The sequence below is a fragment of the Lolium perenne genome, chromosome 4, assembly GCF_019359855.2.
Source record: "Lolium perenne isolate Kyuss_39 chromosome 4, Kyuss_2.0, whole genome shotgun sequence".
Lineage (NCBI taxonomy): Eukaryota > Viridiplantae > Streptophyta > Magnoliopsida > Poales > Poaceae > Lolium > Lolium perenne.
The window spans coordinates 384051044-384123132 of record NC_067247.2 but is presented as its reverse complement, the minus strand read 5'-3'; the positions used below and the strand labels follow the sequence as shown (position 1 = coordinate 384123132).

Genomic DNA, 72089 nt, shown 5'->3' with positions numbered 1-72089 from the left:
TTGTGCCTCGATTACCCCTTCACAGGAGTTCCTTGTGGTGTTCCACCGGGCCAGATAATCCCGGTCTGTTTCGTTCGGACGCTGCACACACAGAGCAAGTTGCTGCGGCCTGTTTGGCCTCTGATAGGTGCTGCTGAAATTGCTCACAAAGGCCTCCTCAAAATCCAGCCAGCCATTTATGCTTCCTGCCGGCAAGTTGTTTAGCCAGATTCTTGCCGGTCCAACCAAAAATGATGGTATGATCCTCACGGCCCAACGCCGGTTTCCTCCTCCTGCTACGGTTCCTCCACCGCCTGCAACGTATACCGCGGTCACGTAATCCATGCGAGCTTGATCTTCCGGCTTTGTGGTGCCATCATATGTTTTTGTGTCACGGGGCAACATAAAGTTGCGAACTGGTGGTTTTTCTTTCATGATCCTTGGGCCAAAGCACTTTGGACCTGGAGGACCTTCCTCCTCGATCATTTCTGACAAGTACACTCTATCCAGACGGTGCCTCGCATCCCGTTCCGGTAAGTATCTCTCTCCCGGGGCGTTCTCCCAATGGGTTCCGGTATGCTGCCGGTCTGGTGGAATCGGCTTCATCGTAACATTCCGGCACCGCGGCCCTTGCCTGCCGGTACCTAGGGGGATCTATTTCCTCCTCATCGTACGCTGCCCTTGCAGCTCGATAGTTTTGCCCGGTCTCATATCTACCGGCATGATTGTTTCCGGCATAGCCTCTGGCGTAGCCTCGCTCTGCCCCTTGGCTTTTTCTTCCGGCATCATGTTGCCCGGCTTGTTGCTTTCCGGCAAGAACCGGATCGTACACAGTCATCTGCTGCGCATTCACATCTTTTTCTCTTTTTCTATCCGGATGGGGGGATGAAGCCTGCCCATGGGACTTGCTACCGGCATTCTTTGTTGAACGCAGCGGATTTTGAGGCCGCTGCCTTGTTCAGCTTAGCCAGCTGCTCAGCATTTTGCTGCTCTATGGTTTCCGACAGCTCTCTGACGCGCTCTTGCTGCTTTACCAAAGCCTCTCCGGAAAGCGACTCACATAGCTCTACTGCAGCCTTAGCAGCTTTTATAGTTTTATCCGGGCTGCTATACTTAGGCTTTTCCACGATGCTAACAGATGCAGAGGCGCTCTTGCCGGTAAGAATCTCTTTGCACAAATCTTGATCTAGGTTGCGAGCTTTTAGCCGGTTTTCCGGCATCCTAGCAGCATGCGCGCTAACGAAGCAAAGCCATGGGCAGCGTTATACTCACGTACGGTTAGGTTCAGCTCGCGCTGCGCCACGACGATGTCCTTGCCGCTCTCCGGCATCTTTCGGCGCTGCGCCTCCAGCTCCGCTGAGCCGCTGCCGGGTCGATGTTACGCGCGATGGGGGTGGCGAGGACGTTCATCGCTGCCTGGAGCGGTGTCTCCGGTGGCGCGGATGATGCTCCCAGCTGCGCTGCGCCGCGCTCCAGCGGTGGCTTAGCCGCACGGGTCGAAACCGCGCGACCGGCACCTTCAGCCGCAACCTCCTTTCCTGCACCAGCCACACCGGTCATCATTACCTCAACGCTGCCGGCGGCGCGACCAGCACAGAGCCATCTTGGCGGGTCCGGTGCCACCAGCACCCGGCGAGGCGCGGCGCACGGGGACGGTGCCCGAAGTAGACGCGGTGGCTGCCGAACTCGATGATGCGGCCGTTCTTGGGAAGATGCCGCCGTTGGCGAAGCAGCCCGCGTTGTCGTTGATGAAGTCCATGGCGTAGATGCGCTGCACCAACGCGGACACCGTACGCTCGCCGGAGATCTCGAGGACGCCCGCCCGAATGTGAACTCCATCAAGCGCCACTTCATGCCCCACGGTGGGCACCAACTGTCGTCGTGGTGAACGAGCAGATGCCATAGGATGGCTTAGATCGGGGCCGAATGGACGCAAGAGGATTCGGGGGAGGGTTTGCGATCAGGTGGGAAGAGATTCCGGATGGTTTCCTCAAGAACTTGGCCAAGGCCAGAGGTTGAAGAAGAAAGGCACAAGGAAGAACTCCCTCTAGATCACCATGTTCATAGATTCACACAAGTTACTGAGCTCGCCTACATGCATACACGCGTCTCTTCTAACGTAACCTCTCGTATCGTGCCGTGCCCGCAAGGAGGGCTGCCCCTCTCCTTATATAGGGGAGAGGGTGGCTTACGTAGCAAGAAACCCTAATAGCATCTTTGACTGGACAAACTACTTTCTGAGTTACTTTGTACAAAGCTACTTTAATCATAGGTGACACCGGGGCCTTCTTTTATCATAGAAGCTGACGTCCTCCGGCTTCTTTCTCCGTCACCTCTCTCTTTGGCGCCAGGGCTCTGAATAAAGTTACTTTGCTTAGCTCATCCTTGTCTTCTTGCTCTGAAGAGAATCTTTGACCAGTCCTGCCGACAGGCTCTCCTTTCCGGTATCTTCTGTACCGGGTTCCGGCATACCCCTTTGGGGATACCGGCTTAGCCTTGCTCTCCCGGATTCCTACTAGGCTTCCGGTAAGAACATTAAACCGGTATCCTGATGGCTCAAACCATCCGGTTTGGCATGCCTTTGGCATACCGGGGGTTATCCCCCCAACAGTATATGAGGTCAATGGAGGAGGATAGGAGGCGTTACCAGGAAAGCCAGAGCAAAAACATGCAGGATTTCTTTACCCATGTCATTAATGATAGGGGTAATGAAGGCAAGGGAGTAACTCTATCGGACTTCCAAAATGCAAGACCACTACCATTTACATCAGCTCCAGAACCAATGGACGCTGAAGATTGGCTCATGGATACTGAACGGAAATTGAAGACCGTTGGTTGCAACGATGAGGAGAAGATCAGATATACCACTTATCTGTTGTCAGGACCAGCAGCATCATGGTGGGAGAACCTTGTAGCAGTACACCCTCCAGATAAGGTATTCACCTGGGAGGAGTTCAAGAAGAAGTTTCGGGATGCTCATGTTCCGGACAGCATGGTGGAATTGAAGAAGAGGGAGTTTGAAGAACTAAGACAGAATACTGCACCAATCATGCAGTATGTTCGGGATTTCAATAGGTTATCCAGGTATGCACCTGAGGATGTAGATACCGAGGAGAAGCGGAAGAAGCGGTTCATGAAAGGCATGAATCCATACATGAAGATGCAACTGAGGTTGGCACGGACTGCCGAATTCCAGGAACTGATTGACTCGGCAATCACTTTCGAGGATGATTACCGGCAAGTCCAAGAGGACAGGAGGAAGAGGGCTCGTATAGAGCCAAGGAAGTACCCAATCAGTAAACCAATACCTGATCGGAGTTTCAAACCCCGATACCGACCTACTACTGGTAACCAATACAACCGGGGAGGTCAGAGTCAGAACCCAATCAACCAGATCATCTGCAACAATTGTGGTCTAAAGGGTCATTTGCAGAAGGATTGTCAGAAACCCAGAATCATTTGTTATGGTTGTGGGAAGGAAGGACACATCAAGCCAGAGTGTCCAAACAAGTCGTCGTGGAGCGGACAGAGCTCTGGAGGACGAGGTGGAAACAACAACAACAACCGCAACAACAACAACAACAACAACAACCGCAACTACAACAACAACAACAATAAGAGGGGAAAGCCTTATGGAAAGCTGAATTGCACATCTTTGGAACAAGCGGAAGAGTCGGATCAAACAGTCTTAGGTACGCTAAGCATTCTTACTCATCCTGGCAAAGTATTATTTGATCTGAGCAACCACATCATTTCTTGCATTGGAATTTGTGGAAAAATTTGGGCTTAGATGTTCTAAGTTAGAAACCCCTATAACCGTCCTATCCGCGGGGGGAACGATCTTAGTAACCCACGTGAAAGAAGCACAAGTCCTAACCATATGTGACTGTGTGTATTTCGCGGACCTATTCATCATACCCATGAAGGACATATCAGTCATCCTAGGGATGGATTGGTTGACAGAAAATGGAGCGGTGATTAACTGTGGAGACAAAACAGTATCACTTCGCAACTCCATAGGAGGTCGAATAGTGTTCCAAGGAGATAAGTACAGTGAGTTGGAGATCGGATTGGAACTCAATAGCTTGAAGGAAGTGAGAATTGAAGATATTCCTGTAGTGAATGAGTTTAAGGATGTATTTCCTAAGGAACTACCGGGAATGCCACCCGATAGAGAGATAGAATTCACAATCGATCTGATTCCGTGCACAAGACCAATAGCACAACCACCATATAAGATGGGGCCAAAGGAGTTAGTGGAACTAAAAGCTCAGATAGATGAACTGAACAGAAGGGATTTATTCAAGAAAGTGTGTCACCATGGGGTACACCAGTTATTTTTGTGGATAAAAGAGATGGAGGAAAGAGAATGTGTGGAGATTACAGAAATTTGAACAATGTAACTATCAAGAACAAGTATCCTTTACCTAGAATTCAAGATCTTTTTGATCAAGTTCAAGGAGCAGGAGTCTTCTCAAAGATAGATTTAAGGTCAGGATACCATCAAATCAAGATCAAGAAGGAGGATGTACCAAAAACAGCATTTGTATCAAGGTATGGACACCATGAATACTTGGTTGTACCATTTGGACTAACAAATGCACCAGCAATTTTCATGAATTTGATGAACAAGATATTCATGAAGTACTTGGACAAGTTTGTGATAGTGTTCATAGATGATATTCTAATCTATTCCAAAGATAAAGAAGAACATGCCAAGCATTTGAAGATAGTTCTGCAAACTTTGAGAGAACATCAGCTATATGCGAAGTTTAGCAAGTGCAAATTTTGGTTAGATAGTGTTGAATTTCTTGGACATGTTATAACCCAAGAAGGCATAGCGGTGAATCCAAGCAAGGTTCAGTCCGTATTGGAATGGAAATCACCTAAAAATGCTAAGGAGATACGAGGATTTCTTGGTATGGCAGGCTATTATCGGAGATTCATAGAGGGATTTTCGAAGATTGCAGGACCAATGACCAAGTTACTCAAGAAAAATACTCCATTTGTATGGACTGATGAGTGTGAAGCCAGCTTCCAAACACTCAAAGATAAGTTAACCACAAGCACGGTATTAGCGGTTCTGAACCTGGAAAGGATTATACGGTGTATTGTGATGCTTCCAAGAATGGACTTGGATGTGTTCTTATGCAAGATCGGAAGGTAATAGCTTATGGATCAAGACAGTTGAAACCACATGAACACAACTACCCAGTACATGATCTCGAGTTAGCGGCAGTTGTGTATGCTTTGAAGAGTTGGAGACAATTTCTATATGGATCCAAGTGAGAGTTATACACCGATCACAAAAGTTTGAAATATTTCTTCACCCAGAAAGAATTAAACATGAGACAGAAGAGATGGTTGGAGTTGATTAAGGATTACGACTTTAAGATCAACTATACACCAGGCAAAGCTAATGTAGTAGCAGATGCCCTAAGTAGGAAGAGTACGGAGAATCAACCTACAGAATGGGAGATTCCAAAGGAACTTCGGAAAGAGTTAGAAGATGCTCAGATTTTGTTTATTCAAGGTGATGTCAAAGGAAGTATAGCAACCATGAGGACTATGGATGAGATGTACTCAGACTTGAAATATGAAATTATCCGAAAGCAAGCGGATGATTTGTTCATCCAAGAGGAAATCAAGAGGATTGGCGAAGGAAGACCATCGGAATTCCATCTAGGGGATTTTGATTCATTATACTTCGTAAAAGGATCTGTGTGCAGATGATCCAGAAGTGAAGTCAATCATATTAAAAGAAGCACATGAAACCCCTTATTCCATACATCCGGGAAGTACTAAGATGTATATGGATTTGAAGGAGATGTTCTGGTGGAACAACATGAAAAGAGAAATAGCACAATATGTCTCGGAATGTCATACATGTCAACGAGTGAAGGCAGAGCATCAGAGTCCTGCGGGATTACTCAAACCACTAGAGATACCGGAATGGAAATGGGATGAAATAGGAATGGATTTTATTCTTTGGTTTACCAATAACTAGTAAGAGGAAGGATATGATATGGGTAATAGTGGATAGACTCACCAAGAGTGCTCATTTCATAGCCGTAAACACAAAAGATACTGCAGAAAAGCTTGTGGATATTTATGTGAAGGAAATTGTGAGTAAGCATGGAGTACCAAAGAAGATAGTCTCAGATAGAGGTTCGATTTTCACATCAGCATTCTGGAAACAACTACAAGAATCTTTGGGATCCAAGTTGGATTTCAGTACAGCATACCATCCACAAACCGGAGGACAAACCGAAAGAACCAATCAGATACTTGAGGACATGCTTAGAGCTTGTGCTCTGAACTTTGGAGGCTCATGGGAGGACCATTTACCTTTAGCGGAGTTCTCATATAACAATAGTTATCAGAGTAGCATCCAGATGGCACCGTATGAAGCATTGTACGGAAGGAAGTGTAGATCACCAATTTGTTGGTATGAAACCGGAGAGAACAAGGAATTTACACCGGACTACATCAAGGAGAGACAAGACGTCATCGAGGTGATCCGGGATAGACTCAAAATAGCCCAGAGTCGTCAGAAGAGTTACGCTGACTTAAAGAGAAGAGATTGGGAACCGAAAGTGGGAGACATGGTTTATCTGAAGGTTAGCCCAATGAAAGGACTTAAGAGGTTCGGAGTGAAAGGAAAGTTAAGCCCTCGATATATTGGACCATTTAAGATAATCAGTCAGAATCGAGGAACAGCTTTTGAGTTGGAGTTACCGGCACAACTAAGTCAAGTTCATAATGTATTTCATGTATCACAACTCAGAAAGTGTTTGAAGGCACCGGACGATCCTATCACATATGAAGAAATAGAATTGCAATCTGACCTAACTTATGTAGAAAGACCGGAAAAGATTTTAGAAGTACAGTGGAAGAAGTTAAGGAACAGGGCAATCAAATACTGTAAAGTGCAATGGCAACATCATCCTGAGCGAGAAGCAACTTGGGAGACGGAAGAAGAATTAAGGAAGTCTTACCCCGAGATGTTCAGGTACCAATCTTAACTTCGGGACGAAGTTTCATTAAGGGGAGAGGCTGTAATAACCCGAACATAGGAATAACGAAGGGTAGATTTAGAAATGGGATGTGCATTTCATCGCAAAACGGGGAAATTTTCGCTTTATTGCAACTAAACCTAAGAGGGATCGAGGTTCTCTCTCATTTTGCACTTAGGGTTAGGCAATGTGAGTTAGGGAAATTTCGACATGATCTCTTTTGTATCTTGTTGATTTGGGGAATTGATTTCATTTGACAAGTGTTAATACATTTAACAATAAGCATTGAACAATATAAAAATAGAATTCATAATTTAAAACACAACTTATGAATTCAAACAACTTTGAATTTCAAAGTGAATCATAAATACAATGTTTATTCCAGAATATAAATATTACATAAAGCAAAAGCTCATAAACAAAAACTTGGGCTTTATTGATATCACAACACAAATTACATTGTCTTTACAAAATTCTTGATACAAGAATTGATGAATAATAAACAGAAATAAAAATGAAGATTACAATATGATTCCTAAACTAAAACCTAGACTATATGACTTGAAGTATTTCTTCATGGTCATGTCCATCTTCAAAACCTGCAAAATAAAGCACCAACACTAGCCAGAATGTTAGTGTTAGCAACAGATTCAGTTTGGACAGTTAGAAAAATAACACAAGATTCAGTTTGGACAGTGCAATCTGTCACAGTACACTTGTGCTTGTCCAAAACTATGGACAGCACAAGATAAGGGCAGCAGCAGACCAAACCTGAGCACACACCAGGGGCTCAAGTTTCAGCATATGAGAGCACACAGCTCAAGTGTGCTGGGCAGCAACAGCAAGGCCATGCATCAGCTTAGTCACCAAGCAAGCCAGGCTTGTGTGTCAATGCTAGGATAAAAGTAGGGTTCATATAAAAGGAGCACAAACCCTAGAATCAGTGACCAGTTGACCAGATAAAGATTCACTAGGTAAGGGTGAAGCAAGAACAAGCTCAGTTCATCCAGTTCTTGAGCAAGAACAGAACCAACACACACAACCACTCAAACCACCAGGGATCATGGTGACCTGAGAAGATCATCCAAGATCTGGAGGTGAAGGGCTGTGAATAAACCCAAGTCTGCATCAACAAAACATTTCTTTCTAGGAGCTGGAACAAGGTATACCTAGTTCCTGGAAAAGATCCAATGGATCTAATCCATCATATGCATGACATAGTCATGGGGTTGAGCAGATGCTCAACAGGGTGAATCATCACTTGGTTTTCACCAAGGATCATTGCTAGTCTAAAAAGCCACCAAAATAGAAACCATCCAGATACAGATCTTGTGCACAGAAGCAAGATCTGATGCACAGATAGCACCAGTAGATGAGTTACAATAAATAGCAGCTAATATAGACTACACAGAAAATCCTAGGCACATAACCATCAGAAACCCTAGATTTCTTCACAGGCAAGCATATTGGCATTCATAGTTACTATGATCCCCAAATATGCAAGCAAAGATGAGTAGCCAACAAGATCCAACCAATCATGTGAGCAACCAATCAGTAGCAAGGCCTGCGAGGTCACATCACACTTAGCACCAATTAAAAGAAAGCCAAATAGATCACATCACTATCCAAAGAATGGATTCGAATCTAATTGCTTGTAAAAGAATCATGAACAACAAACTCATATACAAGCAAGTCATTTAAATCATCAACATAAGCGAGTTCATCATAATTTAAGTAATACAAGCATGAATTTATCACGAGATCCATGCTAAGCATGACAGATAACCTTTGTTAAGCAACACAGTTAATCTATAGCCACTAGAACAAGTCTAGGTAGCTAAGATAAGCAACAGCACAAGTAAGCAACAGCACAGTGATGCTTGAGCATCCGCATCACCAGTTAATTAACTCATATAGCCACAGTAGTAGCCAGTAAGCAATCACTGACAATCAATTGATCAAATGGATCAATTATAGCAAGCCAAGCTACACAGGGAAGTTAGCCAACAAGCAAGGAATGATCCAATGGGTCATTGGCTTGCAGAGGTAGTACTGAATCATATCACAGGCACCTCTGGCACACACACAAGTGTCACAGATGCATCACAAGTACACCTAGACAAGCAAGCATGATAGACCAGTAAGCATAAGCCAGTCGTAACCAAGCACAGCATGAACAGCAAGCAAAGAAGCATGTGCCAGTACCAGTAAATGGTAATTGGGCCATGAGCTTGCAATTAACAGAAGCATAGGCAAATTGCATAGGCATAGCATAGCTCTGTGTGATCACAGGATCACCAGAGAGCAGCAGAGCATGAGGAGGAAGAAGAACAGAAGCATGGGAGGCGCACAGAAGAGGTAGAGGAGAGACAACACTTACTTGCGCCTGGAAGCAGAGGCTAGGGCATGGCGAGGCAGTGCTCGCGCGGCCCTAACAGCTGCAAATCTAGGGTAGGCACCGACGTTACGCCGGCGTTACACCAACGAGCACGAACATCACCACCGTAGCAACACCTGAGGCGACGGCACTGGTACTGCAAGCAGCACCGCACCAGGTCGGTCTCAGGGGGCGCGTACGTCGATGGCGAGGACGAGAGTTCGCCGGAGACCACCAAATCGTCCGAGGCGATTCTCCAGTGGATCCAGATCGGAGGCGATTCGCCAGGAGAGGACGAGAAGGGAGGAACTGCGCGGACAGATCGATAGATCTGCACGCGGCGGTTCTAGATCGGTAGGTGGCTACGGCGGAGGAGGCCGGCGATGGCCGGAGCAGGGCGGCGGCCATGGCGGCGACGCCATCGCCACGGGAGTCGCCAGAGGTTAGGGTTAGGTCGAGTGAGTGAGAGGGCCGAGTGAGTGAGAGTGCGGTGGGCCGTTCGGCTCCACCAAGCAACTTTGGGGCACGCCTTAGTGGGCTGTCCCATGGGCCTAAGTTATTGGGCTGGGCCCAATATGGGTCCAGAGGGATATTTTGGTCTTTTAACATTTAATAAAAGGCCAGAACTTTACCAAATTTTAATAAATCAAATACAACTCTAAAAATCCATTAAAAATTGGATTAATGAATGAAAAATAAATCTTAACAAGAATAAAATATGAAATGAATTTATGAGACAAATTCAAAATTATGAATTTTAAGAATTTAAATAATAACTTGGAATTTAAAATTATTATTTCCTTGTAATTAAAATTCAAGGAAAAATCTCAAATAAGTTCAAATACTTATTTTCAAACATTTCAAAATGAAATTCTACTATTCCAAGTCATTTCTTTTGAAAAAGGGTATTTTCCCAGAAAAATACTATATTCCTTTTTATTCCAAAAAAACTATAGAGGTTACTCTATAATTTCAAATTATTTTTGGAATGACTAAGGTAATCATTAAGTAAAATAATTTTATTTTGAATTGTTGTACTTTGTGTGAATTACAATGATTAATACTTTTAAATCAATTGTAAATTACCGTCAAAGACATAAATCTTAAATACAACCCTAAATTGTAATAACTCATTGGGGTAAAGGGATTCAACATTAAATCATACATCCATGATTGCATTATTTGGATTTTATAACATTGTCCTTACCGGACGATGATGCTTCTTACAGAACCCGAGGTCCAGGTTCCATCAACTGCATTGAACTGCACTATCTCGCAGTCCACAGGCAAGTTCACCCTTGCTCATGTCAATTTGATTATTTTCTACTACTTTAATGCAAAGCTATATACTTATCATTCCTGCATCGCAAATGAAATGTTATTTTCCAACTATGAATATGACTATGTGGCTGGCAATGGAACCATGGTATGTGTTGATATGGTGGAGGTTCCATTGCAATGGGTTATATCACCCTAGGATTAAATTACCAATGCCGTCCAGTGATTCTAGCGCCGTACAAATCGCGTTGACCATGAGATCTATAATGGCTGCGGGAAGCCAGTCGTATCTTTTCCCTTCTGCACGCCAACGGATTGGTAGAGCCGGCGGGGTGTTGGAGGCACTGCCGTAGGTTGGGATGGCCTTTAAATCCCCATCCATTAGTGATGATGGCTCTACGATCTATGAAGGATTGTCCAAAGTACACCATGAGTAAAGCCGTATTATCGGAGGAAGTCTACTGGAGGTGTGCGGGTGGACAAAAGGGTGGGTTTGCAGTCGCGGAGAAGGCGGTGTGGGCTTGGATCTTTATACCTGGCCTCACACCAAAGGAAGTGTGAACGGGGGCAAGTCCCTGCGGATGGCAAAAAGGGTGAGATCTCTTGTGGGAAAAGTAACGCACCTCTGCAGAGTGTATCAAATTGTGGCTGTCACTCCTGTTCGGGGAAGGGAATCGCGAACGCAGCAGAAAGGACCTCCACGAAGTTCTGGTCAACCTGTGAAGACTGACGGGCATAGTTTTCATAATAAAAGCAACCTTTTGAAGAAATGTTTTCAAAACATGCATTGACCTGCGATTTCCTGATCAATGGTCGTAGCTAGTGCATCAAACACCTTTTATTCTTTTAGAACTTGCTGAGTACCTCTGTACTCACTTTCTTTCGACACCCTTGCTAGATCGTGATCCGAAGTGGAGGTTATCAACGATGGAGCACCGTAAGGAAAGCTACGAGCTGGTCTACGAAGAACCTGATCTTACCGGCGGAGTGGAAGGCGTAGACTATGGGATAGTCTACGGACCAGATGACACGGAGGTGGAGGAGTAGTGACATACCCTAGCATCATAGAGCCGAGCAACGTAGAACTTACCTAAATAAGTTGTTGAGCTCTTAATATTTGTTATGAGTTGTAATCATACTTAAGTAGTATCTTAGGGTGTTCTCATAGGACCTGTGAGAATACCAACTTGTTAAGACAATGTTTGTAATAAAGTATGGAGTGTTATGACCTGAAATGTTTCTGTTGTACCACTCTGAGGGATATGGCAATTTGTGAGGAAGCCCCTTCACAAAGATCATATCAACGACTTGTATACTACAACATGCAGTGGTATGCTGGGTCACCGCACCTTGTTACTCATATCATGGGAGTTCAATTGTCTGACGCCAACGATGTGTTTCGTTGGCATCTCACGGTGTCGGGATAGTTCTCAGTTAAATCTATGTATCTTGATTTGCTTGATAGCCCTGTTGGGGATTTCAAGGAATATATTTGGAAGATCAAAGTCCCAATTAAAATCAGAATTTTTATGTGGTTCCTTCACAACCGGGTCATTCTCACAAAAGATAATCTCAAAAAACGTAATTGGCAGGGGTGTTCTAGATGCTGCTTTTGTGATCAAGATGAGTCAATTCATCATTTATTTTTTGCTTGCCCCTTTGCAAAAAAATTATGGCGTATTATCTACATGACCTTTAATATTCCTGCACTTGCAAATGTGACTAATCTGTTTGGTAACTTGTTAAATGGTGTCTCTAAGAAAGATAAAAGCCACATCAGAGTGGGTGTGCGCGCTTTACTTTGGGCAATCTGAAATGTCCGTAACGATTTCATCTTTAACAAAAAAAAAGCTTTCCATCTTTTATGCAGGTTGTTTCGCTGGTTACCCATTGGATCCATATGTGGTCCTATATCCAGCCGGAGGATGTGCGCCATGACATGGATATTAGGTGCAACCGCTTGGCGATGGTAGCACGGGATTTCTCCAGCCGGTGCGGCTGGCGTTCTGATAGGCGTCTCACATGAAGATCTTGTGGCGGCTTATTTTACTTTCTATGTTTAGATGGCTGGTTCATGTCGAAACTTTGTGTGATCCTTGAATTGTAATAGTTTTGCAACTCTGAAAGCTTAATAAAATTAATAAAAAGCTTGTATGCATCAATTGATGCAGAGGCTGAGGTCCTCCTCTTATCGAAAAAATGAAGCGTTCGGGCAATTTGAAGTCTCTCCTTGCAAGATAGATAGATACAGACTGCATAAATGACTCTTGCGGTAGGATCAATGAAGCGTCCATACCCTTCGAAGCCTCTCCTTGCTAAAAAAAAAGATAGATACTAAGACTGCGTAAATGACTATTGCGGTAACAACAATAAACTAGTGTCATGCTATCACGCACACACACAAGTACGCAAAGTGCTCCTTGAGAGAAACCGGCTGATGGCGTCTCCCGTGGCCCATCGTGCAAAGCACGATTTGGATCCCTTATGGGGCGTTTTAAGTCTCCTTGCCATCGACCGACCTTACTATTTTTAATCATATCAGGTTAATATGGAATTGCAAATTATGCAGTGTCGACACATATGCCCCGGTGATATAGTGAGTAAACAAACATACTCATTGTAGATCATTGACGTTAAACAATTGCAGATGATCGTAAGAATTGCTTCTGATTGGTCGTCGCCGGAGACGCGGCCATCTGCTTCGCTTAACTAATCGACTGAATCCGTGCGTCATGCATGTCATGTTGTTTAATTTGGAGTAAATTTTACAAAACCGCAACTATGGAGTCTCGGATGGCACAAAACCACAACATAGTTTTTTCTTCCTATAGCAGCTTTTGGGGCAGGGACGGAGCTGGAAACCAATTGACGATGGGATCATTAGTTCATTACTATAAATAATTTCTCTATTACGTTGGGGTCATACTATGCAAAGTAACAATATATATAGCTAATTCTCAACCCATTTCATAATTTTTAACGTAGATTCAGATGTATCTATTTAGGTACTGCTTGGCACGTGACGTTTTGGTGCTAGGAGCGTGGTGGAACTTATCCGGAGGGCGCATCGGTTGCGGGTCACCTTCATTTAGTTGATCCGCTTATTCATTTTGTTTTTTCTTTTTCTTCTTTTCGGCGTGTGTTTGCTCTTTGATGGTGCCCTTGCATTTTCTTTCGGTTCAAGACGTTTGGTTGTATCGTGTGTTTGCTATATTAATATTCACAAAAGCCTGTTTCAGGGAGATTCATATGTATCTATTTATAAAATATATTTATATAAATTTTAATTTGCGACAAAAATTATGGAACAGATGGACTACTAGTTAATGAAGGATTTTCCATTTTCTATTGGGGCCCTCAAGGCAGCTCCGTCCTTGTTTTGGGGCAAGTTCTTTCAAAGAAGTCAAATAATGCAATTTAGGTTTTTTTTTGTTACAACGCTTTCGACAATGGGGTCTTACTAGCAACTCGTGTCCAAATGGCAAAGGCGGCGTGCTTATCTCCGTTTTTTTCTTCCAAAAGAACGGATAGGGTTTGAACGGAACCGTTTCGAAGTTGTCCCATTTAAAGCTTTTGTCTGAAATTTTGTTCAAATTTCAAAAAAAGTCCAAATGAATTTTATCCTTATAAAAACATCAAGAAACAGGCCACATTTGCCACTTAGACCTACCTAGTGGGATGGGACCGCTGAAAATGCTGTAAAAAAATACACTAATCTGTGAGTTTTTTTTCTTCTTGAAATAGGTTGCCCAAAACATCGTGGGTTTGTGAAATATATTCGAAACATTCTGAGATAGAATCTTTGATAGATAGAGTACTATATTCGGCTCAAATTGATTAACGTAACCACACACTATGTCCAACAGTAAATTAAGCGGAGAGTATTTCATCCGATTCATATTACTTGCCACTGGTATGAATGTACCTGTAACCCCAGTTCCCTGCTATGTATACCATGCATCTTGTACGTCTACGCGATACTACAATGCCATATGCTGCAGAATAATTGTAGGTAGAGTAGCCAGAGGCTGGCCTACTGAAGGCAACGGTCATGCTTTTTGAAATTCGAACACACATCTTGTCTCGTTACGTGCACGGACTCGACCCATCAGCCGGGACCAGGCAGGCCTGCATGCGGCTATGCGCTAGCTAGATCAAGCCGAGTTGTCGAGCGGTAACGTCGTTGCCAGAGTGGCTTCGCATATGGGAGACAGGCCGCGCGCGTCGAACAGCGACGGCGGCGAGCCCGTCCAAACCTTGCCAATTCGGAGGAAAGCGGAGGTAGCTTGTCGCGGCGCGTGCCCTCGCCGGAGCCCGGGCGGGGGCCGGGGGAGGTGGCGATGGGCATGAACGCGTGCAAGATGAGGCGGGCCTACGTGTGCGGGCGTTGGGGCGCGGTGGTGCTCGGGGGGCGGGCCGGGCGCCCGGGACCAGGACGGCGACGTGGTCGGCCCGGAGGAGCGGCCGTCGCGTCGCCCGCTGTGGCTTTGCTCGTGTCGCGAGGTCAGGCGAGCTCCGATGGACGTACGTGCCCAAGGCTCTCGATCCCTGAACAACTGCGGCTCACCACTGTGATCAGATATGATTGCCACTCACTGTCATCAGATGTTTGTACTAGTGTATTAGGGGGTGTTGCGTGCGTTGCAATTATTGGAAATAATAAGCTCCCAGCTAGCGCCTAGGAGGTACTGTATTTATGAGTGCCTAGGAGTAGGGATTGAAATGGAGCGGCAAATGGAAACGGAAACCTTTTGGATGAAATGAAAAGGAAAGGGCACAACATTTTCTGACGGAGTAGATGCGGCCGGAAATAAAATCTGTTTCCGGCTAGTACGGGATTTTCATTTTAGGCTTGATGTGCTTGACCCAATATTTCCAACAATCTCGTTACAGAAGGCGGACTTCCAAAACAGCACGTCCTAAAATTGCCGATCATGTAACGTCTTCATGCATTTGAGGAGGCTTCCACGGGTTTGACCATAGGATTAGGGAACAATTTTATTAATTGATTCGCTAGAATGCTTTGAGATTGTTTTGGACAGTATTGGGCGTCCCTCGAGGGATTTGATTTCCCAGCCCCGATCCCCGTGCTGACACGTGTCTTTTTGCTGCTGAGTAGGAAAAATAACCCCCGTTTTTTGCTTCAGTAGCAAAAAATGATCTGTCCATGAAATAAAAGATAAATATTGAGCTCGCCGGAGACCTCACCGGAGAGTCGCTGGATAGGTCGTAGCAAAAGGTATGTCCTATTGTAGCAAAACCGACCTCGCCGGAGACATCGATGGATAACTCACCGGAGACCTCAGCGGTGACCTCGTCGAAAACCCCGTAGCAAATATGTTATGCAAATGTAGCAAAATCGTAGAAAACTTATAGCAAAAATTATTCGTATGTTGCAAATCCAGAAAAATGGAGAAACAATTAGAGACATCAACGGTCCACCCAAGGCAGCAACATCGGGAACTGCAAGTAGAAATGCTCGGCATCTAAGGTACCAAAGCATTCCTCCGCCGGTACAAAAAGGCACCCTCCGCCGGTAGCGACACTGGAGGCCTAAGGAAGCAAAACCGCCTCCGCAAATAGCAATGCTAGAAGCCCAAGGCAACAAACTCTTGGAGACGTTGCTGCAGGGATATGATGGGTGGGAAAACCATGGGGCGGGAGGCTGGAGGTCACGGGCGGGGAGTCGCCGGCAACAGGATAACTCATGGCAGTGAGCGGGCGGTGGAAGAACTCGGGGCTCGGATGCGGTGGTTGGAGGGGCGAGGCAGCGACTTGGGAGGAAAGAAGGGAAGAAGGGAGCCCACCGGCCGTGGGGAAGAAGAGCTCGTCATCGACTTGGAAAGGAAGAATGGACCCCGTCGGCCGTTGGCAGGCTGAGGGGTGGCGACGCTGCGTTAGGGGGCGATAGGGCGCTAGTATGAGGGCGGCAGCGCGCTAGCGGTGAGTTCGGGGTACTGGCTACGGTGCGGTTCCGTCATGAGGATAAGGTTAGGACTTGGGAGAGAGATAGGAGGCATGGGCCTACACACGTGGAGGGTGTCTACGTCCGTCTGATGCTTCGCATCCAACGGCAATGCGACATGAGGTTGCCATGCGAGGGATCCGGGGGAGAGCAATCATTTTCCTTTTTTGCATGATTCTAGGGTTCTCTTTGTTCCATCGAACATCTATAATATTTCGTACCCACACCATATTCGGTTTGTATAAGTTTCTAACTACATTTGCTTCTATCTTTGTTTGCGGGGTTTTTATTTTCCAAAAAAAAATAGTGGCACCATTCACTTCCGTCCGTTTACCCTCCGTTTTCATCCCTACTTGAGAGGAGTACAGTGGGGCTGGCCGGGGTACAAGTCTAAAGAGTACAGTAGCTGGCCGGGGTACAAGTCTACTGAACAGCGACGTACGTACTCTGGGTGAGGACGTATAGATGGATCATGGATGGTAGAGACGCTCCGGCCGGTCCCCGGTTGCGCGCCGGCGTACGTGCAAGGTAGTCGGCGTCAGCCCCACGTGAAGCCCACATTGCCGCGAACCGCGGGGGCCAGCACAGCCCGGCGACCTGGCCACGGCTGCAAGCACGGGACAAAACCCGGCTTTAATGCACGCCTTGGCGTCGCCCGCCGCCGTCTCCCTCCCTCCTATGTCGCTCGCGGCCCCCGCTACGTAGTCCCCTCCGACTACAACGATGGCTTCCCAGTTGCACTGCCAATGCCAAGATTTTATTCCCCCGACATAACCATCGCGCGTCGCTTCATCGATCAGGTCTGCCCAATGCACACAGATGAAAGCGGAGCGGAAAGTTTTGGAAAAATAAAATGGGTTAGAAATATGAAAACGGAAACGGAATTTTGCAAAACAGACCAAGACGGAAATGGATCATTTTGGTGGAAACGAAAACAAGAACGGAACAACGATTTTCCAGCGAAACAGACACGTAAACAAAATTTCCTTTTCCGGCTAATATGAACTTTTCGTTCTTGGGTTGACGTGCATAGCCCAATTCCCCATCACATGACCTTGTCATGCCGAACTTCCAAAGAGGCTCTTCCTAAAATCGGCAATCATGTAATTTCTTCATGCATTCAAGGCCAAGGAGGGTTTTAAGATTTAACATTCCACTATTAATAGTAAATCGAGGACCACACTAGAACTAGGAAACAACTTCCATGGCTTGTTTGAAAGCTTAAGTTTTTTTCTGCATTATTCAAGGGTTTTCCTGGTTCCGACCAATATCTGCATCGCTCCGTGTTCGCACCGTATTCAGTCAGTATCACAATATTTTCTTCTGTTTTTGTTTTCGGGATTTCTGTACTTGATTTTTGCTTCCGCAAAAAATGTGAAAACAAATGTGGCACTACTCAGTTACATTCATATCCGTTCTATTTTCATCCCTACCAATACATGCCACTCCTTCTCTTCATCTTTTATCTTCAGCTACTACTTACCTAGCCGACTGCCCGTGTCGATGTACACATAAGGTATAATCTTTTTTTATTTTTACATTTGTGCTCTATATGTTAATTCCATGAAGACGGGCATCCGTCGGGCCATCGAGCCTAAACCCCTAAACCAAGCATACCCATAGCCTATCAAAATTTGGCAACACCAAATTTAAACCCACGAGGTAAAGAGGAGGAAAAAAATCCATTAGTGCCTATCCCACAAGTATAAGGCAACCCTCCTCCCTTCCCCTTATAGACTAGTTGGGCTTTTCATAGAACATACCCTTTTCTCTTTGCTTTCCCTCCCTACGAGACAATGGTGGTTATTTTTATTATAAGGTTCTAGGCCTATAATTAAATGGTACCCCATAGGTCACTTGTAATTCATCTCTCTCGTGTATGAAGCTATATATCCAATTAAGTGTGAGACCTAAGTCTTCCTCAAGTTGATCCATTCCGTTGTAAGGTCCTAGTGAGAGTACATTTCAATTTGAAGGTCCGATTGAACTTTCTTCCAAGCTAACGGCTGGGAAAATTGACAGAGATTTGGTGCACATGGGCATCACTGATCATGTTTTTTTTTAAATAAAATTATATTTTTGGATTTCAAAAAAATCTGAAAATAAATCCGTATATTGTCACTGTTGTATTCCACAAACGTGTAAAATATCAACTTCAAACATTTTATATTCTGATATACACAAAATGACAAAAGTGAAAATCTGAGTAGTCATTTTCAAATCTCCCCAAACATATCAGATTTTGTCATTTTTTTCTAGCACAAAATAAAAAGAATTTCGGTTTGAGATTTTGCATGATTGTGAGATTTATCATTGATAATCCCCAAAATTATTTTCAGATTTTTTAGTAATTAGTAATTTTTTTAATTTTTTTTAAATGGTGAGTGCACTGGAGCTCGGGAGCCAAAAACACTTTCCACTGGGAAATGAGCTTCTTGGCCTTGCAGTTCAAGACAACCTTAAGACTATTGTTGATTGCTTTCCAATGACACGTGGCTTGTCCCACAATGACACACTGCATCTCTCCCATCAAGAGTCGAGGCCATAGAGAAACACAGTAGTATGTCCCTAGGCAAATATATTTTTTCGATAAGGAGCGCTTTATTACTTATAAGGTTTTAAGTAATACATCCAGCCTCTGCATAACCAGGATGCACACAGCCGTTTAAAAGGTCCACAAATCATCGACAAAAAAAATACATAGAGTGATATAAAGAAAAGGCCAACTACTATGTGGCTTCAATCCTCCGATTATGCAGCCACCCATGTTGGGAAATAAACTCCGTGGCCGTGTTCTCCAATCGTGTAGACACCTCCATAAAGAGGTCGCGATCCGCCAAACGCTGAAGTGGCGACCATGAACGGAGCAAAGCCGTACACCGGTAGATTACCTGCATAAGAGAGGAAGATTTGTCATTAAAAATCTTGTCGTTTCTACATAGCCAAAGCGACCAAACAACCTCAATCGCTCCCACGCTGATAATTATTTTGTACCTAGAATCCACCCATTTAGCCAATTGCCAAAAATGTTTGCAATGCTACGAGGGGGATATAAGGTAGAACCTATCTGAATGATTGACCATATAGATCGGGCAACTCGATAGTTGAAGAAAAGGTGTTTTATTGTCTCATCTTCGTGACAGAACACACATTTCGTACAACCTTGTCAGTTGCGCTTTACAAGGTTATCTTTAGTAAGAATCACACCTCGACGAAGATACCATGCAAAGACTTTAGTTTTGAGTGTTATCTTCATCTTCCAGATGTATTTATTATTTAGTACCGGTTGTGAAGAGAGACATAATGCTTTGTACATGGAATTAACAGAAAATATTCCATTTTGGGTGAGACTCCAACGGAATTCATCCATTCCCTGAACCAGCTGGATTGAACCTAACCGCACAAGTAGTTCATTACAAGCAACTAGTCGGGGGCCGATAAGGTCTCGCCTGAACGTCATAGAGGGGGGAGAAGATGTCATCACCTTCTGCAGGATATCCCCTTTATAACGAACAATACTGTACAAAGCCGGATACTGTTCTCGAAGAGTGGTTGTTCCCAACCAATGATCCTCCCAAAATTATCTCTGCCCCATTCTTGATGGAGAAAGAACCAAATGGGAAAAGGTGCTTTTTTAGTTGCCATGATGCCAGCCCAAAAATGTGAATCTCCTGGTTTCCAAAAAACTTGAGAGATCGCCTTCGCGCCAACATACTTTTTCCGCAATAGTTGTTGCCATACACCATCCTCCGTTAACAACCTCGCCAGCCATTTACCAAGCAAAGCCCTGTTCTTAACTTCAAGATCGTGAACACCAAGTCCACCTTGATCTTTCGGACGGCATACAACGCTCCATTTAGTTAACTGATATTTTTTCTTCTCACTATCCCCTTGCCAAAAGAATCTTGATCGGAAATAATCCAATCTATGTAAGACTCCTTTTGGTAACTGGAAGAAAGAAATCGTATACAGTACCATATTTGTGAGTACCGAACTAATGAGAACTAATCTTCCACCAAGGGATAGCAATTTGCCTTTCTAGTTAGTAAGATGTTTTTGAAGTCTTTCTTCAACAATTTTCCATTCAGCTAACGTTAGTCTCCGATAATGTATCGGAATACCCAGGTAGCTAATTGGAAAAGAACCGACCCCACAGCCAAATAATTCAGCATATAGGTTGGCCTCGTCGACGGCTACACCGAAACAAAACAATTCACTTTTATGGAAGTTAATCTTGAGACCGGACAAATGCTCAAAAGCTTAAAGAATTAATTTCAGGTTTCTTGACTTTTCCAAGTCATGATCCATAAAAAGTATTGTGTCATTGGCATACTGAAGTATGGACAGGCCTCCATCAACCAGATGGGGGACTACACCTTCAATTTGACCATCGATCTTAGCGCGCTCTATTATAATTGCAAGCATATCCGCCACAATGTTAAATAACATTGGAGATAGGGGATCACCTTGCCCCAACCCTTTTTTGGTCTGAAAGTATTTACCAATGTCATCATTGACCTTAATAGCAACACTACCACCAAAAACAAAGTTATTAATAAGAGCATACCATTCCTCAGAAAAACCTTTCATCCTGAGGGTTTGCTGAAGAATGGACCATTTGACCTTATCATAGGCTTTTTCAAAGTCGATCTTGAGTATTACTCCATTCAAATTTTTACGGTGCATCTCATGAATTATCTCATGTAAGGTGACCACCCCATCTAGGATGTTTCTACCTTGCATAAAAGCAGTCTGAGAAGGACACACCACTTTATCTGCCACTGAGTTAAGTCGAATGGTAGCAACTTTTGTAAAAAATTTAAAACAAACATTTAGAAGGCAAATAGGTCTGTATTGCTGGATCCTTTCCGCGTTCGAAACCTTTGGTAGAAGAATAATTTCACCAAAATTGATACGGAATAAATCCAGTTGGCCCTTATGTAATTCGGCAAACAGACCCACCAGATCAGACTTGATGATGTCCCAAAAGACTGGTAGAACTCAGCCGGAAAACCATCCGGCCCTGGCGCCTTATTGTGTTCCATCTGAAAGACCGCATTTCTTATCTTCTCCTCGGAATAAGGGGAGGTAAGAATGTCGTTTTCTTCAATAGACACTTGAGGTATATCATCAATCTTGGATTCATCCATGGATATATCTGATTCCTCTGAAGCACCAAAGAGGCCTTTATAGTAAGAAGTGATATAGGACTTTAATTGCTCATGACCTTCGATCCGACCCTCATCTTGAATAAGGGAGTGAATGAGTTTCTTTCTATGTCGACCATTGGCCACACTATGAAAGTATCTCGTATTCGAGTCTCCTTCTAACAAGAACTGGGATTTAGATCTTTGATACCATTTGAGTTCCTCCTCACAAAGTAAGCCTGCCAATTTAGCATTGTATTGACTTTTAAGTTCAATCTCATGCTTTGTTAGTGGGCGTACCTCCGCAATTGCCTCTAATGCATCAATATCTGATGATAGAGAGAGTTTCTCTTGCTTAAGCTGCCCTGTCATTTGCCTAGCCCACCCTCCAAGGTATCTACGCAACGAGCGTAACTTATTATTCCACCTTTGGATAGGGGTGTTCCTAGCAATGGGTTTGTCCCAAATAAATTTAACCATATCCGAAAAGCCATCCCGATTCAGCCATCCAAGTTCAAATTTGAACGGATGTCTAAGAGGTGGCAACAACGTTCCAGTAGATAACAGAATTGGGGAGTGATCTGACAAAGCTTCAATCCGAGGGAGAACCCGTACTGATACTAGAGGGAATTTCAATTCCCAGTATGAGTCCATCAATACACGGTCCAATTTCTCGTAAGTAGGCTCGGGGAGACTATTCGCCCAAGTGAATTGTCTCCCCCCATATTAACCTCGCTCAAATCCAGACTATCAATGACAGCGTTGAATAAGAATGGCCAATGGGTGTCAAATCTGCCTCTACTTTTCTCATGTGGATATCTGAGCAAGTTAAAATCCCCGCCTATGATGATAGGGTGCGGATTATCCTTCGCTAGATTAACCAATTCCCGGAGAAAAGCAGGCTTATGAACATCTTGGGCAGCTCCATAGACAGACACCAAACTCCATATGAAGTTATCGGATTTATTCCAGATGTGAAGCTTAATATGAAAGTCACCTCCGGAATTATGCAAAATTTCCATAGTCGAAGTTCGGATCCCAACTAGTAAGCCACCAGAACGTCCCCGAGGCGGGCGGGAAACCCAAGCAAAGTCTTCCCCGCCTGAAAGGCGGTTTAGGAAACTTGTTGAGTAATTCCGTTTGCCCATCTCGGGAATAGAAATAAAATCTAAAACATGTTCCCGAATGTTTTCCGCGATGTGTAAGTGTTTAGCCAAGTCTCTCAGACCTCTGCTATTCTTAAACATGCCATTCATTTGGAAACAATTGGAGATTTAGGAATCTTAGCCTTCTTATTAGGCCATGCTTTGCGTTTAATGGAGGAAAGTCTTGATTTACGCTCAGTCGCTTGCAATTCAATACCCATCCAACCCTTTCTTGTTTTGCTTATTAGCGCCTGCTTCGAACAAGGATCCCTTGCTCCGAATAAAGATCTCTCCTTGAGCTTCCTATAAACCTTTCTTCGAGCTTCCCATATCTGTGTTTCCTCCCGAATCAGATACCAATCCAAATATCGAGCTTATAATCAGTATTTTCTTCGGAATCAGATATTGAGCTTTCCATGTCCTCCGAATCGAATACCGAGTTTGCAGTAAGAGCGTTTCCTTCTGAGTCAGCTAGCAAGCTCCTTTCTGAGCCGACTAGCAAGCCTATAATAAGTATTTCCTTCCGAATCAAACGAATTGCAAGACCTCGGTACCGATGCTTGATACTTTCTCTATGGTGTCCTTGCTCATCCTATCCCTGCTTCTACGCCTACTCATTTATTGATAACAGAGGGGATTAACACCCCAGGCACATTGAATGGAAAAGAGTCTAGAGCGGTATCATCTAGACCAACCCCCGATACCTCTCCAACTAGATGTGAAAGAAGATGGCCGTCTGAGACGGCGTACGCTTCCTCATCATCCTCATCAGAAAAAGAGGTATCCGACTTACCCGAGAGCGTAGGAGCAAACTTGGGTCTATCAAACTCCATACTCCTCAGGGCATTAGCCAAAACAGAAATAGAACTAATAGAAGTACTCAACGAAAGCCCCACATTATGCAACTTAGAAGCCATAAGCGGTGTTGGGAACGATAAAAAGATTTTGAACTATTAACGGTACCTGAAAAGTCAAGGTTTGCCTCCGCCTTACGACACATGGCCTTTGCCATGGTGTCCTCATCCGTCGCAGCCGCCCCATCGATGCCAACCCCATGCCAATTGCTACGGCGAATGGAGGTGGCCGCCTTGACGCCTGTAGGCCGCGTCGTGGTGGAAGCCCTAGGGGTAGCAGTCGTGGTAGACCCCCCTAGCAGGCTCCACCGAAGGAAGCCCTGCACCGCCGCTAGCCTGGGGAGGCAACGTCGTCCCGTCAGCCGCGCCCAAGGCCGACACAGGCGGCGTCGACTGGGTAGCTAGGTCCACCGTCGGCGCAGGCGGCATCTCCTCCACCTCAGCAGCAGTAGTAGAGGAAGCGGCCGGCCGGGCCAAGGGGCACCCGTCACCCGCAACTGAAGCTCGAGGGGGCAAAGTCGAGGAAGAACCCCCACGAGCGACCGAAGAGGGGGTAAGCGGCGCCTCAGATCCCACCCGCTAGGTGATGGTGGCGACGTGCGAGGGGGTAGGGGTGAAGAAGATCCCCCTCGCTGCCCCGCCTCTCCCGCACCCTCCCCAAGGGCGGGCGCCGAGGCACGAACTCTGTCGAGCGCTCCCACACATGCAGCCTCGGAAGCCGCAGCTCGTCTTGCCGCCGCAGGTGTGGTACGGGCGAGAGTGCATACACGTCCTCTAGCTGGCCTGCCCAAGCGAAGCCGGTCCCCAGCAAGACCGGAAGACAAAAGAGAAACAGAGGAAACCGCATCGAGAGCCAAACGAAGAGCATCCGCCGACACACGAGGGGAAGCCACACCAGAAGGCGGAGCCTCCAAAGATGGACTGATAGCACGTAGCCTCTTGACAGCTTCAATCGCAAACGGCGTCTGCGGGTTTGGATTAAAAGGTGTGACGGCATACACAGGGGCCATGGCCTGAGTACCCCTAGGCGCCGAAGAGGAAGGTCCTCCCTGCTGTACCTGAGAAGTCCCAGAAACTGAAGGCCCCAATCGCGGCTTGGACGTATCCATAGCATCATCCCCACCATCAGGAGCATCCTCACCTCCCTCATCAGAATCATCCTTTTTCTGGGATATAATCTGCCGGCTCTCTGCGAAAACGGAATTCAAAAGCCTTGAACTTGACCACAGCATCAGCCTTTGCTATCGGGCGAGCCTCATCAGAAGGGTCTCCTAGAACCCCAGCCTGAAGCATGGCCACCTGAATACGCACCACCACCCTGCTTCTCAGACTCACAAGATCCACATCCACAGTTTTGCCAACAAGAGATCCAACAGCCCACAAACCCAAAAAATGTCGCAGCGTATGAGGCACCCTGTCCACATGTAACCACACCTTCTCAAGTTCAGCCTTGTGAGGAACCTCCGCAGACCGCCAAGCTGAAATGCATATAGTGGAGCTGAAAGAAGGCACCCCCATCTGAATACCATCCAGCCTGTCAAGGTCCTCGAAGGAAGGAACCGAAACCAAAAACTGCATATCAACATATGTCGACCCGCCGCACGGCGGACACATAAATCGTTGATTTTAGCAGTTAACTTTTTACTAAGATCCTCTACGTTGTTGTGCAACGATGGCCACCTAACCCTACTTATGTTGTTTTTCACCACCCAAACTAATTAAAACTGATCAATTGCAAAAGACACGGCAAGAACTCATTCCCAATTAGTGGTGTATACAAAACATTTTTACAAATTCTTAGCAGTTAACTTTTTAGACATAGATCAACCTCAATACAACTAGCGCAACTGATGCCGCCTTGCAGGTACGATGTATTTCATCGCCCCCTTTCCATGGCCGTCCACTCTCTTATAGGAACCAACGGGAGCAACTGTCGTTTCACCATCAAGTTTTGCCACAAAAACTGGATCGTCAAGGCACTGAAGAGAGTAACATATAACACTTAACATTAGTAACAAAGTAATAAAGAGTAATAATAACGTATCACTTTAATAATATTCTACCTGGTGTATGTGTCTTATACTAGTCTCCTCAGCTGCAAGCATAGCCTCCTCATCATCGTATGTGCGTAAATCACCCAACATTTCCGGTGGTAGAAAATTAAAACCACAACACCGTGGGTATGGCTTAGTGTGGCCACGTTTGTACTTATGAGCATCATTGGGGTGCCTCAAATCAACACTTCCATTATTCTCACAATCGTAGCATCGACCTTATTAAAAGAACACATGGGAGATTTGTCATTTAACAACCAAATAACAAACCAGGAAAACAACGACAGTCACTGCATATAGAATAATCATTTTATAGTTCTACCAAACTATATAAAGCATAAAAAGAATCAGAAATGAGAGCATATTTCAATCAGTTCATTCAACGACACACAACCTCCATCAATATCTGGTATGCCTTCAATTTGAGAATGTCCTCAAGTTGCAAGAGTACGGATTGTTAGTTCGTTTCTGTTCCTTCAGTGTTTGTATTTCTGCGGCGTGAGTCCAAACATATATAATTCTTACAACTTCTATACTTGACAATTGCTCAATTTCAGATGAGGTGCGGTTCTTGTCAGAACTTGGCACTGTCGTGTCTTGTGGTGAATTCCAGTGTCTGGATTATCTATCTTTGATTTGTTCACTTTTGCCCTATTATTGTAAGGTCAAATAATCATCGTTTTTGTATTCGATTTACGGGACTTGTATTGCATGGCCATTGCTAGCTTAAATATTATAACTGTATAGTTCAAGGATAATGAAGCAGGGAAAATATGGCACAAGGGGCAACCAGATAACTGGACCCTTAACTGTATGAACATTACTTAATCTGAGGTGAAGGAATACCTTTGTCATTAGATTTAACCATATATAAACAGTCTAGCACATATTCTTCATTTTCTCCGTCCATGCAATTGACTTCAGCAAAGAATAGATTGTCGTCGCCAAAACCATTAGCTCCGTTGGGTTTTATTGAAAAATTGATGTGATAGAACACATTGCGACGTCTGGTCTTCTCGTAAATTTCTCCGTAGGTCACGACATCTTCAAGTTTATATGCAAGATCCTAAATAGGAGGCATGGTTCGTATCAGTAATTGGTACAAAAATGTAAGACAACCAAGACAGCCTTGGTAACAGGACAGAGAGTGAGGGAGAGCAGGATGGTGAGAGAGCAAACCCCCAAAAGATTGTGATCCTCATTGTATTTGTCGAGTAACGAATGAACCAGCAGTATGATATTGCGGCGGTTTGGACAGAATTTGGAGGAGCTCCTCCTTGTGCCATCAGGCCAGTACAGAGTATTTCTTATGCAAATCTCGGACCGCGAAAGCCCATCTGTGCACCTAGTGCAGGTTCGAGCATTTTATGTGTTAGCAGATTGTACTTTCGGAAATGTGGACCAACAATAACAAAAGCTGGACTGTTATAACATGCCAATAACAAGAGTATGTTCTGGATGCATTTAGCCAACTTAGGTATTTCACGAAAAAAGATGCAATTGAACTTCTACTGTGATGGAAAATAGCTAGGACAAAGTTGAGAAAGTTTACATCATTGGACTCCGCAGTTCATCAAGATGGTGATCAATAGCATCCTCGGCTTCCTTTACAGTCCGAAACGGACCGCCCAGGTGAGGATACGTGTGCAAAAGCCCCCCACGGTCAGTTCGGATGAAAAACCGTCGTTGCCATAAAGGAAACGCGCGTGTGAAAATAGGCGGAGGCGAGTGAACACTTGGCGTTTGTGAGACTTCCTCAATGGTGTCACTAGTTACTGCCTCCGCCTCCGCCTCCGTGGAGGAAGAGGAGGTGTCCGTGATGGACGACTTCCTCCCCAATGTGAGATCCTGTTGTGGCCAGATTTCTTGCTCTGGCATTTGGGCTTGATCAGCATAGTAGTCACACCTGAAGTGGAACATGATCAGACGACTGGTAAGTACGGAGTAGACAACAATTTTTTAGACGAAACAATTTGATCCATGGAGGGACATACTGTCGCAGCCTTTGGCACCGAGAAGCCCAGATTCGGTCCAGGACTTGGCATACTTTAGCGCTCGGAAAAGACACACCCTTGGGACTTCTGAAGCGGAACAAAAGCAAAGCCCCGTGAGGGTATAATCGAAGATAGTAGAGCACAAACAATTATTTTCGCCACAACGTCTACCGGTAACGAGCTAGAAATCCAATGGAGAAGAGAGAGATATACGACGGTGGAGGAGGCGGCGGCCGATCGCCGGGGAGTCGTCTGGCGGTGGAAGAGCACCGGTGCATAGAGTTTGTCGGGGCGGGCCGTCGTACGAGGGTATGGAGATTTCCTTTGGAGGGGAAGAAACGTCCACGATGGGGTTTTGGGGATTCTGTGGATCTCTCGGTCGACTAGACGAAAGAAATAGTGTTGTCCACACGGTGTTGGCGGTGGGCTGATACCTATGTTTCCATAAACCCACTCGGACTAAACGCGCAGGAGGGAACTTCAACGTACCAATCGACGTACTATACTGGGCTTGGTCGAGATGGGTTGGGCCTCCTGGACGTGGATTACTGGCCCTACTCAGCAAGCAGCAACAACCATGAGTTATGCTATATAATTCGGTCAACGGAGCGTTTAAATATCTGAAAGATCGAGTTTGGAAGAAAGTCCAAGGATGGCTAGAGCTGCTGCTATCTGCAGCGGGGAAAGAAGTGCTTATCAAAGCGGTCGCGCAAGCGATCCCAACGTTCTCGATGTCCTGCTTTCGGCTGCCAAAAGGTTTGTGTGAGCATTTGAATAGTCTGCTGCGCAACTTCTGGTGGGGTAGTAAGGAGGGAAAGAGGAAGACATGCTGGGTTGCATGGGATGATATGACAATGCCCAAGTATATGGGGGGTCTGGGTTTCCGCGACTTTGAACTCTTCAACTTGGCATTATTAGCGCGACAGGCGTGGAGAATTCTGCAGCAACCGACGGCGCTGAGTGCTCGGATACTCAAGGCTGTCTATTTCCCTAACAGTGACTTCCTGGATGCACAGCTTGGCGATTCCCCATCCCGCATCTGGCGAGCTATCCAGGATGGGAAAGATGTCCTCAAGCAAGGACTGATAAGGAGAATCGGTAATGGTGAAGATACAATGATTTGGAACACCAACTGGATTCCACGAAACGGTTTGCAGAGGAGGAACCGCCGCAGTTGGTTTCCGAGTTAATTGATGAGCAAGTTGGTACATGGAACCTGACAACATTACAGAAGTTCTTTCTTCCAATGGACGTGGAGTTGATCTCAAACATTCCCCCGAGTACTCGGCGACAGGAGGACTTCTGGGCTTGGCATTATGATAAGAGAGGTGTGTTCTCGGTTCGGTCGGCTTATCGTATGCTGGTTGACACTCGAACCCGTAGAACTGCTTGGTTGGAAGAAAATGCAGGTTTGTCTAACATACAGGGAGAGGAAAGAAGTTGGACAGCTCTTTGGAATATAAAGATACCATCTAAACTTAAGGTCTTTCTTTGGAGGCTCGCAAGAGACTCTCTCCCTACTGCTGATTTGTTACATCATAGACACATGGCACAACAGAGCTCCTGTGCGATATGTGGCGAGGAAGACTCATGGAGGCATTCTCTAGTGAACTGTAATATGGCAATGTGTGTTTGGGCTCTAGCTCCACTAGATATTATCGACCTGGTTGGGAATATCCGAGAACGACATGCCAGAGGCTGGCTCGCGGCTGTTTTTGAAGCATTACCGCATGAGGAGAGGACCAGAGTTGTGGTAACCCTTTGGGCAATTTGGCATGCAAAGCGGAAAGCAGTATATGAAGGGATGTTTCAGAGTCCTTTGTTGACCAATGCATTCGTTGAAAGGTTTCTGAATGACCTGAACCTATTGGCTGCTTCACCGGCCAAAGAGACAAAACAAACGATCCACTGCCCTAAGTGGATTCCGCCGCCTGCAGGTATGGTGAAGGTGAACGTAGATGCTGCACTATCGAAGAACTCCTCGATGGGGTCGATCGCGGATGTTGTTCGGAGGGGAGACAGAACCTTCATGGGAGCCTCATCTGTTGTCCTGGCGGGAATTACAGAACCTGAGACTCTAGAAGCGCTTGCATGCAGGGAGGGAACGGCGGTGGCGGCAGACCTCCTACTGCAACGATTTAGACTGGCAAGCGACTGCGCCAACGTGGTGAGATGCCTGAGAGAAGAAGGCATGGGACGCTACGGCCATATTGTTCAAGAAATAAAAGCAAGAGCTGTTAAATTCCAACAGGTTGACTTCGTTCACGAGAGTAGAAGAGCAAATGTAGATGCTCATGGACTAGCGAGAAGTTCTCTTTCTCTCCCCACTAGTAGAAAAAGAGGCTTCCATCCGCCCCCATTAGTCCCCAAAATATAGGAACCGCGACTAAAGGGGTCTTTAGTCGCGGTTCAGGAGGCGACCCACGACTAAAGACCTGGGCCCAGCGCGCTCGGTGGCCAGCTAGTGGACGGGAGGAGCTTTAGTCGCGGTTGGCCAGGCCAACCGCGACTAAAGGTTCTCAGGCCTGACCCGAAGGCCTTTAGTCACGGTTGGCTAGGCCAATGATACGCGTACAACACGCGACCGTTGGGAACCGCAAGAGGAAGGTGTGATGCGTACAGCGGCAAGTTTTCCCTCAGTATGAAACCAAGGTTTAATCGAACCAGTAGGAGTCAAGAAGCACGTTGAAGGTTGATGGCGGCGAGATGTAGTGCGGCGCAACACCAGGGATTCCGGCGCCAACGTGGAACCTGCACAACACAAACCAAGTACTTTGCCCCAACGAAACAGTGAAGTTGTCAATCTCACCGGCTTGCTGTAACAAAGGATTAGATGTATAGTGTGGATGATGATTGTTTGCAGAGAACAGTAGAACAGTTGCAGTAGATTGTATTTCAGATGTAGAGAATGGACCGGGGTCCACAGTTCACTAGTGGTGTCTCTCCCATAAGATAAATATCATGTTGGGTGAACAAATTACAGTTGGGCAATTGACAAATAGAGAGGGCATGACCATGCACATACATATTATGATGAGTATAGTGAGATTTAATTGGGCATTACGACAAAGTACATAGACCGCTATCTAGCATGCATCTATGCCTAAAAAGTCCACCTTCAGGTTATCATCCGAACCCCTTCCAGTATTAAGTTGAAAACAACAGACAATTGCATTAAGTATGGTGCGTAATGTAATCAATAACTACATCCTCGGACATAGCATCAATGTTTTATCCCTAGTGGCAACAGCACATCCATAATCTTAGAGGTTTCTCTCACTCCCCCAGATTCACGGAGACATGAACCCACTATCGAGCATAAATACTCCCTCTTGGAGTTACTAGCATCAACTTGGCCAGAGCCTCTACTAATAACGGAGAGCATGCAAGATCATAAACAACACATAGGTATAAATTGATAATCAACATAACATAGTATTCTCTATTCATCGGATCCCAACAAACACAACATATAGCATTACAGATAGATGATCTTGATCATGTTAGGCAGCTCACAAGATCCGACAATGAAGCATAATGAGGAGAAGACAACCATCTAGCTACTGCTATGGACCCATAGTCCAGGGGTAGACTACTCACTCATCACTCCGGAGGCGACCATGGCGGTGTAGAGTCCTCCGGGAGATGAATCCCCTCTCCGGCAGGGTGCCGGAGGCGATCTCCTGAATCCCCCGAGATGGGATTGGCGGCGACGGCGTCTCTGGAAGGTTTTCCGTATCGTGGCTCTCGATACTGGGGGTTTCGCGACGAAGGCTATTTGTAGGCGGAAGGGCAGGTCAGGGGGCCACACGAGGGGCCCAGGAGACAGGTCGGCGCGGCCAAGGGCTGGGCCGCGCCGCCCTATCATCTGGCCGCCTCGTGGCCCCACTTCGTTGACTCTTCGGTCTTCTGGAAGCTTCTTGTGAAAATAGGCCCCTGGGCGTTGATTTCGTCCAATTCCGAGAATATTTCCTTACTAGGATTTCTGAAACCAAAAACAGCAGAAAACAGCAACTGGCTCTTCGGAATCTCGTTAATAGGTTAGTTCCAGAAAATGCATAAATATGACATAAAGTATGCATAAAACATGTAGATATCATCAATAATGTGGCATGGAACATAAGAAATTATCGATACGTCGGAGACGTATCAGCATCCCCAAGCTTAGTTTCTGCTCATTCCGAGCGGGGTAAACGATAACAAAGATAATTTCTGGAGTGACATGCCATCATAACCTTGATCATACTATTGTAAGCATATGTAATGAATGCAGCGATCCAAACAATGTAAATGACATGAGTAAACAAATGAATCATATAGCAAAGACTTTTCATGAATAGTACTTCAAGACAAACATCAATAAGTCTTGCATAAGAGTTAACTCATAAAGCAATAATTCAAAGTAAAGGTATTGAAGCAACACAAAGGAAGATTAAGTTTCAGCGGTTGCTTTCAACTTGTAACATGTGTATCTCATGGATAGTTGTCAATGTAAAGTAATATAACAAGTGCAATATACAAGTATGTAGGAATCAATGCACAGTTCACACAAGTGTTTGCTTCTTGAGGTGGAGAGAGATAGGTGAACTGACTCAACAATAAAAGTAAAAGAAAGGTCCTTCAAAGAGGAAAGCATCGATTGCTATATTTGTGCTAGAGCTTTGATTTTGAAAACAAGAAACAATTTTGTCAACGGTAGTAATAAAGCATATGTGTTATGTAAGTTATATCTTACAAGTTGCAAGCCTCATGCATAGTATACTAATAGTGCCCGCACCTTGTCCTAATTAGCTCGGATTACCTGGATTATCATCGCAATGCACATGTTTAAACCAAGTGTCACAAAGGGGTACCTCTATGCCGCCTGTACAAAGGTCTAAGGAGAAAGCTCGCATCGGATTTCTCGCTATTGATTATTCTCAACTTAGACATCCATACAGGGATAACATAGACAACAGATAATGGACTCCTCTTATATGCATAAGCATGTAGCAACAATTAATTTTCTCATATGAGATTGAGGATATATGTCCAAAACTGAAACTTCCACCATGGATCATGGCTTTAGTTAGCGGCCCAATGTTCTTCTCTAACATTATGCAATGCTCTAACCATTTTGGTGGTAAATCTCCCTTACTTCAGACAAGACGAACATGCATAGCAACTCACATGATATTCAACAAAGAGTAGTTGATGGCGTCCCCATGAACATGGTTATCGCACAACAAGCAACTTAATAAGAGATAAAGTGCATAAGTACATATTCAATACCACAATAGTTTTTAGGCTGTTTGTCCTATGAGCTATATATTGCAAAGGTAAAGAATAGAAATTTTAAAGGTAGCACTCAAGCAATTTACTTTGGAATGGCGGAGAAATACCATGTAGTAGGTAGGTATGGTGGACACGAATGGCATAGTGGTTTGCTCAAGGATTTTGGATGCATGAGAAGTATTCCCTCTCGATACAAGGTTTAGGCTAGCAAGGTTTATTTGAAACAAACACAAGGATGAAGCGGTGCAGCAAAACTCACATAAAAGACATATTGTAAACATTATAAGACTCTACACCGTCTTCCTTGTTGTTCAAAATCAATACTAGAAATTATCTAGACCTTAGAGAGACCAATTATGCAAACCAAATTTTAGCAAGCTCTATGTATTTCTACATTAATAGGTGCAAAGTATATGATGCAAGAGCTTAAACATGAGCACAACAATTGCCAAGTATCACATTATCCAAGACATTTTAGCAACTACTACATGTATCATTTTCCAATTCCAACCATATAACAATTTAACGAAGAAGATTCAACCTTCGCCATGAATACTATGAGTAAAACCTAAGGACATACTTGTCCATATGCAACAGCGGAGCGTGTCTCTCTCCCACACATGCTAGGATCCATTTTATTCAAACAAAAACAAAAACAAACCGACGCTCCAAGCAAAGTACATAAGATGTGATGGAATAAAAATATAGTTTCACTAGAGGAACCTGATAATGTTGTCGATGAAGAAGGGGATGCCTTGGGCATCCCCAAGCTTAGACGCTTGAGTCTTCTTGATATATGCAGGGGTGAACCACCGGGGCATCCCCAAGCTTAGAGCTTTCACTCTCCTTGATCATATTGTATCATCTCCCTCTCATGATCCTTGAAAACTTCCTCCACACCGAACTCAAAACAACTCATTAGAGGGTTAGTGCACAATCAAAACTTACATGTTCAGAGGTGACACAATCATTCTTAACACTTCTGGACATTGCACAAAGCTACTGAAAGTCAATGGAATCGAAAAATCCATCAAGCATAGCAAAACAGGCAATGCAAAATAAAAGGCAGAATCTGTCAAAACAGAACAGTTTGTAAAGACGAATTTTATTGAAGCACCAGACTTGCTCAAATGAAAATGCTCAAATTTAATGAAATTTGCGTACATATCTGGGGATCACTCACGTAAATTGGCATAATTTTCTGAGTTACCTACAGAGAATTAGGCCCAGATTCGTGACAGCAAAGAAATCTGTTTCTGCGCAGTAATCCAAATCTAGTATGAACCTTACTATCAACGACTTTACTTGGCACAACAATGCACAAAACTAAGATAAGGAGAGGTTACTACAGTAGTAACAACTTCCAAGACTCAAATATAAAATAAAAGTACTGTAGTAAAAACATGGGTTGTCTCCCATAAGCGCTTTTCTTTAACGCCTTTCAGCTAGGCGCAGAAAGTGTGTATCAAGTATTATCAAGAGACGAAGTGTCAACATCATAATTTGTTCTAATAATAGAATCAAAAGGTAACTTCATTCTCTTTCTAGGGAAGTGTTTCATACCTTTCTTGAGAGGAAACTGATATTTAATATTACCTTCCTTCATATCAATGATAGCACCAACAGTTCGAAGAAAAGGTCTTCCCAATATAATGGGATAAGATGCATTGCATTCAATATCCAAGACAACAAAATCAACGGGGACGAGGTTATTGTTAACGGTAATGCGAACATTATCAACTCTCCCCAAAGGTTTCTTTGTAGAATGATCAGCAAGATTAACATCCAAATAACAATTTTTCAGTGGTGGCAAGTCAAGCATATTATAAATTTTCTTAGGCATAACAGAAATACTTGCACCAAGATCACATAAAGCATTACAATCAAAGTCATTGACCTTCATCTTGATGATGGGCTCCCAACCATCCTCTAGCTTCCTAGGAATAGAAGCTTCGCGTTCTAGTTTCTCTTCTCTAGCTTTTATGAGAGCATTTGTAATATGTTTCGTGAAAGCCAAATTTATAGCACTAGCATTAGGACTCTTAGCAAGTTTTTGTAAGAACTTTATAACTTCAGAGATGTGACAATCATCAAAATTCAAATCATTATAATCTAAAGCAATGGGATCATCATCCCCAATGTTGGAAAAAATTTCAGCAGTTTTATCACAGGCAGTTTCAGCAGTTTTAGCAGTTTCAGGCAGTTTTTCGCGCTTTGCATTTGAAATGGAAACATTGCCAACACCAATTATTTTACCATTAATAGTAGGAGGTGCAGCAACATGTGTAGCATTAGCATTACTAGTGGTGGTAATAGTCCAAACTTTAGCTATATTATCTTCTTTTTCATTTTCTTCTCTTTCCCACCTAGCACGCAATTCGGCCATCAATCTTATATTCTCATTAATTCTAACTTGGATGGCATTTGCTGTAGTAACAATTTTACTATTATGATTTTCATTAGGCATAACTTTCGATTTCAAAAGATCAACATCAGCAGCAAGACTATCGACTTTAGAAGCAAGTATATCAATTTTCCCAAGCTTTTCTTCAACAGATTTGTTAAAAGCAGTTTGTGTACTAATAAATTCCTTAAGCATGGCTTCAAGTCCAGGGGGTGTGTTCCTATTATTGTTGTAAGAATTCCCATAAGAATTACCATAGCCGTTGCCATTATTATAAGGATATGGCCTATAGTTGTTACTAGAATTGTTCCGGTAAGCATTGTTGTTGAAAGTATTATTTTTAATGTAGTTTACATCAACATGTTACAATGAAGCTAACGGAACATTATTAGGATCAACATTAGTCCTATCATTCACAAGCATAGACATAATAGCATCAATCTTATCACTCAAGGAAGAGGTTTCTTCGACAGAATTTACCTTCTTATCTTGTGGAGCTCTTTCCGTGTGCCATTCAGAGTTTGATTATCATATTATCAAGAAGCTTTGTTGCTTCACCAAGAGTGATGGACATAAAGGTACCTCCAGTAGCTGAATCCAATAGGTTCCGCGAAGAAAAATTCAGTCATGCATAAAAGGTTTGGATGATCATCCAAGTAGTCAGTCCATGGGTTGGGCAATTTTTAACCAAAGATTTCATTCTTTCCCATGCTTGTGCAACATGCTCAGTATTCAATTGTTTAAAATTCATTATGCTACTCCTCAAAGATATAATTTTAGCAGGGGGATAATATCTACCAATAAAAGCATCCTAGCATTTAGTCCATGAATCAATACTATTCTTAGGCAGAGATAGCAACCAATTTTTAGCTCTTCCTCTTAATGAGAAAGGGAACAATTTTAATTTTATAATATCACCATCTACATCTTTATACTTTTGCATTTCACAAAGTTCAACTAAATTATTGAGATGGACAGCAGCATCATCAGAACTAACACCAGAAAATTGCTCTCGCATAACAAGATTTAGTAAAGCAGGTTTAATTTCAAAGAATTCTGCTGTAGTAGCAGGTGGAGCAATAGGTGTGCATAAGAAATCATTATTATTTGTGGTTGTGAAGTCACACAACTTAGTATTTTCAGGAGTACCCATTTTAGCAATAGTAAATAAAGCAAACTAGATAAAGTAAATGCAAGTAACTAATTTTTTTTTGTGTTTTTGATATAGCAAACAAGATAGCAAATAAAGTAAAACTAGCAACTAATTTTTTTTGTATTTTGATTTAGTGCAGCAAACAAAGTAGTAAATAAAATAAAGCAAGACAAAAACAAAGTAAAGAGATTGGGATGTGGAGACTCCCCTTGCAGCGTGTCTTGATCTCCCCGGCAACGGCGCTGAAAACAGCTTGTCAAGCAAAGTTGACGTGGGAGTTAGAGCTCCCTGTGATGTAACTTTTCTTCAGGTCCCCGGCAACGGCGCCAGAAAACAGTCTTGATACGCGTACAACACGCGACCGTTGGGAACCCCAAGAGGAAGGTGTGATGCGTACAGCGGCAAGTTTTCCCTCAGTATGAAACCAAGGTTTAATCGAACCAGTAGGAGTCAAGAAGCACGTTGAAGGTTGATGGCGGCGAGATGTAGTGCGGCGCAACACCAGGGATTTCGGCGCCAACGTGGAACCTGCACAACACAAACCAAGTACTTTGCCCCAACGAAACAGTGAGGTTGTCAATCTCACCGGCTTGCTGTAACAAAGGATTAGATGTATAGTGTGGATGATGATTGTTTGCAGAGAACAGTAGAACAGTTGCAGTAGATTGTATTTCAGATGTAGAGAATGGACCGGGGTCCACAGTTCACTAGTGGTGTCTCTCCCATAAGATAAATAGCATGTTGGGTGAACAAATTACAGCTGGGCAATTGATAAATAGAGAGGGCATGACCATGCACATACATATTATGATGAGTATAGTGAGATTTAATTGGGCATTACGACAAAGTACATAGACCGCTATCCAGCATGCATCTATGCCTAAAAAGTCCACCTTCAGGTTATCATCCGAACCCCTTCCAGTATTAAGTTGAAAACAACAGACAATTGCATTAAGTATGGTGCGTAATGTAATCAATAACTACATCCTCGGACATAGCATCAATGTTTTATCCCTAGTGGCAACAGCACATCCATAATCTTAGAGGTTTCTCTCACTCCCCCAGATTCACGGAGACATGAACCCACTATCGAGCATAAATACTCCCTCTTGGAGTTACTAGCATCAACTTGGCCAGAGCCTCTACTAATAACGGAGAGCATGCAAGATCATAAACAACACATCTTATATCTTATATTTACTAATTGGAGGCACCATAGGAGTTACCACGTTAATCCACATCATTATAATAATTAAGACAGTTAGATCTAAAATTAATGGTTATGATTAATTAAGAAAGTTATGATTTATGTAACGAAAAAAGTCACGCTGGCACGTTAGATTTATTTTCTGTCATTTATAGTACGACATAGAGAAATCTAAAATATAGCTGACACGAGCCTAAACATGTTTGTACCATGTACGTCTAATCTGCAAGGCTCAGAACATAAATAGAGGTTGAGTCCAAGATATATACCTCAGGCTCGAGTAGACTTTTTTTCCTTTTTTTCTGCTTGGGCGCTCCACAGTTCCGTGTCAATGTAGCCTACCAACTGTCCACCTCGATCTCTCTATATCTTCTATTTTAAAAGATGCATCCATGCTAAAATTCATGAAGTCTTGAAGCTTCGAAACTATATCACGATCAGTTCCAATTTTGGTTGGTGTCTTGCTGCATGCACCGGCCGGCCGGCCGGCAAGTACGATCCCACGCATACCAGGTAATTTCGAATCTATATTACCATCAGTTCCAATCTTGGTTGGTGTCTTGCTGCATGCACCGGCGGCCGGCCGGCAAGTACGATCCCACGCATACCAGGTAATGGCCATGTCCTTCCACTCTTCCACCTTTGCTTTCACGCATATGAATCTGAATTCACACATCGCCAAAATCGATCTTCAAAACAGAGACATTAACATCTATCAGGTATCAACCGAGCGGGAACAACCAGCACAATCCAAGCGGCCTGCCGGCGGGAGGGGCAACAGCGGCGATCTGCAACTTCTACAATGAGAGATCCCAGGCTGCGTCAATGGAGGTGCAACACGATCCAAGTAGCCAGCGGGAAGGAGCGACAACAACGACGAGCTCCACTGATCCAATATCTGCTTCCGATCGCTCCTACGGCGTGGGGGGATTGCATCTAGACATCATGGTCTTACAATGTATTCTTCTTTTGGTCCGGTCAGGTATCCTTATGATTGACGCAAACATGCAATGGAGGAGCCGATGCACATATAGCAGTTTGAAAGAGAATTCGGTGGTTGTTCTGGTGAATTTCTCTCATACGGCATCTGGACCACTTTGCACCAGTGCTGTACCAAGCATTACAACAAGGAATAGTCCAGTGGCAGGCAACGGTTGGCGGCCGGGACGGAAAGGAAGATTTTCCTTGAGCGATGAGCTCGGCCTGCAAGTCAAGACTCAAGACTTGAAGCGAGTGCCTTACGACGTCAGAAGTAAGGTAATTTCATCATGTAGCTTTGGTATACCTAGATGTTAAAATGTCCGCAATATGCTTTTGTTCTAGGTTATTACTTTTCTGTAGTATGTCTATATGTATTGACCTTACAATAGGAGAGAAAACAGCTATATTTGAGAACTCATTAACTTTATAAATTTCCTTCTCATGCCCCGATGGTAAGGCATTCGTTATTGTTTTGGTCCAAGAATCTGACTGATTGTTACTTTGTTCCAGTTTTGCTAATGTGTAGCAGAATATATCATCTACTTGCTGAAGTTTATCACTCGCGGAGGTACGTCATATTTCTATGATATATACACCGCCGGAAGCCAGATCTGACGTATTTCACACCTGCATCATGCAATAATATCCAAGCGTGGTAGCGTATTGTTAGCCATTTTAAGAACATGGCGCTGTGTATGAGGATGGCGCAATGAAAATCCCGCTTTGGTTGGTTCAATGCAAATGTTGCCTAAGCAGTGTCGCTTGGTTGGTGCCCAGACTGCTGTCAGTCTTGGTAATGGAAGCATGACCTTCAGCCATTCTTTCCTGGAAACGGGTCACGGCAATCACGTTCCTGATGGGCCCAGTAAGTTTTTCTACTTGCGATTCATATCATATTGTTTTTTTAGTGTAGGAATTGAGTTGTAGGCACTTACATAATTCGTGGTTATGTACTGTTCTGATTTGAGTTAGGGGAAGATAATATTACATTGGTCATGCACATACACAGCACACATGACCAAAGGTTTCACATGCAACAGAAATTTGGGGAAGAACAGCTGAGCCGGAGAGTCTGAAGGTGCGGCGCTGTGGCTGCGGGACAGTCGCGTGGCAGGTTCGAGCTGTCCGGTTCAGAAAACCGGGTGGCCTTCTTCTTGATCAAAAAATACGGGTAGAACCATTCGCCTAATCCATAAAAATGTGCATGGACATTCACCGCGTACTGGTCAAGCCTTGACGAATTATCAATTTCTGCCCAAAGCAAGTCGTGCAGATTAGAACCTCCAAATTCTATGCGATGTATAATTATGGGTTACAGTTCAAAACTTAGAATGGGATACATAATCTATTTTTTTACTTTATAAGGATTTTTTTCATTTTCCAAGTTAGCATAGTCCTAAATTTATAATATATTTATTGTAGATTTCAAACATGTATATATTTGCTAAATTTACAATTGCCGACGTGTTTACTGTATAGATACAAACGAATCTAGATAAACATGCAACAAGTATATATAGCCGCAGGGAGTACTCTTTTTGTATTTGGCTACACTGATGAGTATTATATAATGTTGTGTATGCAACAAATTCACAAACAAGTTTCCTTTGGCCTTCTAAAAATTATAAATGAATACTAAGTTATAGATATTGAAAACTCCAAGAACATTAATAAGCATCTAACTTGCATTTCACATGGTTTTCATCATGTTGTTGCATCCTATTCTAAACAAAACTTTCCTTGACAATCTCTGTTTATATGGCAAAGAATGGGTTTTCCTTTTAAGCAAAGTCCTCATCCTTATGACGATGGAGACAAAAAAACACTCATTGTTGTACCTGTATTATGGTTAAAAAGTAGTGATACACTAACATGACTTTCCATGTTTCCGTTACCAAGCATGTTAATCAAGATGCATAATTCCTGCTTTGTGAGAAAAATAATGCATGCTGATTGATATAAAATGCACTCGATACGGAGTGAACGGTAAACATGACTTGACCATGCCTACTATGATAAGTACCTCACACAACTTGCTAATTCATAGTTGCACTCATTATTCCTCCCATATATTAAGTACAATGTCTAATATTTTCAAAGGCACACTTAACACCAGCACGGGCTAGCTTTAGGAACACGTAGATATTAAAGGAAGGGCTGGGCCGCGCCGCCCTATCATCTGGCCGCCTCGTGGCCCCACTTCGTTGACTCTTCGGTCTTCTGGAAGCTTCGTGTGAAAATAGGCCCCTGGGCGTTGATTTCGTCCAATTCCGAGAATATTTCCTTACTAGGATTTCTGAAACCAAAAACAGCAGAAAACAGCAACTGGCTCTTCGGCATCTCGTTAATAGGTTAGTTCCAGAAAATGCATAAATATGACATAAAGTATGCATAAAACATGTAGATATCATCAATAATGTGGCATGGAACATAAGAAATTATCGATACGTCGGAGACGTATCAGCCAACCGGGACTAAAGGCCCATCCCTATAAAAGGCAACTCAGCTCACTTCACTTAGCCATTTGGTGCCACTTCTCTTCACAATCTTCACAAGGGGTAGTGGGTTTGCTTTTGGTTCCTCTTATGCACACAAGGTGTTCGATGAAATGCCCAAGAGCATGAAACAAATATGATATGAAGTGTCCGATCCACACTTGAGCTTTCTCATTTATTTTTCCTCCTCGATCGCGGTTAGCAACTTGAACCTTTCTTGTGTCATTGATAAAATATGCATGTGTGTAGTTCATTGTTTAATTTCTATTATTTGTAGCTAGTTAGTTTAACAAATGCATGATGGTTAATTATATACTTTATATAATAATAATGCAGATGAATCGGCAATGGATGTACGGTAACCGACTCTCCGGCGAGTTCATTACGGGTTTGAAAGATTTCCTCGTAGTGGCTAATGCGAACAAGCAGGGGGGTTTTGTTATCTGTGCATGTGCTGCCTGTAAGAATCAGAAGGGTTACTCTTCCTCAAGAGACGTTCACCTGCACCTGCTTCGGCAGGGTTTCATGCCAAGCTATAATTGTTGGACCAAGCATGGAGAAAGAGGGGTTAGAATGGAAGAAGATGAAGAAGGGGAGGATATCAACGATGACAACTATCCTGATCATTTCGGTGATACTTTCATGGAGGATGCTGAAGGTGGGGAAGGTGAAGGGGAAGGTGAAGAAGAGGCACGTGATGAGCCCGCTGATGATCTTGGTCGGACCATTGCTGATGCACGGAGAGGCTGCGAAACTGAAAAGGAGAGGAAGAATTTGGATCGCATGTTAGAGGATCACAAAAAGTCGCTGTACCCCGGATGCGATAATGGTCTGAAAAGATAGCCTGAGCCCAAGCCAGTATTTTCTGAGAAAGAAAAGAAGTGGGCTAAGTCATTTTTGAGCACACCGTCCCAAGCCGAGAAGAATATGCCTGGCGACTATGGACGTGAACTTCGTAGGCAAGCACTCATATTGAAGGAGAAGAAAGACTTGGCGGAGAAGGAGAAAAAAACCGGGAAACAAGTTGCCTAGCTCGGGGAACAAAATAAACAATCGATCCCCCCTCTCATAGTGAAAGCCGCCGGTCCGGATGCTGAACTAATGGACCCCGCTATCATAGCAGCTGCGGCAGCACAGGGAATGACTGTAACAGGTGCCAGAGAAAAAGCGGCCGAGATCGGTATGACTCTTCGTGCAGTGTTAGGCCTTGAGGAGGCGCCAATGAGTGAGGTAGCAATTACATATGTGCCGAATGGGCCTCTCGTCGAGTCTGCGCAGGAAGAGGATCTACCAGCACAAATGCAAAATCTGCCACGTTGGTACAAGGGTTACATAAGAAATAATGCCGGCAAAGAATATATTTATGCGGAAGTTAGACATGAGCATCACTTCAAACATTACTATGTAACAATTCATATGAGGGAATTGTTCCAGCTGTTCAATCTGCGCGAGCTCGACAAATCTATCATCAGTTACTACGTTCTGTAAGTGATTTATTTCTACCTCATCTCGTTCATTGCCTGCACTATATATATTGTCCTAACTATATTGTTGTGTTCGCTATTATGCAGAATGAAGATTGGGGAATGCCCAAAAAGGAACATCCATGATGTTGGGTTCATTGACCCGCACATCATTAATGGATATGTGTTAGAAAAACACCATCGTGACTTGGAGCTAGACCTGTTTGATTTTCTTACAAAGCAGCAGCTCAAAAGTGAAATTCTATTTCCTTACAATTTTGGGTGAGTGTTTCTGTCTTGAGCACATTCTCTTTTGTTTACTCCATGCATGGTATGTCTAATCGATGAGTTATGCATGACTGTGCATGTATCGTGTCCGCAGGTTCCACTGGATTCTGCTCATAATTGAATTTCACACCTCCAGAGTTCTCATCATGGACTCTCTGAATATGGATCCAAAGCTTTGGGTCAACATGAGAATTATGATGCAAAAGTAATTATTTTCAATCATTTGCGCTCTATATCGATCGGCCTCTTTCGTTCATTTCCTAATATCAAGTAACTAATAACTCCCTTGTTCATTTAATTATCTTTGCCCTGTAGGGTTTGGAGACGGTTCACAGATGAAACGGTCGGTGAATTCAAAAAAGAGATAGAATTTAGAAGGGTGCTGTCTGGGGATATTCAGCCACCGGGGACCAATCTATGTGGATACTATGTTTGTGAGTTCATCCGGAGATACACCTCTGAGCGGAAGCCGTCGGAGAACAACGTCAAGAGGAATAACTCGCGGAAGACGCTTAGTTCAGAAGCCCGCTTCCGACCAATTCAAGAGGAACTAGCGGGATTTTTGATGAGGGAAGTCCTCCATCCTAAAGGAGAACACTATTACGAGGACATAGAACTTATGATGCCGTAAATTATGTATGGAAACTTGTTCGAAATTGTATGTGGTCATCCGAGATTGAATATATATTGTATATTCCTCTTGAATTCTTCTTGGTTCTAATTTCAAACTTGTTTGAGATTGTACATTCATATGCATGTATATAGTAGCGTAGAATATGTGAAACTCCTTCAAAATTAAAATAGAACACAAAATAAAATATAAAAGAAATAAAACAATACAAATTAAAAAGAAACCAGATTTAGGAGGGGGGGCTAAAACCCTAAACCTGCGGAGGCCTTTAGTCGCGGTTGGCCAGACGAACCGCGACTAAAGGTCCTCCGCCCCGACGGTTGCCTGGCGCCCACGTGGACGGGCCTTTAATCGCGGTTCGTAAGCAACCGCGACTAAAGGGGGGCTTTAGTCGCGCTTAATTGGTCCCGGTTGCGCAACCGCGACTAATGGCAGTTACGAACCGGGATTAAAGCCCCTTTTTCTACCAGTGCCCGCTAGGACGTCATGTTTGGTTTTTAGCTCCATCTGATGGTGTTTGTATGATGCAACTTCCTATTGAATAAAAGGTGTAGGGGTGTGTTCTCAAAAAAAAAAAATGAGTTATGATATAAAAAAGAAAGCAACAACCATGAGAAAGCGTCTTCTAAAAAAAACCAAGAGAAAGAGTGGAATAAAATGAACTGAAGTTTGAAACATTCTCTTCGTTGTCTCTCGTTCCTTTATTGCTTAGGTCAGTTGTTACCGTAAGCTCCTCTATCGGGGAGAAAGATGACATACATTTGTTGAGATACACATGTGACACGTGGCAACAAGGTGTGAGACACCATCGACGTGGAAATTGAAAATCTCAGGGATTTCCTTTTGGCGGATGACTTGCGAGGTTCTCCTCTTGACTTACACAGTGGATGCAAGTCCAGAATTAGAATATATTGTGCTGCGTGCAAGTACTATGGGCGTGTTTGATTGCTCGAAACATCGTTTCTTGTTTTCAGTGGACCAAAAATCGGTCGATTGGTTGGCTGTGTCGCATGAAAAAACTGCATTGCACGAACTTTAAAGTGGCTCAAAAGTTAGCTTACGAGGAATGCTTGATTCGGCCGTTTTCCAAGGGACATGTGCTGACAAACGCAAATCGGTCGGATTCGTGCGCGGGGGAATACGGTGGAAAAAAGCGGGAGCTCCCCGTTTAGACGCGCAAAGTAGCCTCACCGCCCGCCATAGTCGGTCACCCTCAGCGAAAACGAGATTCCCTTTAGCGAAGAAGGCGACGATGGTGGCGGCGGTGATCTAGATCTGCGACGTCGGCTGCGAGCTAGATCTGCGACGGGGATCTCTGGGACCGTCTCCCGCAACCTCTCTGACGCGCTGTCCAGCTGGTTTGGGAGTTCCAGAGCGGCGACCCGTCCCTGCCACCATCCCCTTCGTCTCCGACTCTGGCAAGATACGATCGCCTTCAAAAAAGACTTTAAGTTCGACCAACCTACTCTCGCCCCTCCTCTTACTGATTTAGTTTACAAACATGCCCATTTATCCTACATTCGGGCCAATTTATCTCCTGATTTAGCCACATCAAAATGCATAGGCCGACTTGCAAAACATATTTGTTCAAGCGGGTGTCCTTATAGTTGTGATTCAGGTATAGGTGTTCTTTCTGCACGCGAGAGCCATTTGTCGCCACACTAGGCCCAGCATGGCATATGCACCAATGTATGTCCGCGAAAGAGAGACGATTAACAACCTGAACTACATCTACAACAATGGCGATGTGGAATCTGTGAACATGCTGAGGATGAAAAAAGTGTGGGGTTCGTAGCATAGAAAACAAAAAATTCCTACCGCAAGAACGAACAAAGAGCCAAGATCTAATCTACTATATGGTAGCAACGAGTTGGGATCAACGTACCCTCGAAGATCGCTAAGCGTTTAACGAGATGGATCTCGTGGATGATGTAGTCGATCACTTGCCGCTCTCATGAGCAGGTAGAAGATCCCTCCAGTGCTGCAATCGGGCAGCACCTCCACACTCGGTCACACGTATGGTGTTGATGACGACGTACTTCTCCCTGTTCCAGCGGGCAGCGAAAGTAGTATATCCTCCTCGGAATCCCGGTAGCACGACCGCGTGGTGACAGTGGTGGTGGAGATCTCCTGCAGGGCTTCACCGTCGCCGTGTGGGAGATAGGTGGAGGAGGGTGGCACTAGGGTTTGGGGAGAGAGGGAGGGGTGCGGCCAGGGCAGCCAAAGGTGTGGCTGGCCAGCCCCCCTCTCCTCCTCTTTATATAGGTGTGATGTCTACGGGAGCTTCTATTCTTGTAGACAGTGTTGGGCCTCCAAGAGCAGAGGTTTGTAGAACATCAACAAGTTTCCCTTAAGTGGATCACCCAAGGTTTATCGATCTCAGGGAGGAAGAGGTCAAAGATATCCCTCTCATGCAACCCTGCAACCACAAAGCAAGAAGTCTCTTGTGTCCCCAACACACCTAATAGGTGCACTAGTTCGGCGAAGAGATAGTGAAATACAGGTGGTATGAATGTATATGAGCAGTAGCAACAGCGCCAGAAAAGTGCTTTGCTATCCAGGACTGGCGTGTGGTTGATGGTGGTGATATTGCAGACAGTACAGATGCAGTAGAACAGTAAACAAGCAGCGATAGCAGTATTTAGGAACAAGGCCTAGGGATTATACTTTCACTAGTGGACACTCTCAACATTGATCACATAAATAAATAGATAGATGCTAGACTCTACACCCTCTTGTTGGATGATGAACACCACTAATTGTGTAGGATTATACGAACCCTCAATGCCGGAGTTAACAAACTCCACAATATTCAATGTTCATATTTAAATAACCTTAGAGTGCAAGATAGATCAACATAACCAAATAGATCACATCAATACCATCATAGTAATAGTTAACTTCATAATCTACAAGAGATCACAATCATAAACTACGCCAAGTACTACATGATGCACACACTGCCACCTTTACACCATGCAGGAGGAATAGAGTACTTTAATAACATCACTAGAGTAGCACATAGATGAATAGTGATACAAAACTCATATGAATCTCAATCATGTAAGGCAGCTCATGAGATCATTGTATTGACGTGCATAGGAGAGAGATTAACCACATAGCTACCGGTACAGCCCCGAGCCTCGATGGAGAACTACTCCCTCCTCATGGGAGACAGCAGCGGTGATGAAGATGGCGGTGGTGTCGATGGAGAAGCCTTCCGGGGGCACTTCCCCGTCCCGGCGGCGTGCCGGAACAGAGACTCCTGTCCCCCAGATCTTGGCTTCGCGATGGCGGCGGCTCTGGAAGGTTTCTCGTACCGTGGCTTTTTCCGTCTCGAGGTTTTAGGTCGAGGAGGCTTAAATAGGCGAAGAGGCGGAGTCGGAAGGGCGACGAGGCGGTGACACGCTAGGGTGGCGTGGCCAGGGCCTGGGCCGCGCCGCCCTATCATCTGGTGGGCCTGTGGCCCCCCTCTGGCGGCTCTCGGGTGTTCTGGATGCTTCCGGGGATTCTAAGATGCTGGGCGTTGATTTCGTCCAATTCCGAGAATATTTCCTTACTAGGATTTCTGAAACCAAAAACAGCAGAAAACAGGAACTGGCACTTCGGCATCTCGTCAATAGGTTAGTTCCGGAAAACGCATAAATATGACATAAAGTATGCATAAAACATGTAGATATCATCAATAATGTGGCATGGAACATAAGAAATTATCGATACGTCGGAGACGTATCAAGGTGGAACACCCAAGGGCCCAGACCTACTCCTCCTAGGAGTCCTAGTGCAAACCTACCATAAAATCAAATAGTCAAACCTAGTCAAAGGTGGACTTTAGGTGGGATTTCCCCCCTTCCTTGTTGTTTGGCCGGCCAAGGTGGTGGAGTCCACCATGCATGGACTCTACCTTCCCCTTAAGTGGGTCGGATAGGGCTGGTGGAGTTCCTTCGGGACTCCACCTACCTTAGTGAATATTTTGGACAGCCCTAGAACCTTCTTGATAAGGGGTGGCCCGATCTTCTCAGTAAGCAACGGTGGTGATGATGATCACGGGGTGATGGCAGCGGAGAAACACGACGATGTAGTGGAAGATAACTTGTATGACGCAACGAGATTTCTCGATTGGTCCCTGTCGCCAATGCAACAGCTCTCAACCCTGCAAGATATTCGCAACTCCACACACTTGCGCACGTAGCCGCCGACCACGAAGCGGTAAGTTGCAACCGTCTAATTCCCAATGGAACAGCAGATCACACAAGACTTTTTCAGGATCTACACAATATCAAGCAATATGGTGTAGGGATTCAATAGTTTTGCTAGAGCAAACAACTAAGAACTAGGGTTTATCTTAAACGTGGTCTAAAGCCGCTAGGGGGTCGTCCAAGGCACTTATATAGGCGTCCGGGACGAGTTCTGGTCGAAAAGATACAAGAATAACCGACCCAGAATAGATCTGGTCGAGACAGATTTGGACGGATCTGGTATAGAATCCGGTCAACCGGGCCAGGGACCGGGCCGGCCGGTCTGGCATCCGGTCAACCGGGCGGCAATCGGAAAGTTCGCAAAACTTCGTCCGGTTTGGCTCTGGTACGATGCGTCCGGTTGGCGCCCGGTCAACCGGGCCAGGGACCGGGTTGGCCGGTCTAGAGGCCGGTCTAACCGGGTGCTGGACCGGCCTGGACGTCGACTTCTCCTCTCGCGCATGCCTCCCGCTCCTCCCTCGCGCGTCCATGAGATATCTTCATGTCCAGCTCCATGTCCAGCTTCACGTCCATCTTGACGTCCGTCTTCATGTACAGCTGCTCCTCTACTCCTCGTGCGATGCTCGTCTCCTCTTGATACCTGATGATACATAAGTAGTAGGACTTAGGCAGTATAAAGTTCTCATCAATCAAAGTACCGTTTAGAATCAAGTTCACCTGTTATTTAAGTAGCTTCGCACGAGCCCTTGTAATTGGTCCAATCCGAACTTCATTGGACTTGAGCTTCACAGCAGGTTCATCTTCATTTATCCATGACGGAGGTAGTGGTGTAGTAGGGATGTCCTCATCATCTCCCCCCATTCAAAAGGCGTCGACCTCGACGCTCCAAGGTCTTCTCCGTCATATGGTGTCAAATCAGCAACACTGAAAGAATTACTGACACCAAACTCATCAACTGGAAGATCTATCGAATATGCATTATCATTGATCTTGGCAAGCACTTTGTAAGGACCAGCACCACGAGGCTTCAACTTAGACTTCCGCAGCTTCGGGAACCTATCCTTGCGAAAATGTACCCCGACCATATCACCAGGCTTGAACAACATCTCTTTGCGCTTCTTATTCATCCTTGCAGCATTGCTCTTGCCTTTCTTCTCTATCAACTCTTTAGTCTTCACATGGATTTTTTCGCACAAAATCTGCCCTCTTGGATGCCTCCATATTAACTCTCTTATGTATGGGCAAAGGCAACAAGTCAAGTGGAGTAATGGGTTTAAAACCATACACCACCTCAAAAGGACATAGCTCCGTGGTAGAATGTACCGCCCTGTTGTAAGCAAATTCTACATGCGGCAAACACTCTTCCCACTCCTTCAGGTTCTTCTTGATCATGGATCTCAACAGTTGTGACAAGGTTCGATTCACCACCTCAGTTTGTCCATCAGTTTGGGGATGACAAGTAGTACTGAACAGTAGCTTTGTCCCTAGCTTTCCCCAAAGTGTCTTCCAGAAGTAGCTCATGAACTTCACATCACGATCAGAAACAATAGTCTTCGGGACTCCATGTAATCGAACAATCTCCCTGAAAAACAGGTTAGCAATATGCGACGCATCGTCGCTTTTGTGGCAGGCAATAAAGTGTGACATTTTAGAAAATCTGTCCACTACCACAAATATAGAATCATGGCCTCTTTTAGTACGCGGCAAACCCAACACAAAATCCATACTAATATCTTCCCAAGGTGTAGTAGGTGCCGGTAATGGAGTATACAAACCGTGAGGCTTCAGCTTGGACTTGGACTTGTAGCAAGTAATGCACCTCTTCACATACCTGTCCACATCCCGCCTCATCTTTGGCCAATAAAAATGATCAGCGAGCATGAGTAACGTCTTTTCACGCCCAAAGTGACCCATCAAACCTCCCGCATGTGATTCCTGTAATAAGAGCAAACGCACAGACGATTCTGGAACACATAGTTTGTTAGCTCGAAACAAGAACCCATCATGTATGTGATACTTTTCCCATGCTTTACCAAGAGCACATAAGCGATATGGTTCAGCAAAATCATGATCCGTAGCATACAAATCACATAGCACTTCTAATCCAAGAATTTTAACATCAAGTTGAGTTAATAGCATATTCTTCCTAGATAGAGCATCAGCAACAATATTATCTTTTCCCTTCTTATGCTTAATAATGTATGGAAAAGACTCAATGAACTCAACCCACTTAGTAAGACGCCTATGCAAAGTAGATTGGGCTTTCAGATATTTCAAAGCTTCATGATCAGAATGTATGATAAATTCTTTTGGCCACAAATAATGTTGCCAAACCTCAAGAACTCTAATTAAAGCATACAATTCTTTATCATAGATAGGATAGTTCAACTTAGCACCAGAAAGTTTCTCAGAAAAATATGCAATTGGGCGACCCTCTTGCATCAACACACCACCAATTCCAATACCACTAGCATCACATTCAATCTCAAATTGCTTATTGAAATCAGGAAGTGCAAGCAATGGTGCAGAAGTTAACAATCGTTTCAGTTCATCAAAAGCATGATCTTGGGCAACGCCCCAGTCAAATGCAACACCCTTTTTAGTCAATTCATTCAAAGGTGCAGCAATAGTAGAAAAATTGGGCACAAAACGGCGATAAAACCCAGCTAGACCATGAAAACTTCTTACTTGACTCACATTCATGGGAGTAGGCCAATTTTGAATAGCTTCAATTTTAGACACATCTACTTCTACTCCATGCTTAGAGACAACATAACCTAGAAATATGACCTTATCTTTGCAAAATGAGCACTTCTTAAGATTGCCATAGAGTTTACTATCACGCAACACTTGCAAAACATGTCGAATATGTATAATATGATCAGATTCATTGCGGCTGTAAATTAATATGTCATCAAAATACTGTTGGCGTCCGAAACCCACCGGCGAGCAACGGCTGGCAACACGAAGAGCCGTGAACAACTCAGAGCTGCGGCTGGCCCTGGTCCCTCGAGCGACGGCCCGCAAAGCTCCTGGTACACACGTCCCGATGCTGGTGCAAGGGCGTGCCACATGATCTATACCTGATCAGGAAGGTGATGGATTTGCTTCGCTTAGTTTCCTGCATGGCATACACGTAAACATTAAATACGAGCCTCGATCGGCTCTCAGGTTGTCCTGTAAATCGGCTCAAGGAGCCGATCCACCCATGGTTCGTATGAGGTCTACGATCACATGGTGGTCCTGCTTGATCGATATATAGCTAAAACAACCTACGACGATTTAGGGTTTTCACCGCATAATCGGAACATCCTACGCGTGATTGAGCCTGGCAGCCACGCACGGTGATAATAAACCAACCCTAGACAAGGCCTAAAAACCAACATGAAGTTGATCCCCGGAACATCTTATCTAGGGCTAGCAAACTACACCCTACGTGCTACTGGATCCTTCAACCCGTTTGCAAGGCCTAACTATGCAGATATTAAACTAATCCTTGAAGAACAAGGAGCAATCATAACGGATCGGATCTACTAAATAATGATCAAGCAAGGTGCCGCCCTTACACCTAAGATAGGTGTAAGGGCGGCTAGACGTCTAAGGGTTGCATGGACAAAAGCATGTTACACGACGAAACAATGCTAACCCTAACACATCTATGATAACTACGTTGCTCGCCATCAACAAGGCTTCAGCACGAGCAACGCATGATAAACGAATAAACGCGTACTGCCTAGATCGCAAGATGCGATCTAGGCAGCATGATGCTTACCCGGAAGAAACCCTCGAAACAAAAGGGGTTGGCGATGCGCCTAGATTGGTTTGTGATGAACGTGATTGTTGTTTTTCTCGATAACCCTAGATACATATTTATAGTCCGTAGACTTTCTAACGTGGGAATAATCCCAACCGTGCACGAGCCAAACTCTAACTAACCGACACGTATCCTACTATATTTACAGATACAAGGGCAAACTAGCCCAAACTTCGTGTACAAGGCCGGTTCACGTATATCTTCCATGTATATTTCTTCAAGCCCATCTTAATTACGGCCCACCTCTGATCCGGTCAAATTTTGGTGATAACACATGCCCCCCTGGTTTTGGAATTGATAATTCCAAAATCACTCTGCTTTTTCTTCGTCGGGTCATGTTGTGGCAGAGCAAAACCGTCGCAGTATCCTTCATCATGATGCCTTGCCTTCTCAACTTCTCCGCGTGATTTGACCGTTGTTTTTTTATATTTTTGGGCACCACTTCCTCGGAAACTGATGTGGCATTGAATCTCCACTATATCCCCTTTTATTTAACCGCTCCAAACAATTTCGCCACTTCATCCCCTTGCTCTGCTCTGGCCATCGGCACCAAAAAACCCCAATCTCAGAGCAATGTCTTCCTCTTCTTCCTCCTCCTCCTCGTCGGATCTTTCTTCCCAGTCCTTCTCCTCTTCGTCCTCCTCCACCTCGTCAGTCTTCTCCGATTCTTCCTCATCTCGTGAGCCGACGCCGGAGTGGGGCTCGCTGGCGGCGCACGACATCCTTGCCGCATCGGAGTGGGACAAGGAGGACCACGAGCCCTACGTCTGGTCCGAGGACGACAAGTCCTTGACCAGTGGCGACAACGACCTTCAGTTCCTCGCCGATGGGGAGCTGGAAGCGACGAGCGAGGATGACTCGTTCTCCTGGGATGGCTACACTTCCTCCGAAGAGGAGGAAGAAGAAGACGACGACGACTCCCTCGAGGACTATCCGCCGGCGAAGCGCTTCCGCGCCGGATCGGATGATGACGATGACGACAACGACGACGAGGAGGAGGAGGCTCCCATAGAGGGCTATGGGAGCAGCGACGAGGAGCTCGCCGGCAGCAGCGCCGACGAGAGCTCCGACGATGAGGGCAGCGACGGCCCGTAGAGTAGGGTCTACTAGTATAGGTCTAGTAGTAGTAGCAGATTGGCCAATAGGCCCTTCTTTTGTTCTTCCTCCCTTGAGCAATCGGCCCTTTCTTTGTAAGAAATCCTCTTATTAATGAAGAAAATATTTCCCCATTAACTTTGTTTCCTTGTTAATTTTACCGATTGTCAAACGGAGTTGCTGCACAAAGAGCCGATGGCAGAGCATCGGCTCCTACCATAACACGCATTTTAAGGCCTAAATCGGTTGCCTATTCATGCAGTCAAACAGATCTCATCCGTGTCCATGCCATCCTCAACTTTCAAACGCACAGATTCAGGAAATCCAGCGAGAGAATTATCTCAAATGCCATGGGCTCTGGCTTGGAACTGGTCTGTTAACCTGCTCAATTGAGTTTGTTCCTCCAGAGTCGATGGCTATACATCGGCTTTTTTTTTATTATTCTAAACTCGATGTCCGTGCATCGGCTGTACTGGTATCCATATTTCTCAAGTCGATGTCTGCGCGTCGGCTGTGATTTGTATATAAATTTTTTTTACTGGCCGATTTTATGAATCGGCCCCCGTGTTTCACTGCCCATCGTCCCACATGCTTGGGAAATATTTCTTGAGGTACTGACCATTGACAGCTGCTAGGAACTTAGCGCCGTCCAGCTGCTCCAGCATGTATGCATTACCCTTCAAAACCTGGACGACTTTGTATGGACCTTTCCAATTAGGAGACCATTTGCCATATGCTTTATCCTTGGTTCCTAATGGCAACACTGCTTCCCATACTAGATCACCAACTTGGAACTCCTTTGGTCTCACCTTCTTATTGTATGCACGAGCTACCCTGGCTTTGTTCTCTTTAATCTTCTCCAACGACCAAAGTCTAAGTTCCGTTGCATCCTCAATAGTATCACTCATCAGAGCTACATATTCTTCAGCTGTTAGGTCATTCTGAAACGTGACACGTCTTGATCCAGCCGTAATTTCCCAAGGCAATACGGCTTCCTGCCCATAGACGAGCTGGTATGGCGAAGTTTTTATAGCTCCATGGCATGACATGCGATAGGCCCACAAAGATTCTGACAATGTTTCATGCCAAACCCTAGGGTTCTCGTCAATTTTCCTCTTAATCAGCTTGATCAGGCTCTGATTGGACGCTTCAGCTTGCCCGTTGGCTTGAGCATAGTATGGAGATGATCGGATCAGCTTAATTCCCATCTCATCACAGAATTTTCTGAATTCCTTAGAGATGAAGACCAAACCTCCATCGGTCGTGATGGTTTGAGGAATCCCGAACCTATGAATGACGTGTTCTTTCACAAATTTGATAACATCTTCTGATTTTACCTTCTTCATAGGGACGGCCTCCACCCATTTGGTGAAGTAATCTGTAATGGCCAGGATCCACTCGTGGCCTTTGCTCGACGCGGGATGGATTTTGCCGATCATATCCATGCCCCAACCTCGGAATGGCCAAGGCTTGATGATGGGATTCATTGCTGATGCGGGTACCATCTGAATCTTCCCGAACATCTGACACGCTTGGCATCCCTTGTAGTACTTGAAGCAATCTTCAAGCATGGTGGGCCAATAAAACCCTGATCGCCTAATCAGCCACTTCATCTTATGAGCCGATTGGTGAGTTCCACAGGCGCCTTCATGCACCTCATGTAAGAGCCGATTAGACTCAGTTGGTCCCAGGCACTTGAGAAGCAACCCTTCCAACGTCCTGTAGAACATGTCATCGCCTATAAGGACATATTTCATGGCCTTGTATCTTATCCGTTTAGGTGCCCCCCTAGCCGAATCCTTCAAGTAATTGAAGATATCGGCTCTCCAGTCATCCTGTTCTAAGAACTGCACCTGAACTTCTGACCCGTCTGGTATGTCCTTGTAGCCTGACGCCATCTGTGCGAGATCGTTGGCCTCGGTATTTTGAGATCTTGGGACCCAATTGAAGTTGATGTACCGAAATTTTGTCATTAGCTCGCGGCATTCCATCCAATATGGGAAGAGTGACTCGCTCTCGCACTTGTACTCATCCGTAAGCTGGGAGATCACCAACTTCGAGTCTCCAAAAAGTTCCACCGCTTCTGCCCCGGCTTCCAAAAGCAACTCCATTCCCCTGCGTACTGCCTCATACTCAGCGACATTGTTAGTGCAAGGGGTGGATAACCTGATGGAGAAGGAATAATTTGCCCCCCGAGGCGACACGAGCAAAATGCCGATGCCACAACCGTCGTCACAAGCCGATCCATCGAAGAACATAGCCCATGCACGTACAGATAGTGCTGCTATATTAGTATTAATCCGCTCAGCTATGAGGTCGGCCAACGCTTGTCCCTTGACTGCTTTTGCAGGCTGATACCGGAGATCGAATTCCGATAACGCAAACATCCACTTACCAAGTCGGCCTTTCAAAACAGGAGCCGACAGCATGTGCTTGACCACGTCTGACTTGCATATGACGATGATTTCTGCCGTCAAAAGGATGTGATGAGGCTTGGTGCAGGTGAAGAACAGGCAGAGGCATAACTTCTCGACCTCAGGATACCTTGTCTCTGCGTCCAACATCCTCCTGCTGAGGTAGAATACGACCTTTTCAACACCCTCGTAAAGTTGCACCACCACCGAAGCGATGGACGTGTCAGCTACTGACAAGTAGATATAGAACGGTCTGTCTTGCTGGGGTGGAACTAGCACAGGCGGCGTTGTTAGATACCGCTTAATCTCGTCAAACGCCTGCTGCTGTTCTGCCCCCCCAGTGAAACTCGTCATCAGATTTAATCTTCACCAACGCCATGAACGGCTCAATTCGTCCTGACAGGTTAGAGATGAATCGTTGGACGAAGTTGATCTTGCCGATAAGACGTTGGAGCTCCTTCTTCCTGGTAGGCGGCTGCATGGTGCGTACTGCCTCTTGACTTTTCAGGCCGATCTCAATTCCTCGTTCATGGACCAGAAACCCTAGGAACTGACCGGCCGTCACACCAAAGGCACACTTCTTTGGATTCATTCTCAGTCCGAACTTCCGAGTTCGGTCTAGGATGCGTCGCAAATCATCCAAGTGTCCCTCCATGGAGACAGACTTGACCACCACGTCATCGATGTAGATTTCCACCAACTTGCCGATCAGATCATGAAAAATATAATTCATGGCTCGTTGGTACGTTGCACCGGCATTCTTCAGCCCAAAAGTCATGACCACATATTCAAACAAGCCCACTGATCCTGGTACTCGAAATGCGGTCTTGTGTATATCTTCTGGAGCCATGAAGATTTGGTTGTAGCCGGCATTGCCATCCATGAAGCTTAACACCTTGTGGCCAGCAGCAGCATTGATCAATGTTTCTGCCACAGGCATTGGATATTCATCCTTTGGAGTGGCTCTGTTGAGATCTCGGAAATCTATTGCCACACGCCATCGGCCGTCCTTTTTCTCTACAGGTACGATACTGGAGATCCATTCAGCATACCTGCATGGCCTGATGAACCCAGCGGTCAACATTTTCTCGATCTCTTTCTTGACTTCTTCGAGAATTTCGGCCTTCATCTGACGTGCTCGTTGTTGGAATGGCCGAAATCCTTTCTTGAGAGGGAGCCGATGCTCAATGATGCTCCTGTCTAACCCAGGCATCTCTGTGTAATCCCATGCAAAGCAATCTGGGTACTCTTTTAACAGAGCTATCATCTGGCTCCTGAGGTGTGGGTCTAGCTTTTTGCTGATGAAAGTTGGTCGTGGCTTATCCCCAGGACCAATGTCGACTTCTTCTAGCTCATCAGCCGATGTAAACCCATACCCTAGCTTTCCGTCACCTGTTAGATCGACACTGAACACATGGAAAACGTGTGGTAAGGATAATATGGGCCGATTGCTGGAATCGGCCCCCATTTTGATTGCATTGCTCAATGAAGGTTTACATCGTGTTCGTGCCTTACGTGACATGCTTGAGACAAGATCATCACTTTTTATTTTTTGGGGCCGATCACAAGGATCGGCCTTGCCACGTACGTCCGTAGCTTTTGCTCTTGTCACACGGTCAGGCCGGTGGATAAGACCAGCCTCACCCCGTTTTTTGTCACGTCGATGCGCTCGCAGTCGTCCAGAGTGATGCCTGAGAGTGGCTCTTGGCCTGCCGTCTCCCAAACGTTCATGCCAGCCGTTGAAATCTCGGCTGAGTCATCTGCGTGGACGACCTCTACCTCATCTCCATCCCACTGAATTAGACATTGGTGCATCGTGGATGGAATGCAACAGTTGGCGTGGATCCAATCCCTCCCTAACAGGACAACATAGGTGCTCTTGCTATCAACGATGAAGAATGTTGTAGGGATAGTTTTCCTCCCTACAGTCAGATCCACGTTCAGAACACCTTGTGCTTCAGATGCTTGGCCGTTGAAATCGCTCAATGTAACGTTGGTCTTGATCAGATCCGAGCTAGAGCGTCCCAACCGACGTAGCATGGAGTATGGCATGATGTTGACTGCCGCTCCGGTGTCCACCAGCATCTTGTTGACAGGCTGCCCATTGATGTAACCTCGTAAGTACAGGGCCTTCAGGTGCCTGTAGCTTCTTTCTCGTGGCTTCTCGAAGATAACTGGCCGTGGGCCGCAGTCAAGTTGTGCCACAGGTGCTTCGTCTAATCCTGGAGCACAAAACTCCGCTGGAAGGATGAACACCATGTTTGTACCAGCCGATGTCTCATCATCGGCTTTCCTTTGCTTGGGGCGCCACTCCATCTTTTGTGGTCGACCCTCTTCATCCAGGGTTCGTTGAATTTTCGCGGCCAGATCAGGCCGCGCCTTCCTTAACGTGTGCAGGTATAACCTTTCGGCTTCCTCCAAACCACGTAGTCGCTGAACCCCACGCTTTTGGGAACGGCTGAGTCCATCAGGGCACCACCTTGGCCGGTGGTATTTATCTTCTTCTTCTTCATCGTCATCTTCTAACTCCTCGAGATCTTCCACCCGAGAGGACTCAGCTTGCTTGTTCCGAGATGGGAGAGGTCCTAGACGCTTGAACACTGACACGTCTCCTGTGCTCTTCTTTTTCTGTCTACATTCTGGGCAGTTGCCGATTGTAGGCAATCGGCTCATTCCTGAATCCCAGCAGTGTTTGAAGAAGGGACAGTCCCAGTGCTTGTCCACGTCGTCTTGCTCTCCTAACTTGTTCTTGGCGTGGCGCTCATATCTCTCCTCGTCTCGATCATGCCGACGATGTCTCCTGGCGTCCCTGCTAGCCAGACGATCTCTTTCGTCACCGTCGTCGTATCGTCGGCGTTGGTCGTACTGACTCACATATTTGTTGAGGAGATGATCAGAGAGAGGTCGTTGATATCGCACATTCTTCACTTCTCCCTCTGTGATGTAGCGCTTGCCATCGTGTCGGAGCCGATCGCGCGGAATGGCTTCTTCCTTGTCCTTGCTACGAGAGCGGCTGCCCTCGTCTCTGTCCTTACCAGAGTGGTGCCCAGGCCCTACCATGTTAATGCTGAACGAGAAACCTGGCTGGCACCTCCCGGGGTAAGTGCACTCCACCATGTTAACGGCGGGGAAGGGGTGCGTGTCGACTTTCATGGCGTACTGGCTAAAGATTAGACGCCCTTGTTCTATCACCATTTGGATCTGCTGACGCCACACCCTGCAGTCGTTGGTGGTATGGGTAAACGTGTTATGCCATTTGCAGTATGGCTTTCCGTTCAACTCCTGTGCCGTGGGGGTTTTGAGGCCTTCGGGTAACTTTAGCTGCTTTTCCTTGAGTAAGAGGTCGAAAATTTGCTCAGCTTTGGTCACGTCGAAGTCGAACCCTTTTGGAGGACCTTGTGGCTTAACCCACTTGCAGGACACGGGGCTTGCCCCCCGAGTCCATTCAGCCACTGCTACCTCTTGATCTCCCGCAGAGCCTTCATCTTCATCTGCCTCAACCAGGACTACCGCACGCTTGAATTTGTCCTGGTACAAGTCTGGGTGGCGCTGTTCATATAATGACAGTTTCTGAACCATATGCGCCAGCGAAGGGTAGTCTGCTTGGGAAGCCATATCCTTGATCGGCGATGCGAGACCCACTACCGCCAACTCGACTGCTTCTTTTTCAGTCAAACGAGCCGAATAGCATCGGTTCCTAACGGTCCTGAAGCGCTGGACGTACTCTGACACTGTTTCTCCGCGCTTCTGACGTACTTGTGCTAGATCGGCAATGCCAGCCTCAGAAGCTTCTGAATGATATTGCATGTGGAACTGCTCTTCCATCTGCTTCCAAGTCCGGATTGAATCTGGTGGCAGCGAGGTGTACCACCCGAAAGCCGATCCTGTGAGGGACTGTGCAAAGAACCTCACACGTAGTTCATCTGATGCTGAGATCGTGCCCAGCTGCGCAAATATCGGCTCACATGTTCGATTGAACTGGAGCCATCTGACCCACTAAACTTGGAGAATTCAGGGAGCCGATATTTGGGTGGTAGTGGGATCAAATCGTACTCGTTGGGGTACGGCTTGGAATAGCCAATTGCCCTCCTTTTCGGCACCATGCCGAACTGGTCTCTCAAGATTGTACTGATCTGATCCGCGGTGCTGGCTGCAGGAGTGGAGCTCTGAAGATTCGCTGGAGTGGCGTACTTAGCCAGCCACGCTTGCTTCTCAAGCTCTGAGCTAGCTGCAGGAGTTGAGCTTTGGAGGTTTGTTGGCGTGGCATACTTAGCTAGCCACGTCTGCTTCTCACGATCTGAGCCAGCTGCAGGAGTTGAGCTCTGGAGGTTCGTCGGAGTGGCGTACTTAGCTAGCCACGTCTGCTTGTCAAGTTCTGATCCAGAAGCTCCTCCTGCTGTTCCGGAAGTCCCTGCTGTTGTAGTCTGGTTCGTGAGTGCCCAGCTACTGCAGTCTGGCACGTATGTGCACGTGTATCCGTGAGGGATCTCCTTAGGCGCCTCATACAAGAACTGGTAATCACTAGGGTCACCACCGATCTTGTGGACGACGAATGCCGGTGAACTCGGCACTTCTGGTGCTGCCAACGCGAATGGCAGCGGTGATCGGGACTGGAGTGGTATTTCTCCTTGGTGAGTCCCTAGAGCAGGTCCTGACGGAGAGTACTGATGCCTCATGATTTCCTGGATCACCCGAAGGGCGACACGCTCCAAAGTGTTCACCAGGTTCTCAGAATGGCGGTGTAGCGAATGAGCTACCATGAAATTAATCTCCTGACACAGAGACCTGGTGCGTTCTTCTGAAGGGGTAGACAGGTCCACTCCATCGAGCGCGCCTTCAGGCGAGAACCCTTTCCACCTGATGCCGTGTGAGCGGGTCCTCTGGAAAGAGCCGATGAGGTCGGCTTCGAGGATAGCTTTGACCTCGTCATACTTCTTCTTGAGCTCCTCGGTCAGATCCTCGTACGTGACTGGAGTGCCTTCCGCCATCTCAGATGTAGATGGCGATGCAGATGATGTCGAAGACTGTCCCACCGGGCGTGCCAGAATGTGTTGGCGTCCGAAACCCACCGGCGAGCAACGGCTGGCAACACGAAGAGCCGGGAACAACTCAGAGCTGCGGCTGGCCCTGGTCCCTCGAGCGACGGCCCGCAAAGCTCCTGGTACACACGTCCCGATGCTGGTGCAAGGGCGTGCCACCTGATCTATACCTGATCAGGAAGGTGATGGATTTGCTTCGCTTAGTTTCCTGCATGGCATACACGTAAACATTAAATACGAGCCTCGATCGGCTCTCAGGTTGTCCTGTGAATCGGCTCAAGGAGTCGATCCACCCATGGTTCGTATGAGGTCTACGATCACATGGTGGTCCTGCTTGATCGATATATAACTAAAACGACCTACGACGATTTAGGGTTTTCACCGCATAATCGGAACATCCTACGCGTGATTGAGCCTGGTAGCCACGCACGGTGATAATAAACCAACCCTAGACAAGGCCTAAAAACCAACATGAAGTTGATCCCCGGAACATCTTATCTAGGGCTAGCAAACTACACCCTACGTGCTACTGGATCCTTCAACCCGTTCGCAAGGCCTAACTATGCAGATATTAAACTAATCCTTGAAGAACAAGGAGCAATCATAACGGATCGGATCTACTAAATAATGATCAAGCAAGGTGCCGCCCTTACACCTAAGATAGGTGTAAGGGCGGCTAGACGTCTAAGGGTTGCATGGACAAAAGCATGTTACACGACGAAACAATGCTAACCCTAACACATCTATGATAACTACGTTGCTCGCCATCAACAAGGCTTCAGCACGAGCAACGCATGATAAACGAATAAACGCGTACTGCCTAGATCGCAAGATGCGATCTAGGCAGCATGATGCTTACCCGGAAGAAACCCTCGAAACAAAAGGGGTTGGCGATGCGCCTAGATTGGTTTGTGATGAACGTGATTGTTGTTTTTCTCGATAACCCTAGATACATATTTATAGTCCGTAGACTTTCTAACGTGGGAATAATCCCAACCGTGCACGAGCCAAACTCTAACTAACCGACACGTATCCTACTATATTTACAGATACAAGGGAAAACTAGCCCAAACTTTGTGTACAAGGCCGGTTCACGTATATCTTCCATGTATATTTCTTCAAGCCCATCTTAATTATGGCCCACCTCTGATCCAGTCAAATTCTGGTGATAACAAATACACAACCACAAACTTGCCAATAAAATCACGCAAAACATGGTTCATCAGTCTCATGAAAGTGCTAGGTGCATTAGTTAAACCAAAATGCATTACTAACCACTCATATAAACCAAATTTTGTTTTAAAGGCGGTTTTCCACTCATCCCCTTCTTTCATCCTAATTTGATGATAACCACTACGCAAATCAATTTTAGCGAACACAACAGCACCACTCAATTCATCTAACATATCCTCTAAACGGGGAATAGGTTGACGATATCGAATAGTGATATTGTTTATAGCTCTACAATCTACGCACATACGCCATGTACCATCTTTCTTAGGAACAAGAATAACAGGAACAGCACAAGGACTAAGGCTTATGCGGATATAACCTTTGTCGAGTAGTGCTTGTACTTGCTTCTGTATCTCCTTCATCTCTTCGAGTTCGTTCTATATGGTGCCCGATTGGGTAGCGAAGCTCCGGGAATCAAGTCGATTTGATGCTCAATACCTCGCAATGGTGGAAGTCCTGCGGGTACCTCATCCGGAAACACGTCGCCAAATTCCTGCAAAACATTAGAAACACCAAGAGGAAGAGGGGTCATGTCGTTAGAAACCAAAACCGTACCCCTGTACAAGAGCACAAGAGGCATGGCTGTAGGATCCTCACTAAATTCTCTCATGTCTTCTTTGGTGGCTAATGAGACTAAGGAATTCACTCTCTCGCTTTTCGTTATATCACTCACAACATTACAATTCCCTCGCCTATCTAAAGAAGCATCCTCCAAGTTGACTTTAACTTTCTGACGAGACTCATTGACAATTTGCTGTGGTGTCATAGGCTGTAAATTAATTTTCTTGCCCTTGAACTCCAAGTGATATGTATTGGCACGGCCATTGTGTTGCACAGAACGGTCATAGAGCCAAGGCCGACCGAATAGTAGGTGACACACCGTCATAGGAACGACATCAAAATCAATGCAATCCTTATACGGTCCAATAGCAAACTCAACACGCACCATGTGGTTTACCTTCATCTCACCATTGTTGCTCAACCACTGAATATAGTATGGATGCGGGTGCGGTAGATACTTCAACTTCAGCTTGGTACATAACTCCTTGCTTGCTAAATTGCGGCAACTCCCGCCATCAATAATGACCTTGCAAGCCTTGTCAGGACCAACTAAAGCCTTTGTTTGGAATAAATTGCGGCGCTGAGTAGATGCACTAGGCAACACATTAAGAGCACGCTGCGACACAACAATGGTGTGAGCATCAGACGGATATGCATCTTCACCATCAGTGTCATAGTCATCATCTTCTGGAGCATTAGGATCAACATCGTCTCCAGTCTCGTACTCATTGTCCTCATTGATAATCATGACTTTGCGGTTAGGACAATCTCTCTTGAAGTGACCCTTCCCACCACATGTATGACAAGCCATATCACGGTTACGCGCAGTAGACACATTAGAGCCACTCGTACTTGCAGCAGATTCAGACTTCTTTGTGTTAGACACATTGGAGACCGGCTTACTAGGCGGAGTGGAGTAAGGTGCGGAGCACGTCGAAGGCGCCGGCACCGTAGATGGGGCCGCGCGGGGTGTGAAACGCCCAGCTCCTGTAGCTCGACCTTTGATCTTTGCTTCATCAGCCAACTGTGATTCAGCTTCTCTTGCATGATGTAACAATTGATTCATATTGGTGTAGCTGTAGTGACGAACAATGCCTTTGATATCATACTTCAAACCGTTGAGGAAACGCTGCATTGTCATCTCGAGTCTACAACTAAACTCTAGTCTACAACCCGTAGGCATTGACAAGTTAATACCTTGTCAATTGGCGCCGTCTGTGGGAACTAGAGGCGTCAAGGATCTGGTCTCGATGGCACGTTCAAGATCTTCGACTTCATCAACCGCAAAATCATCGACTTCATCAACCGCGAGCAACGCAATGGATCGAGGTAAACAGATCGCTACTGGTCCTGTCGATTTTGTTCCTCACCCGCCCTCCCGTTTGGATGCATATGCGTATCTGGAGGAGCCTATGGAGATGACGTTCGGAAGGTTTCACTTTCACGTCGAGAAAGAGGGATCGTATCGTGTCGAAATTCCGATTTCGTCGGGATCATCGGCGGTCGATTCCGATTTTTCAAGCTATACATCGTCAACCGAATCAGGAGAGGAAGAAACTTCGTCGTCACGCTTCATCAGCACCAGGGCGAGAGAAAAACTTGCCAAGATCTTCAGCGACATATCGTTTGAGTCATCTGCGGACTCATTCATAAGCGATGGCTCAAGCAGTGTCGACAGCTACAACTTCATCGACAAATCTACTACAGTGGGCAAGGTCTTCGCCAATCTTAACGATGGTGTCACCAAACCCAACATAGATCTGAATACAAAATATCATCAAATTTATGTCATCGGAGAGCCAAGCCATGACCAAGAAGAAACATCTGAGGCTTTCGACGATTTGGGAAATCCATACATTGATCCCTCTGATTTGCGATGAGGTCTGGTCAATAAATATATCGGGCCACAGCCACGAGACAGAGTTCGACTCCCGCAAGCAGCATGGGATAGGGCCGCGAGATCTATGGATGGCTCAGAACCAATGGCTACCACAGCCACACCAGAAGAATTACAAGCATATCAATATAGGCTTGCACGAGCTGCAAGGGAATTGGAAAAACAGGCAGCCGAGCTAAACAGAAGAAAGGAGGCAGCCTCTGCATCAAGTAGGCGAAGGGCAGAGCTGAGTCGACAATCTAGAACTTCGGGAGATAGCCATAGAGAAGCTCGGAACAGAGCAAGATCAAGGTTACAAAACGTACCTGAAGCAGAAAGAGAGCACTCGGTGCAAAACCTCGACATGTCTTTTATGTCGATAGACACAAGAGGAAACATCATACCCAAGACACCAGAAGCTGGGTATATGGCGACACAAGCCTTTATCCTTGCATCCAAACCACCCCCAGGAGATCCAAGGGAGGCACTGTACAACATGGCAATGGCAGGAGTTGGAGCCATGGGAACGGCGTTTGTGACAACACCTGCCGAAGGAACAGCAAGGCAAAATAGTCCACGACCTGCGGTAGCAGCAGCGGCAGCTCCCGAAGGACCAAGTGGAGCAAGGGACACGACAGCACAAGCAAGGGTCGACAGAGCGCGACAAAGCAGGAGGGAACATCGGCAGTCCCCAGAATTAAACGATGAGGATATGTGCGGCTTGCCGTGCTTCACGAGGAGAGTGAGAAAAACTCAAGTCCCTTCGGGATTCAAGTTACCTGATAATTTCAAAAAATTTGACGGCCTTCAAGATCCAGAGGATTGGCTAGTTGATTATCTCGAGACAGTGAAGCTCACAGGAGGAACCAGAGCAACAGCTATGCAAAGCATCCAGGTGCATTTGAGTGGAGCCGCACGATCTTGGATGAAGAAACTTCCTCCGGGATCCATCGACAGCTGGGAAAGCTTCGAGGACGTGTTCGTCAAGAATTTCCGGTCCACGTGCAAGAAACCTGCATCGTTAGAAGAGTTGAGAGCATGCCGACAAAAGCCAGATGAGCCAATGAGAAAATATATCCAAAGGTGGAACATCATCAAAAACTCGGCAGAAAATATATCTGACGAAAGAGCGATTGATGCGTTTGTCGCAGGAATCAGGCGTGGAGATTTTGTCGAGGATTTGGGGAGGACCAATCCAAAAACAGTATCTGCTTTAATGGAAATAGCAAACAGATGGGCAGATGGAGAAGATGCTGTTCACAACAAACGGCATAGGTCACCAGAGGAAGACCGCGGTCGAAACTATCAACCAAGGCGACGATTTCCTCGGTAGTACCCGAGCTATGATGCTCCAGGCCAAATTTCGGCGGGTTTCCGAGCAAACACCGGAGGAAACAATAGAGATGATTATCAGAGAAGCAACGAGCAGCGAAGCGACAATAGAGATGACTCTCGAAACAATAGGCAAAATAGCGGGCCAAGGTTCCCAAGGCCTTTCGTGTCTCCCGAAGAGATGATGAATGGGCCGTGTCAGATGCACTTTTTCCTCGACAGCAACAGGAAAAGACAGTCAGGACATCTGCAGAAAGATTGTCGCAATTTCCAGGCGATGTTAAGGTGGGCAGGGCATGCTAATGCTCAGGCAGCACAGAGAAATCCTCGAGAACCCAGGAGTGAGATTCACTTGCCACCTCCTCCCGCGATTACGGACGACAATCGACATCAGCTCAGAATAGCGGCAGCACCTCCACCACCGCCCTACGTTGATCCTAACTCTAATGGAGCGGTCTCGATGATTCAGAAGGGAAGGCCATCCAATAGAACTCAGAAAGTAATTTCGTGGCAAGTGTTCATGGCAGAAAAAATGCCTCCACCAACAGTTGAGTACCTTAATTGGTCGGGACAAGATATTGGCTTCACTATAGCAGATCATCCACAGCAAGTTCCTCGCCCAGGGCAGTCAACACTTATCCTACCAGCAGTCATCGCAGGGTTCGACGTCTCTCGCGTGTTCATAGATGGCGGCAGCAGCTTAAACCTTATGTATGCAGATACACTAAGGAAGATGAATATATCCCTAGCAAACATGAAACCAACGGACACGAGGTTCCATGGTATCACACCAGAGAAGCCAAGTTATCCGCTGGGGAAGATCAATCTCGACGTTCAGTTTGGCACTCGAGAAAATTACAAAATTGAGAAGTTGGAGTTTGAAGTCGTAGATTTTCCGTCACAGTATCACGCTCTGTTGGGACGACCAACATATGCTAGATTTATGGCGGTACCACATTACACGTACCTGCTGTGGAGGATGCCTGGACCTAAGGGACCAATCACAGTCAAAGAAAGTTTTGCTCTAGCCGATAAATGTGACAAGGATTTTCATCGGATATCAGAAACTCTCGGGATGCAAGCTGAATATTTGGCGTCAAGGAATATGACTGACTACGACGTGCTGCCAGACGTTGGAAGGCTAAATAAAGAATCAACTTTCAGTACTGAGAAAAATTCTAAGGAGGTGCAGATTCACCCGACAGACCCGAAAAAGACGACGTCCATCGCAAACGACATGGACCTCGCATAGGAAAGCGCGCTCGTCGAGTTCCTCCGTGAGAACTGGAAAATCTTCGCATGGTGTCCAGCTGACATGCCAGGAGTACCCAGGGAACTTGCCGAGCACCACTTAAACTTGGATCCACTAGCGAGACCAATCAAACAACCTTTGCGACGTTTTTCGGAACCAAATCGCAAGGCTATGCTGTCAGAAATCGATCGACTAAGAGAAGCTGGTTTTATCAAGGAGTTGCACACAGAGGCCACATGGGTAGCTAATCCAGTGTTGGTGCTGCAGAAAAACACTAAGGTCCTTCGCATGTGCGTCGACTTTACGTGTCTCAATAAACACTGTCCAAAGGATCACTTTCCCCTCCCGAGGATCGATCAAATTATCGACTCCACGGCAGGATGTGAACGTCTTTCCTTCCTGGACGCATATTCTGGTTATAACCAGATCAGATTAAAAGAAGAAGATGAAGTAAAAACAGCGTTCATCACACCTTACGGCGTGTTTTGCTACAGAACAATGCCCTTTGGTCTGAAAAACGCGGGAGCAACATACCAGAGGATGATGCAGAAGTGTTTGGCGACACAGATTGGAAAAAACGTGCAAGTATACATCGACGATGTCGTCATAACGTCAAAAAAGGGGGCGACGCTGATCGAAGATCTCAAGGAAACCTTTGACAACCTCGACAAATTCTGCCTCAAGCTGAACCCGACGAAGTGCTCCTTCGGTGTCCCAGCAGGAGAACTTCTTGGTTTTCTAGTTTCAGCAAGAGGGATTGAAGCAAATCCCGACAAAATACAAGCTATCGTAACAATGAGGAAGCCAATAAAGTTGAAAGAAATACAGCAACTAACTGGGCGAGTCGCAGCTTTGAGCAGATTCGTCGCCAGGCTGGGAGAAAAAGCATTACCGTTTTACGCTCTGATAAAGCAAGGGGAGAAATTCCAGTGGAACGAAGAAGCTGATAGAGCTTTTGAGGATCTGAAACGCACAATCTCAACACCACCAATCTTAGTGGCGCCGAAGGAAAAAGAACCTCTCCTACTGTACATTGCAGCCACACCCCAAGTGGTTAGCACGGTGCTAGTTGTCGAAAGAGAAGAAGAAGGAAAACTCCATGGAGTGCAAAGGCCAGTATATTTCATCAGTGAAGTATTATCGCCTTCCAAACAGCGGTACCCGCAGTACCAGAAACTAGCATATGTAGTAATTGCAACGGCAAGAAAGTTGCGCCACTATTTTTTGGCACACCCGATAATAATAGTCAACGAAGCACCTCTTTCAAATATACTGAACAATCCAGAAGCTACAGGGCGTGTCTCCCTTTGGTGAATAGAACTTTCTCCTCGGGACATCACGTATGAAAAAAGAAAGGCAATCAAGTCGCAAGTTTTGCCAGATTTCATTGCAGAATGGATGGAGCTGCAAAACACGGGACCCCCAGATTTGTCGAGAACTTGGACCATGAACTTTGATGGGTCCAAGAGAGTAGAAGGAGCTGGCGCAGGAGTGATACTTATATCACCTGAAGGCGACAAGTTAAAATACATCCTCCGGATGACGTTCCCTAACGCATCCAACAACGAAGCAGAATATGAAGCCCTCATACATGGGATGAAGATGGCGAAAGCTTGCGGTGCAACTCGACTAAAAATCTTTGGTGATTCACAATTGGTGGCTCAGCAAGTTATGAACCAATGTGATGCAGTCAATGATAGCATGATAGCATATAAAGAGGTGTACAATGAGCTTGAGAAGCTGTTTGATGGATGCGAGGTAAATCACATCAGTAGATTGAGCAATGATGAAGCCGACGTTCTCGCCAACATCGGGTCGCAGTGCCTTCCAATCCCACCAGGTGTATTTTGGGAAGAAATAGCGGAGAGATCCACGAAGCTGAAAAAAATACAGAAAAAAGCAAAAGATGAAAAAACTTCGGCGCCCCTCAAGGAAGCCATGGAGGATGAAGAGGACCACGAGCTTGTGATGATGGTGGAAGTTCCTTGGATGCAAGCGTACATATCATATATCCTCAGGAAAGAAATACCCGACGATCCAGTTGAGGCAAGGTGAGTTATTCGACGATCCAAAGCTTTCACAGTGGTCAAAGGGGAGTTATACAAGCGAAGTATTTCAGGCGTCTTGCAAAGGTGCGTTACACCCGAAGAAGGAAGAGTAATTCTGAAAGATGTACACGAAGGAATATGTGGCCACCACGCAAGTAGTCGAGCTATTGCAGCCAAGGTTTTTCGGGCAGGATTCTATTGGTTGACAGCAATTGAGGATGCCAAGGAAATAGTACGAACCTGCGACGCGTGCCAAAGATTTGCCGCAAAACCTCACTCCCCGGCGGCAGAGCTGATGCCAATACCATTGTCGTGGCCCTTTGCCCAATGGGGACTTGATATGGTGGGCAAGTTACACAAAGCTTCGCCAGGAGGATATGAGTACCTGCTGGTCGCTGTCGACAAATTCACCAAGTGGGTAGAAGCAAAGCCAATAAATTCACCAAATGCAGCGTCGGCAATAAAGTTTGTGAAAGGCCTCGTCTTTCGGTTTGGAGTGCCTCATAGCATTGTTACAGATAACGGTTCAAACTTTACGTCCAAGGAATTCAAGGAGTACTGCGCAGAAGTAGGCATTAAATTGCACTTCGCGTCAGTTGGGCACCCACAAACCAATGGCCAAGTCGAGAAAGCCAATGGTATCATCTGCAACGGCCTGAAAAAGCGCCTGCTTGGACCGCTTGAAAAAGCTCGACATACCTGGCCAGAGGAATTGCCAAGTGTTTTGTGGAGCATCCGAACAACACCAAATACGGCGACACAAGAAACTCCGTTTTTCCTCGTCCACGGAGCCGAAGCAGTATTACCAATTGAAATAGAGCATGATTCTCCAAGAGTAACAGAGTATGACGAAGAAACATCACGAAAAGCTCGGGAGGATGATATGGACGCACTCGATGAAGCTCGATACGAAGTACTTTCACGAGTCACCAAGTACCAGCAGGACCTCAAAAACTACCACAGTCGACGGTTAAGGCCAAGATCTTTCCAGGTCGGAGATTTGGTCTTACGGTTAAATCAAAAAGTACTGAAAAGCTCGAATCACCATGGCTAGGCCCTTACGTCGTCACGGAGGTCATCGACGGAGGAGCATACAGGATCAAGGACAAGAAGACGGGGGCTCCCGAGAAAAACCCCTGGAACGTGGCGCAGCTCAGGCAGTTCTACGCCTAGAGTCGAAATATAGTCCTCCTTTGTAAAAATACAATGTACTGAAACGCCCGCGAGTTTTCAGACGCACTCTTTTCCTTTTCGGGGCACCGAGTGGGGCCGGAAAGGTTTTTAATGAGGCGGGCTCGCGGTGCTGCAATATAATAAAGATAGTGGAGATATACTTCTTATTCTTCGACATGCTCGGGGGCTCAACGCCTTCAAGTTACAAAATATATACAAAATAGATAAACTAGACTCACCGAAATATTTCGCCTTGGTACAATAATACCTCGCCAAATATAACATCGGAAGCTAACAAATTATAAATATAGTATACTCATCAAAATCTCATTGCTTTGGTCTGAAAACCTCGCAACAAAAATATAGAACTTCGACACCAAGACACCCGGGGGCTTGTAACCCACCGAGGGAAAAATAAATATATTTTCTTATGACAAGAGGAAAACATCTTTGAGATAGCAAAACAGTATAAAGTCCAGCCAAAGGCTCGGGGGCTCAGCGATCAAAAATAGAAATAATACAGAGTTGGCAGCTTTACAATATAGATCATGTGTACAAATACACAAAGATATATCAATGTTGGAGCTACAGCAAGAAAAGAAACAAAAATCCTCAATGAAAACCTAGCACATGGTCTATGGTTATACGCTCAGTAGAAGGACGAGTACTATGCTCAGCATAGCTTCCCTTCACGAAGAACTCAGCATCCATCCGAAGAAGCTCATCCATCATATCTTCGGCGACAGGAGTGATACGCGTACAGCACGCGTCCGTTGGGAACCCCAAGAGGAAGGTGTGATGCGTACAGCGGCAAGTTTTCCCTCAGTATGAAACCAAGGTTTAATCGAACCAGTAGGAGCCAAGAAGCACGTTGAAGGTTGATGGCGGCGAGATGTAGTGCGGCGCAACCCCAGGGATTCCGGCGCCAACGTGGAACCTGCACAACACAAACCAAGTACTTTTCCCCAACGAAACAGCGAGGTTGTCAATCTCACCGGCTTGCTGTAACAAAGGATTAGATGTATAGTGTGGATGATGATTGTTTGCAGAAAAACAGTAGAACAGTATTGCAGTAGATTGTATTTCAGTATAGAGAATTGGACCGGGGTCCACAGTTCACTAGAGGTGTCTCTCCCATAAGATAAACAGCATGTTGGGTGAACAAATTACAGTTGGGCAATTGACAAATAAAGAGGGCATGACCATGCACATACATATTATGATGAGTATTGTGAGATTTAATTGGGCATTACGACAAAGTACATAGACCGCTATCCAGCATGCATCTATGCCTAAAAAGTCCACCTTCAGGTTATCTTCCGAACCCCCTCCAGTATTAAGTTGCTAACAACAGACAATTGCATTAAGTATTGCGCGTAATGTAATCAGTAACTACATCCTCGAACATAGCACCAATGTTTTATCCCTAGTGGCAACAGCACATCCATAATCTTAGAGATTTCTGTCACTGCCCCAGATTCACGGAGACATGAACCCACTATCGAGCATAAATACTCCCTCTTGGAGTTACAAGCATCTACTTGGCCAGAGCATCTACTAGTAACGGAGAGCATGCAAGATCATAAACAACACATAGACATAAATTGATAATCAACATAACATAGTATTCTCTATTCATCGGATCCCAACAAACGCAACATATAGAATTACAGATAGATGATCTTGATCATGTTAGGCAGCTCACAAGATCCGACAATTAAGCACAATGGGGAGAAGACAACCATCTAGCTACTGCTATGGACCCATAGTCCAGGGGTAGACTACTCACACATCACTCCGGAGGCGACCATGGCGGCGTAGAGTCCTCCGGGAGATGATTCCCCTCTCCGGCAGGGTGCCGGAGGCGATCTCCTGAATCCCCCGAGATGGGATTGGCGGCGGCGGCGTCTCTGGAAGGTTTTCCGTATCGTGGCTCTCGGTACTGGGGGTTTCGCGACGAAGGCTATTTGTAGGCAGAAGGGCAGGTCAGGGGGCCACACGAGGGCCCCACACTACAGGTCGGCGCGGCCAGGGCTTGGGCCGCGCCGCCCTAGGGTGTGGCCACCTCGTGGCCCCACTTCGTCTCCTCTTCGGTCTTCTGGAAGCTTCGTGGCAAAATAGGACCCTGGGCATTGATTTCGTCCAATTCCGAGAATATTTCTTTACTAGGATTTCTGAAACCAAAAACAGCAGAAAACAAAGAATCGCACTTCGGCATCTTGTTAATAGGTTAGTTCCAGAAAATGCACGAATATGACATAAAGTATGCATAAAACATGTAGATAACATCAATAATGTGGCATGGAACATAAGAAATTATCGATACGTCAGAGACGTATCAGCATCCC

General features: G+C 45.5%; 1 protein-coding gene across 1 annotated transcript; it reads left to right on the top strand.

Annotated features, from left to right (window-relative positions):
* Positions 1-28540: 28540 nt before the first annotated feature.
* LOC127348118 (uncharacterized mitochondrial protein AtMg00310-like) lies at positions 28541-28999 on the top strand. Its single transcript, XM_051374213.1, has one exon. The coding sequence runs from the start codon at positions 28541-28543 to the stop codon at positions 28997-28999; it is 459 nt and encodes a 152-aa protein (XP_051230173.1).
* The last annotated feature ends 43090 nt before the right edge of the window (positions 29000-72089 follow it).

What these genes read in the sequence shown, in the direction of transcription:
- LOC127348118 (XM_051374213.1), top strand. Translation starts at nt 28,541, where the DNA reads ATGTCCTGCTTTCGGCTGCCAAAAGGTTTGTGTGAGCATTTGAATAGT.